General features: G+C 33.6%; 6 protein-coding genes, 1 long non-coding RNA gene and 1 other non-coding gene across 10 annotated transcripts; 7 read left to right on the top strand and 1 right to left on the bottom strand.

The window, feature by feature from the left end:
* Positions 1-24,747: 24,747 nt before the first annotated feature.
* Positions 24,748-26,666, top strand: LOC125595994. Its single transcript, XM_048771356.1, has 2 exons — positions 24,748-25,593; positions 25,846-26,666. The coding sequence occupies exons 1-2, from the start codon at positions 24,748-24,750 to the stop codon at positions 26,431-26,433; spliced, it is 1,434 nt and encodes a 477-aa protein (XP_048627313.1). The 3' UTR covers positions 26,434-26,666.
* On the top strand, positions 26,465-28,343 carry LOC125595995. Its single transcript, XM_048771357.1, has 6 exons — positions 26,465-26,482; positions 26,598-27,001; positions 27,083-27,176; positions 27,577-28,090; positions 28,144-28,270; positions 28,340-28,343. The coding sequence occupies exons 1-6, from the start codon at positions 26,465-26,467 to the stop codon at positions 28,341-28,343; spliced, it is 1,161 nt and encodes a 386-aa protein (XP_048627314.1).
* A 5,453-nt stretch (positions 28,344-33,796) lies between these two features.
* LOC106429838 lies at positions 33,797-35,806 on the bottom strand. Its single transcript, XR_007330740.1, has 2 exons — positions 34,285-35,806; positions 33,797-34,084 (listed from the first exon to the last, which is right to left on the bottom strand). It is a non-coding gene; the product is annotated as an uncharacterized LOC106429838 (transcript).
* Positions 35,807-36,028: 222 nt separating this feature from the next.
* Positions 36,029-40,423, top strand: LOC106429821 (protein trichome birefringence-like 45). Its single transcript, XM_013870582.3, has 5 exons — positions 36,029-36,484; positions 36,999-37,170; positions 38,705-38,886; positions 39,003-39,161; positions 39,956-40,423. Exons 1-5 carry the CDS (start codon positions 36,144-36,146, stop codon positions 40,302-40,304), a joined length of 1,203 nt encoding a protein of 400 aa, XP_013726036.1. The 5' UTR covers positions 36,029-36,143; the 3' UTR covers positions 40,305-40,423.
* A 2,200-nt stretch (positions 40,424-42,623) lies between these two features.
* Positions 42,624-43,837, top strand: LOC125595997. Of its 2 annotated transcripts, none has more exons than XR_007330741.1 (2): positions 42,624-43,137; positions 43,427-43,837. It is a non-coding gene; the product is annotated as an uncharacterized LOC125595997 (long non-coding RNA). The 2 variants fall into 2 exon arrangements; XR_007330742.1 differs by lacking the exon at positions 43,427-43,837 and adding an exon at positions 43,216-43,315.
* Positions 43,838-49,153: 5,316 nt separating this feature from the next.
* LOC106429841 (probable protein phosphatase 2C 25) lies at positions 49,154-50,749 on the top strand. Its single transcript, XM_013870612.3, has 2 exons — positions 49,154-50,172; positions 50,252-50,749. The coding sequence occupies exons 1-2, from the start codon at positions 49,345-49,347 to the stop codon at positions 50,591-50,593; spliced, it is 1,170 nt and encodes a 389-aa protein (XP_013726066.1). The 5' UTR covers positions 49,154-49,344; the 3' UTR covers positions 50,594-50,749.
* Positions 50,750-60,672: 9,923 nt separating this feature from the next.
* On the top strand, positions 60,673-62,289 carry LOC106429830 (mitogen-activated protein kinase kinase kinase 20-like). Its single transcript, XM_013870597.3, has one exon. It carries the CDS (start codon positions 60,778-60,780, stop codon positions 62,272-62,274), a length of 1,497 nt encoding a protein of 498 aa, XP_013726051.2. The 5' UTR covers positions 60,673-60,777; the 3' UTR covers positions 62,275-62,289.
* Positions 62,290-64,914: 2,625 nt separating this feature from the next.
* On the top strand, positions 64,915-66,480 carry LOC106429822 (protein transport protein SEC13 homolog B). Of its 2 annotated transcripts, none has more exons than XM_013870583.3 (2): positions 64,915-65,034; positions 65,279-66,480. In XM_013870583.3, exon 2 carries the CDS (start codon positions 65,301-65,303, stop codon positions 66,207-66,209), a length of 909 nt encoding a protein of 302 aa, XP_013726037.2. In that variant the 5' UTR covers positions 64,915-65,034; positions 65,279-65,300; the 3' UTR covers positions 66,210-66,480. The 2 variants fall into 2 exon arrangements, with proteins under 2 accessions (XP_013726037.2, XP_013726038.2); XM_013870584.3 differs by having other exon boundaries at positions 64,931-65,034; positions 65,296-66,480.
* Positions 66,481-72,089: the final 5,609 nt, after the last annotated feature.

A 72,089-nucleotide genomic window follows, 5' to 3' on the forward strand; every position in this document is an offset into this window, starting at 1 on the left:
TCAGTTAATCTTCCTGATTTTCTCATATCCACTTTATTAATTATATTGTATATGTAGCAAACGTGGTTTACCAGAAAAATTCAGTCACTTGATAAAAAACTTTATAATCTGTACTATGATATTGTTTAAAGGGTCATAACTATGTCTGTTTGCATGAATGGTTGGGGGGTCCTTTTTTTTTGTAAAACAATGGTTGGGGAGTCCTTCTTCAGTTGGTTCTAGAGAATTTTTGTTCTAAAATCATGTAATTATTACTGTAAGTGAGGTATATAAAAACGGCAGATTACTTTTGAGTTTCATGTGATTCAAAAAGTACTGCTCTACAATTTAACCGGTTCATATCACAAACTAATTTAGGGTTATGTTAAATCAATCATTACCAGTTTTGGTATTTATGTTAAACGAATTTAATCAATTTTTTTTATTTCTCATTTTTCTTCAAGGGAAAGCTGCCCATGGAAATATTAATAATCGTGTGAGATCCATAAAATATGTTTGTTAAGTCTTTGTGGCCAAGGCAATATATTATTAATATATTTTATAAACTAACACATTAACCTATGGAAATTCATCGTAGTGGGAGACTTTATAGCCAAGACTATTAATTAAGCCTAAGGAACTAATGGAAACTAAATAATATATAGAGCTTATATGTGAGGGCGTATCAATTGAGAATTTGCGGCCAAGGCTATTAAATATTGCTTATGCTAATCCGATCAAATATCTCGGTAGTTATATAACAAGCTGTTTTAGTTTCTCATGTACGTATATTAATTGAAAATCATTTAAAAATTATAACTCTAAGTTTGTACTAATTAAAAAAGACTCTGATTCGGTGTCATTTAATTAGGATAATAATTTAACTTACGTGACAGCTTAAAAATCAATATTGAAAAAATGTTGGTTCAAAATTTAATTACTAGAAAACATTATATTAATCTAAAATATAAGAAGAGTGTATTATTTCCTTAAATAAAAACTACGAAATTACCTAATGTGATTAACATAAATATGATAATTAATGATTATGAATAATAAAGATTTGATAACAATTTTTACATCCTTCTGAATTTTTGTTTAAATTTATATTATTAAAAAACAATAAACAGTGACATTAACCATATAATAAAAAGTTAGATTTTTTTTCTCATATGTTATATTTTGAATTTTCTAAAATGACTTTAAATTACAAAAATGAGGAGACATTATATGTTATATTTTAAATTCGTAAAACGACTTTATATTACAAAAATGAGTAAACCTTATATGTTATACTTTTCTTATATATTAGATTTTTTTCTTATATGTTATATTTTGAATTTTTTAAAACCACTTTAAATTACAAAAATGTTAGTTTTCCCTTAAGAATACGATTAAAAACATTAAAATGACATGTATCAATTCGATGGTTGATCTGAGACCTTTCAAAACCATATGGAAGATAAATGTCAAAATAATTCAACTGTGAAAATAATACTGTTGAATTTTTTCAAGAATGTGTTCGGTGGAAAAAATAAAATTTTTGTGTCATAATTTGCTTAATGTCCAATCCGATCAACCCATGATTTATTATTTATAGTTTAGTTCCATAATTTTTAATAAAAATTGATCCGGTCATCGGAAAAAAATTATATAATAACAACAAAAAAACATTATATAAGTATAAATAAAATGATCCAATATATAAAAAAATTATCGATAATATATATAAATAAATTCACCCTGCGCAAGGCGCAGGTCTTATCCTAGTGTTTTATTAAAAAGTGTGAAAATTCTAAAACATAGATCTTTTAGGAACGGATGGACTATTAATTGTACTAACCATTCGTATTTGATGAAAAATCGTGTACGTAGAAAGGAATCATTTCGTAGATATCCACGATTTTACCCAAGCTAGAGAATTATCCTCCTAAAAATTAAAAGAGAAGTCACTTTAGTGATTTCTGCTGACGTGGCACTCATATAGAGCTTCTCGGGAAAATCCTTATAATTCTATTGGCTGATTTTTTGGAATTTTTCTTTTTCATTTATTTTTTTCACTCCCCTCCACGGATTTGAAAACACCGTCGTATGTCATGAAGTTTTTTTTTTTTTTTTTTTTTTCAATCGCGTATCAATTGAAGGGAGATATGGTTTCAAACCGATGAAAACAATTGAAGCGACAACCAGACGAGGTGAAGTTTGTCGATACTCTCGGAATTTATAGTTTTTTTGGTTTCTCTGATTGGATTCGACTTTTAAGCTATAATGCGAAGATTTTTCGGTTTCTCTGATTGGATTCGACTTTTAAGCTATGATACAAAGATTTTTGGATTTCACTGATTAGATTCGACATATGTTAAGCTATAAACTACGATTTGCTTATTAACACTTTGAATCTTTGTATCTAATTGACTGATTAATCTTCTTGTTGTTGAGTTCTTGATTCTCTTAAACAAGACCATTGCCACGACCAGAGATGTATTTTGCGGACTGTCTACTGATGGAACAAGAAGAGACAACTGACATTTACAACAATCGGCAATTCGACTTCAGTCTCTGAAGAAGGACTGTAAGATTATCTTCTCCTTAATAACTCAACAAGCATTTAGACAGTCCTCTCTTGACATTTTCAAGTTTGGTTTTTGTTTCATTAGCACGATTTTGAGCTTCACATTACTAATTGCGATAGTCTGTTGCATCACTAATTGCAGCATGATTTAGAGCTTCACATTACTAATTTAGTCAGTCAGTTTCATTCCTTGCGGTTTCCGGTCTGTTGGTTTTCGGATTTTCAAGTTTGGTCTTCTTATTTATGAGAAAAATGTGAATAGCCTGTTTAGAAAAACCCAAATATATTGTCGGTAGATGTTAAGCCCATATATTTATTCGATTTGGGGATAATAATTAGATAACTTGCGCAAGATTGTTAACTAATTTGCATATTAATAACTTTCCTTATTATTCGAATCAATTGCTTGCGCCGGTTGTTATCATATTTATTACATTACTTGCGCAAGTTAAAATCATATCATATGCAAATCAATTTATGACAATACACAATTAATATCTTTCTTTAAACGATTTTAATATTTATTAGGGGTCATTAATATGATAAATAAATCGGCTTAATATATATATGAGAAACCCGAATGCTTAAATTACAAACATTCAGCTCTTACAAGAACAATGGCAATGGTGCGAGCAAAAAAAAATATTGTTTCTTATGTGAGAGAATTAAAACCCCGTAAAGATACGTCGCGTATTGAAGTTAGGATTGTTGTGGAAGCACCCTAGCCTACTGGTTAAGGTTTAAAGGCTTCTACACCCAGGTCTGGGGTTCGAATCTCAGACTATGCAATTTATTGCAGATTACAAGAAATCCAGGTTTCAAGTCCCGGAGAGAGCAGTTTATTAAACAATTATGCAGACTACAGAAGAAAGACATACAAGGGATCTTCAACATGGTGCAAATAAATCTGGCCAGGCGTGGATTTTCATAGGACGGCTCAGGTGATGCAGTTAGGCGTAGGTCTTCATAAGGCAGGTAGTATTGCCGGTTGCCGAATCGTCTATGTAATCTTTCTCATATCGTAATTGTAATATCTTAATAAATCAGCGTCAAAAAAAAGAAATTAGGATTGTTCGCTTGTGGATAAACTATAACAAAGAATCAGGAAACACCATTGAAATGGTGGTTGTTGATAAAGAAGTAAGTATACATCACACAAAATACATTTTTTAGAAGCATTGTTTATATACTTATTCTGCGTTTATAAAACTCTTATAATTTTTGTGACCAGAGGACAAGAATTCATGCTTGAGTTGGTGAAGAGTTTGTGTTGAATATACAGGAAGGATCAAAGGATCTATGTATATAATACATAAATGTGACCAGGGGACAAGTAATACTATCTTATATCATTTTTTTGTTGAATATACTATCTTATAAGTAAGCTAGCATTATGCATTTTTTATTTAATTCATGAGGTCATTTTCTCACAGCAGAGAACCTTTTGGAATGGTGCAGGGAGGAAATTTCTCAGGGATATACAAGAAGGTTTAACTGAAGCCGCTAAAGTGGGATGGTGAAGGCGAAGAAGAAAGACCTGTAGAGGCCCTTATGATTCTTAAATACGGCGGTGTTCTAACTCACGCTGGTAGAAAACAGGTGTTACATACTCTACCATTTATTTGTTTTAATATTTATAAACTATAAAATACAATGAACGAAATTTTATATAAGATAATTATAATAGTTTTATACTCTACTTGATGAATTGTGTTCGAATATAATTATATAATAACTATTTTCAATATTACAAAATCCAAAAATGTTTATTAATATTATTTTTAAATTATTTATCGTTGTTTAAAGAATAAATTTATCATAATTTATCATAATTTATCATAATTTATAAAATGCTTACAAAATGCAAGGCAAAGTTGCACTTTCAAGAGTTAAGTCGAGATCTGGATTAAAAATCCTAATAACTGGTAAAGAAGGGAAGCCACAGACAAAAACATTGAATGTTGTCTACAAACAAGTTTTTCAGAATATTTCGTAGTTACGGTACGTAAATTTAATCTACTTTTTTTTCAAATACAAATTTTAAAATATATAAACTGTTACAATTATTTATTTTTTGTATTTGTTAGATGGGTTGTGATGAGTTAGGAGACCGATGACGGTATGTCAATTTAATATTATTTCATGTTCAATAAAATTTAAAAATTTATAAATCTATCAAATAATGTTAACCCGTCCAATTGCTTACAAAATTTATTTAATTTTTGCAGGTTTCTAATTGAATTTGCTTTCTTTATCGAGAAATATACTTCATAATTTATATTATTTATGGATAATATTTTGATTTTTATTATATTTTCTTTTAATATGTCTACATAAATGTTTGTTTATTATTTATGGAAAAATAATATTATTCACCTAAAATAAAGAGTTACGACACATATACAATACAATTCTAATTAATAATAATATAAAATATGTTATTTCTAAAACTATACACTATTTATTTCATTTTTTGAATGAAAATATCTTCGTAAACACACAAAATATTTTGTGGCGTTGCAATTATACATACACACAATATCTACCTCTTCATACTGACGTTACTGTGTTCCCTCTCGTGAGGTGCAGACCGAAAGAGAACACATGGTGCGGGCCGATCATGTTCTTATGTCCGCACAGGGTGCAGATCAGTCACCTAGTTTTCTTAAAAACCATTTATCATTAAGCTAATTACCAAAAAAACAAAGAGTGGGGCCGAGAGAATATGCATCCGTAGGTTTTCTAAATTTTCAAAGGACAACATATGAAGCTTACGTATTAGACCGAAATAACTCAACGTGTGGGGTTATAAAGAAAAAATGGATTAGTGAAAGCTAATCGTTACTAATTTCTCATCTTTAATGAATTATTTTGGATTTCCAACTAATCATAGTAAAAATCATAAAAATACAATTCTTAACTTGATTTAAACAATACAAGTGTTGAGGGAATGGACGGGGTATAGAACACGTCGTAAATAATGATGTCTTTTCGTGTATCGAACATGCACCTACCTCGCATTTGTTTGTAACCCAACCCCACAACACTTTTTCTCTCAGTCGGATGGAAAATGTATTCGAAAATATTAGCATAAATTTGCAACATGGAAGTATTCGAATTCACCTTTAATTTTTCTTTATCATATAAGTGCTATAGAGGCCACCATTACACGGATAAGAATTACATGTTCCATCGGCGTGCATGCAGACATACATTATCATTTTTATTTAGACCACAAAACCCGTAAGAAATGGATCGTCCAGCTGGGAAAAAAATGAAAGGGCCATTAACCATTCACAACCTAACCCAAATATACATTTTCACATTTAATATTAGAGGCTAAATATAAAATTTTGTTTTAATGATTTGAGATTATATACTTTATATAACTAAAATATTTGGAGTTTTGTTGATTAACTTGAGAGTATCCCAAACCTATAGAAAAACTCAAACTAGTCTCTCAAGTGGAGATACATGGTCTAAATATGAATTTTTTTTCTGAATATTCAAATGGGACTCAAATAATAGTTTCATATCTGCGTGACTACACTGTTTAATATCGTGGGGTTGATTCGAATCTGGATTGTTTAGTTTCCCAAAATCCATCTACCATTAAATCACACTCATGAGTGGGATTTTCAACACTAATGCTTATTTTGTATATATAAGAACAGCCCTTGTTGCTCGAAAAAAAAAAGAAAAAAAAAGAACGGCCCTATCAATATTGATGCATTCACGTGGCTCATGCATAGTAACAAAGCACAATAATATAGTCCATGACCCTTGCTTGAAAAATAAAAAGATTTATTGTACTGCATGAACCTGACAAACACATTTTGAGTCACCAATAGGTCCACTACAAGCAAAAAAGGATCCTGGACCACAATCAAGTTGCGCAAGCTAGTCTTGCATGAACCGTAGAGAATACTTTACTCAGGCCTTGTAGTGGACCATAGTTAAAGAATGTTCGAGTTCATAGCCTTCAAGACTATGTTATCTAATCCCATAATAAACTGATAGCTTTTTATTTATTTGTGATGAACTCGTGCCAATCCGAACCGTCATAAATTAATTATATACTTCTCATAACTACTAATATCTAACTCTTATAAAATTGTCTTTATTTTACTATAAGACATCTTAATACTAATGATCCTCTATGTCTAGTTTACCAATTTGTTTATTGTATGTGAGAAGATTAGTACATGATCCACCACAGCTGAAAATTAACATGTTAAAAAAAAACATGTTAAAGAAGTGGACTGATAGTGATACATATCCGGAATTAACCAAAGGAAATTTGCCCCTCTAAAGATACAAAAACACAAATACACTATCTAACCAAAAACATCCTCTTTCTCTTCAATTCTCTTTCTATATCTCTCTAACTTCTCACTACAGATCTAATTACCTCTGTTTTGGTTATTTGGCAAATAAGCCCCAATCCACGCATCTCCGAAAGGTTTAGTGTCTTATGCATTTCAGTCCAATCACTACGAGAAAATGATTATATTGTGACTAAATTTTGATACAAAAAAATATTTGTCACAAATTTATGACATTTTAGATACGTTATGGTGACCAAATTTTTGTGTCACAGATGAGTAGCTTTTTTGACACAATATTGTGATGATTCAAATGGTATCTAAGTTTTGTCGCAATCAATGACAAAATTGTGACAAATTAACAATTGGTTAACATCTGTTACCATATTATGACTGTATGTCTCGTCACACTAATTACGAACTTGTGATGGAAAAGTTAGTTTTACTTTGTGACGGTATAATAACAAAATAATAGTTTCTAACTGGTACATATCGTAGATGAAATTTTTTTTGTAATAAACTTCTACTCAAAGATGTAAGAAATCCATGAAATATTTAGAAATTGATTTAGCAATGTTTATATAGTCGATTTATATGCCCCTATGTATAAACGTGAAGGATTTCAAAAAGTACTTTTTCTCATACTAATTGAAAATATGGATGTTTTATATATCATTTTATGATAAGTTTTAAATTATGTATAAACTAAAATTTTATTATTTATGTAAATCAGTTTAAAGAAAAAACAATACATATATAGTTTGTATTAGATAGAAGATTATATTTATATGTAAAAATGATAAACAATAGAAAATATCAACTATTTCTATTGAAGATGGATCGTAATATAGGTAAAAATACTTTAATCTGAATCCACCGTATCTCTATTTTAAGCCGGAACCCTTAGACTAATAAGTAGAGGCTTAGAGCCCATTAGCCTAGAAACCCTAAATAAAAAGTGTATATATTTCCTCCAAAAGAAAAGCCGCAGAGGCACCTTAGGAAGAGCGAGAGCGTAAAAATGGAAAAGCGTGAGAGATTTGTGTTGACGGTGTTGTCACCAACAGTCGTTTCTGGCGCTGTGGTGGTATGCGTATCTGGGACATTAAGGAGAGTTCAATAGAGAGTAGATCTTAAGCTTAAAGACAGCAGAGGTGAAGCAGATCTGAGCCATTGGTAATAAAATCATGGAAGAAGAAGCCAGTTACAAGGTGGTCACTTTAAAGAATACAAGTTAGCAGTCGTACCTTTCGCTTCGTGTGCAAGAATCAACCGATGCTAAAAATCAAGAAGCCTTTTATCATGAGTCACAACTGGAGATCGCTAAACTGAATCTGATCGCATATTAGAATATTCTTTTATTGTGGTTTATTATTTATGTTATCAGTTTATTTTGGTATTGTTTTCATTACTATGTATTTAAACTACAAATCATCAATAATATAGTGATCAATGTTGAAACTTTTGAGATGACAAATTAATAATTAGTTAAGCCAGAAGTTTGATGATAAATTAGCGATGAAATATAAAAAAGTAATATGAATTAGTGACAATTATTTAGTAATAAAATGTTACAAAGTTTAAGGCCACGAAAAGTCACGATGAAGATGGATTAGTAATTATTTTTTCGTATTTTCTTGCGACGGTTTGAAACTTTATTTTAGTGGTAACTAGAGACGAAATTAAGACTTGTAGACAGTCACATAATATGACAATTTTGTGATGTTAATTGTGGTTGGTAATTCTAACGTTTTTCTTACTTTAGTAAATAGTTGCTATCTGTGACGAAATAGTTACAATATATATCGTCATAAACAGAGTGACGTTTTTTGTTACCAACAAAATTTGTGACGATCATATTGTCACCGTTTAAAGAACGTCACAAACTGGTCACAATATTTTTATTGTTACGAATTATTCTTTATTGTGACAAAAAAATTCGTAACAATATGGCTATTTTTTTTGTAGTGAATCCTCGTATAGTCAACACTGAAAACATACGTGATGTGAATATTTTTTGGATTGCCACCCGCCATGTTATGCATGAATAGAGCTTTGGAGTACTATATTTGTTATTATTAATTTAAATTCATCAAACTTTTACTAACACATATATAAACGTATTACAAAATATTAATTAGTAAAATTTTAAATAGAAATAACATAATTAATATTAATATTTAAGGAAAATACCATAATATTCTATAAAATTATTTTTGTAATGCATATATGATAATCTAGTGTATTTTGAAGTAAAAATGACTATCTTTATTTGTAATTTGTAGAATACGAGCTAAAAATTATTTAAATCTAGTGAAACTAATATTATAAATACATTAGATCTAAAAAAATGTAAAAGAGAAAAATAAAATATTGCTAAAAGACTTAACTTCTATTGATGATGTTAATACTCGTGCATAAATTCAATCTGAACAAGAAAAAATCGTACGAAAAACATCAAAAACAACAACAACCATTTTTGGTTAAACAAAATTTGTTTGGACAATATTTTAAAGATTTTGGAGGTTCCGAATCAAATTTACATAACTATTGTAATATTTAAATTTGTGTAGTAGTTATGTCTTCATGTAATTTTAAAGTTTTCTTTTAAGTTTCTTTTGTATATTGTTGTTGTTTAAATCTAGTTTTAAAACATTTTAAATCTTATTTTAAAGTTTTATTTAATTTTATATGTAAAAATTAAATTTATAAAAAAGTCAAAATATTTATGAGATATTTTTTTAAAAGATTAAAACAATAAACAAGAATTTTTAAATGTGATGTGTAATTGTAGGGAGTAAAATGCAAACAAATATATGAAACTTCAAATTTAAAGTTTTGAAATTTATTTTTTGGAATGCAAAAAACTTCATATTTAAAGTTATAGAATACTTTTTGGAGATGTTTTTAAGTTACTTCTTGATAACTAGATGAAAACTAAAACCATTTAAATAGTTAAAAGTTAGGTTTGTGGATTAACAATAGTGTTTAAAAGGATGGCTTACAGGACAAGAAAAAGATGGGACGTACATGCACGTGTGAGGCACTGTCTCTCTACTATATAAAAACATCGAACTATCTAATGAATTAGCGGACCCTTAAACCATGACATTTCTTTTCTGTAGCATGACACTTCGTTCGACCCCAACAAATTCTTGGCTTCCTCCCTTTTTGTGTCAGGCTCATCAACCTTTTCTTAGGACAAAACATTGCTGTTCTTGTCATTAAATAAAGTGATCAAGTCGAAAATCAACTACAACCATAGAGCAACACATATTCCGATTCGCCACTACGAAATTTACATATATGGCTTCATAGATTTGGAGATTTGAGAAAACAGGTTTCAGTTTGGAATTTCCGGCTGTGGAATTAGTTCTCTTGTTCTTAATTAGGACACTCAAACATAATTTTAGAACACTAAGCATGAAGCCAAAATAGAGTGAAACAGTAGTTCACGGTAAAAGTAACTTGACTAGTGGGTCCAATCACTTTAGTTTAATACAGCATTCTTTAGAAATGATTTTGTTTGCCGGAGTTAGAAAATTCTCAGTCACTTAATGAGTAATGTCACACAAAAGTAAACAAATGTTTCTTAGTTGGTTGGGGAAAAACATAAGCAAAGGTAAACAGAGCTGAAAGCTAAAGCCATAGTTCTGCCTTTTGCCGGCATATTTATTTCACACATTTGATCACTTTTAGGAACTTCCATACTCGTATAAAATATCAACCAGTTAAATAAGAGGTAATGTTTTCTCTGTTAATATCATGAGGTGGAATCTTGAAATCAAATTTTGTTTTGCTGAAAAATAAGTTCTTACATATATATACATATATATATATATATATTCTGTGATTTGGATTTTAACACAATTCAATTATTATTTTTTTCAAGGTGAGAGTAACCATGAGTAATAAATTTTTTTATGAATTTGAAATATAACCCCATTTCAACTTGCCCATAAGAGGTGTGAAAGAGTTTTATAAAAATCAAACCTGGAGGAAAACTGAGTCAGTAGCATCATGTTGTAAGGTATATTTTGTTAGTAGAGATGAGGCGACAATAAACAAGTGCAGAAAGTAAAATACACAAAATTTGTTAACGGGGTTCATTTTCTATATTCCCGGGACCTCGTCCAGATTTTATTGACTTAGAATAAGGAGCAATCTACAATTGATATATGATACAACACACACACATTAGTGTAAGTAGCAATCTACAAAGATTAGGAATCAAGCACGCATGCATAGATCACTATCCGACGCATCGGAGCACACTGTCTTCTACAGCTGCAATCTCCACAGATCTCTTCAATGAAATCGCCTCTGCTAAACTCCCCCTGAGTCTAGACTTTAATCTTCCACTTCTCGGAAATACTTCACCAAGTACGTCAGCACCCAACGCACATCAGTGACACCAAAACGCTTGATCACCCAAGCACACACAAAGCTCACACGAGCTATACACAATGGCTAACTCCACGACACAAAGCGCCAACTCCAACGCCACCAAACTAAGTCCACATCGGACTCTATCAGACAATGCTTCAGAATGTCCTTCGACACCAAGCAGTAACACACACCAAGGAAACCTCTCTCTCTTTATTCTCTGAGGTTTAGCTTTCTCAGAAGACATTTCCCTCTTTATATAGCAGACCAGAACTTGCTCTCCACGTCTTTAACTTGCTTTTCAAGTCTTCCAAATACACTTAAGGTAACTTTCAATTTTCATCAATGGAAAACTTCATCTTCAAGCAAACTCTCTTTTGCTTTATGGAAAACGTCCCTATGTCTTCAAGCACATATCATCTTTCATTTTCCAAGCTCAGGAAGCCCACACACATCACAAAACCCAAACTCACATTAAGCTCCATCTTCATGACACACGCTTGTAGTACTTCGCGAACTGATACAGATCATCTCAGCATACTGCATCTTCAATCTCCCTCTTTTTGACTATGCATGTGCACTCATCATAACCGACTTGAAAACCACGTCTTCCATCTCCCCCTATGAATCACATCATGGTCAAAAACCAACTCGAAGATCATCACCTTCCAAACCTAGGAAGAAATCCCATCACGCCATCTTCAACGATCTTCAATCAAACTTTGTCCTACTTTCTGAACAAGTTTCGTCCTCATCATCCATGATCTCACCAGTAACTTAGGTGACCCGCTCTGATACCAATTGTTAGTGCAGATGAGGCGACAATAAACAAGTGCAGAAAGTAAAACACACAAAGTTTGTTAACGGGGTTCGTTTCCTACATCCTCGGGACCTCGTCCAGATTTCATTGACTTAGAACAAGGAGCAACCTACAATTGCTATATGATACAACACACACACACACACACACTAGTGTCTACCACTCTTTTCTAAGTAGGCAATCTACAAAGATTAGGAATCAAGCACGCATGCATAGATCACCATCCGATGCATCGGAGCACATTGTCTTCTACAGCTGCAATCTCCACTGATCTCTTCAATGAAACCGCCTCTACTAAACTCCCCCTGAGTCTATGCTTCGATCTTTCACTTCTCGGAAGTACTTCACCAAGTACGTCAGCACCCAACGCACACCAGTGACACCAAAACGCTTGATCACCCAAGCACACACAAAGCTCACACGAGCTATACACAATGGCTAACTCCACCACACAAGGCGCCAACTCCAACGCCACCAAACTAAGTCCACATCGGACTCCATCAGACAATGCTTCAGAATGTCCTTCGACACCAAGCAGTAACACACACCAAGGAAACCTCTCTCTCTTTATTCTCTCAGGTCTAGCTTTCTCAGAAGGCACGTCCCTCCTTATATAGTAGACCAGAACTTGCCTTCCACGTCCTTAACTTGCTCCTCAAGTCTTCCAAATACACTTAAGGTAACTTTCCATTTTCATTAATGGAAAACTTCATCTTCAAGCAAACTCCCTTTTGCATTATGGAAAACGTCCATATGTCTTTAAACACATATCATCTTTCCTTTTCCAAGCTCAGCAAGCCCACGCACATCACAAAACCCAAACTCACATTAAGCTCCATCTTCATGACACACGCCTGTAGTACCTCCTCTAGTACTTCGCGAACTGATACATATCATCTCAGCATTCTGCATCTTCATTTTTATCACTAAGGGCCTGACTGGTTCAAACGTAGCGGTTGCGGTTGCAGGAGTTTGTGGATGCGGGCGGTTGCGGTTTCTAGCGGTTTTAAGAGATTTGTACGACTCGTACTGCGGTTAAAAATTGGTGCGTTTGCGGGTGACTTATGACTGGTTAACTACCAAATGCGGTAACAATCAAATAATAAATTAACAATATTTACATTTAATATAATTATAAAAATATCAAAAATCATAAAATTATAATAAATATAAAATTTATATTTAGAAAGTTATAATTTTAATTTTCGAAAATTTATTGAAATTGTTTTTATTATAAAATTTTATTATTTTAATTAAAATATAATAGATATATTTTAATATTTTCATAATGTCAATTTTAAATTTTAAATTTTTTATTAAACATTTTTACTTTTGTATATATATTGTTTTAAAAAAAAGAAAAAAAAATTCACCCTCCCGCAACCGTTCGCAACCGCAAATGCTAGCTGGAGCCAGCTTTTGAATTTATGAGATTCGGAACGGTTTGAAGCGGTTTAGAGCGATTTGAGTAATTGTTACAAATCGCCGACAACCGCGACCAATCGCAAAAGCTGCGTTTGCGGGTGGTAACGAGAAAACCAGTCGCCCCCTAAACCACCATCACTTAGTTTTGTTTAACCAAACTTAGCATCAAGTCTTTAATTATATTCATCCTCACCTTTCATATTTGTTCTTACATACATAATTCATATAGTGGATTTGAGTTAATATAAAATAACGTTTGTTCCATAAATAATTAGAAAAGATATCGGATCTAAACGAAATATTCTCCCAATAAATTCGATTTTGTATTTAAAAAAAATTATAATGAGGAAAGGAGAAGATATTTATGAAGACTATTATTAGTTATGCATGTGAACGTAGATAAGAAATCGGAATCGGACATAAAGCCAAACAAAGAGAGACCATATATGAGTTTTAAAGACATAGCCACGACAATGTCACTTGTCCATTATTATATCTTAATCTTCTCAGTTCACTTTGTTCCCTCTCTTATCCTTTCGCTAACTGTACATGACATTGCCTTTTCTTAAAATATCATTCTTTTGCATTATGATTCTGTATTAAACGTACTAAAAAAGATTTTATGGTTTATTACCTAAAAACCCCAATAAATCTAATTCTAGACATTATGTAGTATGTACTATATATGTGTACATTCACAAGAAAATACAAAACTATATGGTCTAACTAAGGCTCCGAATGGTAACAGCGGATTAAGCGGTGCGGGACAAGCGGTACAACTGAGGTGCGGTTATATCAGTTATAAAAACGTATAGATATATAATATATGTAGAGATTTTTGTTACTGTTAAGTGCGGTGTGGGACGGAGCGGTTGGAAACATTTGGAGCCTAAATGAATTATTTAATCAGAATTATAAAAAAAACTAGATCTTTTTTTAATAAATAATTACCATCATAATTTCTTTTTAACATTTACAACTACTCTATAACAGAGGATAATAAATTAATATGCATTTGCTCACATGCATACTCAGGCCTGATCAATATGTGTATTAATCTAAAGCAAAATATAAATTTTATGTCTATTAACAAACATGTTTTAGAGTCCTTCCTCTACTCTGCTAAAGAGTGTTCTTTGCTTATTAATTACTACCTTCTACTCTGTTATAGAGTGTCTGTTGTCTATCACTTCTTGGTTTCAGATCTTTTTAACTTCCTCTAGAATGGAGTACTCAATGTTAAATTGTAGATTTTTAGCTTGGTTGTGGTTTCAGACTTGATTATTAACATTCTTTTGAACCAACTTCAACTTTCCTATTATCATGGCTTTTGTATCGTTGCTGCTCATGTATTGCAAGCTCAGCCTTTGGGTTGGAAGATTGCTCTACAGATGATTTACTCTCTGTACTGTTTAAAAGCTCGGCATTTTGGTGTTACATCGCCTCTGCTATTGTAGCCAGTGTTAAGATTGTTATTTCTGCACTAGTTGTGGAACCAATCACAAGCATTAGATCATTGATTGTGTTCTTTGTTTTCCATGGCGTCATTCCACTGCTTAAGCCTAGTGTTGTCGATATACGAGGACGTCTCTGCAATGTTAGTTGTTTATGTATAATGATTGATTCTATCTTTGTGTTTTTGCTTGCCTTTTGTTGCAGCAAAGTTGTTAGCCAATATGACCAAAAAAAAAGAAATAGACAAATATTACATGTATCAGGAGTCAAAATTCTCAGTTTCGAGACATAGTTTATGTAAACAAAATAATAATTTTAAATCAAAATAATTAAAAAGTATTACATTTATTGTCACTTAATGTTTCACTTCATATAACTATTTTCCTAAATAAAAAATTCTTTCTATTTTTCTTATTTTTGCCTAATATATAAAAAGAGTTTTCTTTTTAATTTATTTGCAGAATCAGTTAAGTATGGACATTCGAATACTCATTGAGGTACAAGTTGTTTCTTTCGGGATTAATTTTTTTGGATTTTGAAATTAGGCGCCACTTGGATATTATAAATTTATGTATGAGGTTTGAGTTGGATCATCCCGGGTCTAAATGATTTTGATTCTGATGTGTAGAAACATAAAAATATCTAAATAACCAATGTATCTGAAATGGGTTACTATAATTGTACGATAAATAATCTTTTTACCAGATTCAGTCCAAATCTTTTGAATACAATTAGTTATACGACGACACATCTTACACTAATTATAAAATAACGAATAAAAATTTATAAAACCGTAAAAATTAGCATCCGCACTGGCGTGCGGGTCAATCTCTTGTCTTACGTTATATTAGATAACTACGTAAGCACCAATTAAGCTCCAACAATATCTATCATAAGCAGTAAAATCTTAATTAAATACAATACAAAATATACTGCACATTTTCATACAAACAAATAATGTATAAAGTATAAGCAATGTTTTGAAACCCGAAACCGGACACTGAACCTTACCGGATCATCGGATTACTCGATGGACCGCGGACGAACCGCAGTTCAATATATTAATTAAATTTATTAAATAATAACTTATTAGGTATTAAAAATAATACATATTTATGTTTTAAGAATATTTAGAAAACACTTAAATTTTCTTATTTTTATTTCATTTAACATACAAAACATCAAAATTTAATTCAGACTATTTTACAATTAACAAGTTAGACGTTATGACATCTAATAAAAAAATATTAATACTTGAAATCCATAGTATTTAAATGTGAAAGGTAAAGTTAAACTTTAAATAAAAAAACAAAAGTTAAAAATTAAACTATAATAATAGAATATCGATAACCAAAAAAACTAATACCGACCAAATCACAACAACTAATTCAGGTTTTCCTTATCATCGTTCACTTTATTTTTTTCAAATGGCATGGATCTTCATCAAAATCTTAAAAAATAACAAATAAATCACAAATTAAATAGTGTAAATGAGATGTACGAAGAAAAAAAAGAGAAAAAGATACATAGTCGATATCCGGCAGCAGAAAAAAAATAAGTAAAATCAGAAAATCTCATTTTTTAATTTAAATAAAAAAATTTAATAACATAATTAAAGAATTTAAAAAATAAATAAAAGTTACTTATTGGTTTGACCAGTATTCAACTGGTTGTCGAGTTCCGAGTTTTATTGGGTTTTTAAATAATGGTTTCTTCATAAAACTCAAACCGAATTATATTCGGATTACTGGATTTATCGGTTCAACCGCGGATCCGGACCGGGATTCAAAATATTGGTATAAGATAATATCATCCTATAACATCAATTAACTATAGCAAAAAATATATAAAACTGTACTTTCAAACATTTTCATAACAAAAAATAATAACAAACATAAAATACATAAAATACAACAAATACACCACCTCACACACCCCTAATATTTTATAATTCAATAAAAATAGAAACTTTAAATACCCTCAGGAGTTATGTTATTGTGCTTCTGTATAAACCACGCCGTGTAAAGTAAACTAAGAAGAAAACACTTGGAATCAAACACAATCAGATACGGAAAATGTCACGGCCAAAGACGAAAGTAGTAAACCAGTTGATAGCGACATATAACTCGTTTGTCTAGCTAATGGCTCGAGGAGTGGCGGATCTAGAAATGTTTTTACCGGGGTTATAGTGTATTATAGTGGCCGTATTTTTAAAGAATAAGTAGTGTTTTCACTATATAAAAATGTAATAAGCTTTAAAAATGTTACATGGGCTTTGATTCTTCTTAATAATATGTTACGTGGACTGTAGATGTCACTAAATAAGAAAAGAAATCTGCAAAAATATACTGAAAAAGTGTCAATTAGGGAACTGAACCCTAATTTATAGAGGTCAGAACTAGAACTAACAACAATTGAGCTGAAGATTCTTTAGTATTTCTTATACAAAACAAACTATTTGTTCATTTTAATGGGGTCAGATCCCACTACTCCCTTAGTAGATCCGCCCCTGGGCTCGAGTAAGATACGCCAATTTCCATATGAACCAGCTCTGGAAATATCCCTTTTGCTCCTGTCCAAGTAATATCTCTCAGTCACAATGTTTTAAGATTGAATTTCAAAATGCTCAGAAAGAGATCAAGAAACCGAGAACACCCATGTGGTTTCAAATGCTTAGTTAGACAGTTATGCAATTCTATCAAACGGTCTAATTTAAAAAATGAGATACTCATTTTAGTGGTTAGAACCGGTGGTGGCGGTTTTGCTTATTTTTGTTTGTTAAGGATTTCTGCTCGTGCTGTAACTGTTGCCAGAAAATTGAACCATGAGCTAAAGTTAATCTAGCATTGTAGATATGTTTCGCTGTATTTTTCAAGAATCACAAAAAAAAACTTATTTGGAAACTACGCAACCGTTCTTTATTGCTAATTACCGTTCATATTCTTTCTTTCACTATAAAAATGAAATGAAGGCTGATAATAACATTCTTATATTGCTAAATTGTCAAGCTAACAAGCTCTCACATATATCAATTCATCAATGTTTTCGAGAAAATTTTCATTCTCATTCAGAGCTCGAGAGTGGCATATGCTACCATGAATACGATACACATTTGTCATACTATTATACACTTCAGGATAAATAGAACAACTTAAATCAAAGCTCCGCGGGGGTTTGCCACTAGTATATAACAAAGAACAAAATTTTGGTTCATCCTAATTCACCACAACTCTTATCACTAATCAAAGTACCACCTAAATTAATAAAAATATTATTAATATTTTTTTATAAAAATTAAAATAATAATAAAAAATAATGATTGCCAATTTTAATAACGTTAACACCACTAACAAAACTCATCCTAAATTTTAAACCCTAAATTCTAAACCTTAAATCTAAATCCTAACCCCTAAACCCAAATACTATACCCTAAATTCTAAACCCAAACTCTAGACTTGAAACCGAAATCATATACCCTCAACCTAAATTCTAAACCCAAACTCTAGACTTGAAACCCAAATCATATACCCTAAACCTAAATCCTAGACCCTAAATCCAAATCGTAAACTCTAAACTTAAATCCTAGACCATAAACCCAAATCCTAGGCCTTAAACCCAAACCTTAAACCCTAAAAGAAAAACATCAACATTAACTCAAACCTTTATGGTATAGGGTTTAGGTTTAGGATTTACGATTTGAGTTTAGGATCCAAGGTTTAGGGTATAGGGTTTGGTTTTAGAGTTTAAGGTTTAGGGTTTAGATTTACATTTTAAGATTTAAATTTAAGGTTTGAAGTTTAAGATTTAGGGTTTAGGGTTTAGATAACGGCGTTAACGTCATTAAAATTGACGTCATTATTATTTTTCTATTATTTTAGATTTGTTCTTTTAAAAATAATATTTTTATTATTTATCTAGGTAACAATTTGATTAGTGATAGGAGATGTGGTGAATTTAAAAATCCAGTCTAGAGAGTGAACCTAAGTTTTGTTCTATAACAAAATGAGAATGACACGCTCACCGCAGTTTTTCCAAACATTTTTCTTAACATTTTACACCCAAAAAACGAGAAAGACCGATACCAGCGGAGACACTAAAAGCTACTTTTTACCCAATCAAGATTTAACTAAAACAGATTCCCTGTATTTTTGGGAACCCAGTTTTTCAACTCCTACACTATTTTATACATAGAAACCAAAATCCACTTTTTATGTGCTTTTGTGGTTTCCAAACGACTGACTTCATTTTCTTTCAAGAAATTAATTTTTCATATATATAATTATATCTGCCCTTCTAGAAAACAAACAAAAAAACTTACAAATAATAATCTTCTCTATGAATTAAGTAATTTTAATTTTTATGTAAGTTAATTTATAATTTTTAGTCAATATGTATACCATAAATCTTAAAGAAAAGTTAAATAATTTCTTTAGTTATAAGTATTATACATTTATTACACTGGAATTTTTTTTTAAATCAGCTTTTAATTTTATTATATAATATTTAAATTACAAAAAATTATACATTTTTACCAAAGTTATAAAATATATTTAGACTAAAACTACACTAAAATAAAAAACCAAAATTTAAAATAAATCTTTATTATTTTTATATCATTTGTTTTAGAAAAACTAAAAATTTACAGAAAATAACAAACCATAGATATATATATATATATATATATATATATATATATATATATATATTATTTTTGCATTTAACCACAGTTTTATTTTGTATCTACAGTTTTGTTTAAAATAATTTTATTAAATAAATTTATATGTGTTTTGATAACAGTATTTTATATTTTATTATTTTGCAGATTAAATATTTTACTTTGAATAATATTTTCATTCTATTAGCTTTAAAAGCAAAAACCAAAAACTAAAAACAAAAATCTACATACACCATTCATGCTTTTCAAAAATCCAAAATCTACTGCAAAATCAAAATTCAAAAACCAAAAACTAAAATCTAAAAACCGAATGAAAACTAAAATCCAGAAACCAAAAACTAAAATCTAAAAACTAGGAAAACAATCATCACCTAAGAGTCCGTAAGGAATTTATGTGCCATCGTCGAGGTTAGCTTTTGAGGTTTCACATATTTCACACAATACAACAAACAAACCGCACTCCAGACTAATTAAATTAAAACCCGAATAGAATTTAGAGGAAGCAACATTCCATGGAAATAAGAACAAAAAACTTTTCACATAATCTAAATGCTCACCTTATTCAACTGCTTGATAGCATAACGTCTGAGATTGAACGATAAAAGTAACATGAATTGTCATATACATAATCAGACAAAAACAGGAATTGAACGAATCATCTTCTTAGACAAACTTCTATCAAAGTAACATGAATGTCAGTCATTCAATATGAACATATCAGCGACGTATATAGTTCACTGCTGAACTCTATCTTGGTTGGCCCACCAGGGCCTGCTTATTAAGTTAATAGGCCTTGTGCTCAAAACTTCTTTTTTTTCAAAATTGATCTTGTATTTAAAAACAAAAACAAAAAACAACACAAGATCAATTTTGAGAAAAAAAAGTTTTTAAAAGAAAAAACTCAAAATCTGTATGTTTTTATAAATCCAAAATTAGTACCCTAGATCTGTATGTTTTTGATGAAATAGGACCTTAGTTCTTTAATGAAAATTACTGAAAGGTAAAGGATTTAGTGCAAAAGCATTCTCACCACATGTGTAAAGCCGGTGAAATCAGGGACGGATCTAAGATGGCTTTTGGTATGGGGCACGTAGCCATTTTTTTATAACTAAAAGCTTAGCATATATGTATTTTAACCAAATTTACACTAATAACTAATGAAAAAAATAGGGTGGGGCACATGCCACATCACTGGATCCGCCCCTGGGTGAGATCGGAGAAGAAGTTCCGGTTTACCAGAAATCACCTTCTCTCCCTTAAAAATTGGAGTCTGAGAAGAGAGAGAAGATCATAAACTTACATTAATAAGAAAAAGTGAAAAACCAAAGAAGCTTGGCTCATGCTAGATAGAAATTGAAGAAAAAATATTAGTCAAGAAGAATCCTTTCTCTTAGGAAAGTGGTGACTGTATAAGAAAAGATGTTTACAAACTTGAAATTTTGTTTGTCACAACAATTCCAAAAGTCGTGACGTATATTATTAGATTGATATGAAATCAAATTAAACGGCAATAACAACACACACACGCACTCAAAATGAACTATACAAAACAAAAATGAAATCTATTAAAAATAATAAGTTGAAATCGATATCAAATAACACAAATGCAAACAATTTGTTCTTTATGTGAGGTTACATAACTTCTTAAAAAGTGTTTTTACTTCTCTCGCAGTATACATATTATTTGAAAGCTTGCAAGTAAAACATGGAAATGAAGAAGAAAGATAGATTGTTATATATCATCTCAACGTCTGCGGCGTCGACCTCCACCCGGTGGATCGTGTCTACTGTTAGCTGAAGGCTCTCCGTAGTCGTTGGTGCTCACCATCAATGACCGTTCTCTCACCACCGTCAGTTCATTTCCTATATACATTACGAGTTAATTAGAAAAGATTGATGACAAATTGATAACAAGTTTTGTACATAAGAACGTCTTAGTAACATATAGAGTATCTAGATAAAGAACAATACCCTCGTTTTCAGTATGTTTAAACTTTAAACTATTTATAGACATTTACTCATAATCTGTATTCTCTCCTTCAAGTTTATCTATTGGTAGCATTTTTATTGACTTCTTGCGTTTTACACAAGTTAGTCATAATCTATATTTTCAGAATGTTTAATATCTATACTCAAATCATTAATAACATGTAAAATATATAGTTTCCAAAAGTCAGCTTCTTTTCGTTGAGATATAATGGACTAATACAACTTGTTTTCAGTTGCTATATAATTAGATCTCATATCCATTCAACTTGCAATAAAAAAAGATGTCGACTTTGATAAAATAGTTTTAGTCTGATCTGTCCTTGTTCTTTTCTTTCTAAGGTCAACGCTTTTGAAATGTGAACATAAAATTGAACAGTAGGCCTTATATTATAGGGAATAGTTTTACATTACAAGAAAAAAACTCTCATATAATACTTGTTTTCATCATCGGATATTGAAGTTTATAATTTTAGTTTCATATGACGTACTTTCTTACTGGAATAGTCGGTACCACAATCGATGTTTTTCTTTACAAAGTAATATATATATATAATTAGCTGTGTGAACAAGTCATCGGCGAAAATTAAATTAACGTGCAAACTTTTTTTTGTATCACTATAAGATGCAAACAAATTGGAAAGAGAGTACATAAAACTAAGATATATACAATTCTAAAAAGAGATATATGCAACTTGTTTTGTGAAAATACATATATGTCAAGTACTCTTATTTAGCATGTTCAGTATTAGACTGCGCCTCTTATTTATGATGTTTATTGCCAGTTGAAGTTAAATCTCGAAATTTTATTTGCATGGACCTAAAACTAGCTGTGAAAATACTTGGCATGCAGATAGAAACTGGTGATGTTTATATAATTAACTTAAGGGGAGTATTACCGTATAGGAAAGTTAAAGTGCAAAGGTTCTCAGTTCCAGCAATTGCATATTTGTTTCATATATTCTTTCTTAAATTAATACCATACTAGATGATAACCCGCACCCTGTGCGGAGTGAAAAGATTTAAAGAATTTATCACTTTGAATCAATAGGTATTAGAAAGTTAATAGTTTTAGAAAGAAATATTACATGTTATCTAATAAGAGATTCAACGAAATTGTGTATCTCTATTATAAATTAAGCTTGAATTTAAAAAAAAAAACTTGTGTATTTGTTTTGTTTAATTGAAGTATATTTTGTGGAAATGAATCCTAAGAGTAAACAAAAAACTTATATAAAATAAATTATCTTCATGCTAAGAATTATGTATGTCTATTATAAAGTAAAGATAAAACGAAACAAAGGCAATAAATTATTGTTTTCATACACTAAATTATAAATATAAAATAAAACGAAACATAAGCAATATAATAATAAAATATGAAAAAAACAAAATATAATATAGGAGACTACTTTACGGATGAGGAGATGTAACTATACATGCTTATATTTATATATGCAAGACGCGGACAGAGAGAAATTATAGCTATTTGCCATAATTATTTCCGTAAAATTTCCGTAAAATTTCCGTAAAATCAATTAAAATTGTTGTCCAAGGCAAAATATTTTGAGGGGTTTTTGCCAAAACTAACCCACAACTTGATTTTAATCCCAAACCTATACCCAAACTTGAATCAAATGCAAAACTAACCTAAAAGCCTAGTGAAATTACAGCTCAGTCCCTTGTGACCAAACAAAAAAACAGAAGCCATTTTTACGAATATAGCCCCAGTAAATCGTCTGAGTCGTCTGAATTGTTGGAAGTCGTCTAGACGACTGAAACTTCAGTCTTCTAGACGACTGAAACTTCAGTCGTCTAGACGACTGAAACTTCAGTCGTCTGGTACCAGCTTATTTTAAAAATAATTTATAAATCTTGTAAAAAATATTTTGATGCGTGAAAAATAAAAATCAAGTAATTATAAACAGTTTTAAGTGATATAAATTAAGATATGATAAAATTGATTTGTTTTGAAGATAGATGAGTGGAAGTAGTGTATCATTATATTCTTTGGTTTAGGAGTTTGGCAAACATATGTTGTAGTATTGTATGTATTGTTAGGGTTAGATCTTGGAAAACTAAAATGTTTTTTTCAAAAATTAGTTTTCACCAATATGTGTTTATTTCTGTGTATAGTAAACACTTTTCAAGTTTGATTTGATTTTATGAAGTGTTTAATTAGATAAATAAGTTTAGGGGTTATGTTTAGGGTGTGGACGACTTATATTTCGGTCGTCTGTTGAATAATTTACACGGACGACGTATATTTCAGTCGTCCACATCGTACCGAACCTTTAATTTTACCAATGTACGTTTTAACCTAACCGGATCATTTACCGGACATATAAAAGCTATTTTTTTCACTGTTTCACAATTTTACGAAACCCTAGCGCCGTTTCTCTCCAACGGCGATTTCGAAGGCGATAAGACGAAAACCCTACCGTGGTCGTGTTCCGCCGTTATCTTCGCCGGTAATCTCTCCGATTACGACGAATCTCGTTTCTCCTTCATGCCGTAGAGTATTTTCGTAGTTTAAACTGACCGTCCGCTTCTTTTTTTCAGATCTGAAATCTCGTTTGCCAAACTCCGCCGCCGGTATGTTATTTCTCATGTATTAAGGCGTTTAGCCGCCGGAAAAACCCTAAATATTTTAGTATTGATTCTTCTTTTCCCTTCGATTTGCAGATCTGTAACGGCTTGGGGCCACATCTTCTCCGACCATATCTTCTCGGACAATATATTCTCCAACTGTAAGTCATTCGTCTTTTGTTTAAAAGATTTTGAGATTGTTGTAGTCTTTTGCTGAAAGATTGCCCAGACGACTTCCAGGAAGTGAGAAGACTACTCAGACGACTTCCAGGAAGTGAGAAGACTACTTGGACGACTTCCAGGAAGTCTTCTACTATGTCTTACTCTCTGGACGACTTACATGTAAGTCGTCCAGAGAGTAAGACATAGTAGAAGACTTCCTGGAAGTCGTCCAAGTAGTCTTCTCACTTCCTGGAAGTCGTCTGAGTAGTCTTCTCACTTCCTGTAAGTCGTCTGGAAGTCTTCTATAGCATTTAGCATAGTGCGCAACCTATGTGTTTGAGATGGTTGTTTGTGATTATTTGCAGGCCTTTAAATGGATTTACCAGAATTCCCGCCGAGGATGTTTACATTAGGAGAAGAGCCTGATGCAATCAGGAGCATTTCGTATCATTCTGATGACACGAAGTTGTTTAAAGCTCTATGTGATTGTCTCACAGCTGACGAATATGAGGATCTGAAGGCGTCGAAGTTAGGAGTGTTCATCAAATTCAAGGAGCTTGACTTTGGTTGGACTTCAAGGCTGGTACATTTTATGCTCTCTTTCCAGCTAGACATCAAGAAGAAGTTTGAGCTCTGGAGTCTTGTCGTTTCACAACCTGTGAGGTTTTCACTGATAGAGTTTGAATACCTCACTGGGCTGAACTGCGATTACATCAAGGACCTGGAAAATCCAAGGTGTGAGGTTACGACGGAGATGGCTGCTTTCTGGGAGAAGATGGGTGTTGATATCGATACTGGGCCAAGTATTGATCAGATAACAGAAGCATTTTACAACTGCGACGAGTGGTCTCGGGATGATCGCATGCGGCTGGGATACCTTGCCATCTACGCAGGGTACATCGAAGGGAAAAAGTTCTCATCCGCTACATCAGCTAGTCTTGCAAGGCTAGTGATGGATTTAGAAAAATTTGAGAATTATCCATGGGGGAGAGTGGCGTTTAAGGTGCTGATGGATTCTCTGAAGGCAAAAGACTTGACGCAAACTGGTTACACTGTTGATGGGTTCATACAAGTGCTCCAAGTGTGGGCGTACTATGCTCTGCCAGAATTGGGTGCTAATTATGGGTCTCCCGTACCAAACAGACCGTCTCCACTGTTGCTGGCTTACAAGGGTGGCAAAAGACAACGCAAATTTTTTAAGGCTGCTATCAATAAACAGGTACTTAACTTCACTCCTAAGACTTCTCAGACGACTTAAAGTTAAGTCGTGTGGAAGTCATCCAACAAAAGACCACTCAGACGACTTACTTATAAGTCGTCTGAGTGGTCTTTTTGTTGGAAGACTTTCAGACGACTTAACTTTAAGTCGTCTGTGATCAAAATACTTCTCAGACGACTTAACTTTAAGTCGTCTGTGAACAAAATACTTCTCAGACGACTTAACTAAGTTTATATCTTTTATTTATTGCAGACTATCGTGAAGAACTTCGTTCAGAAGGATTTTGATGAAATGTTTCCAAAATGGGACGGAGACGTAGATGACCCTGCCGCGGATAACATAATTAAAGTCATGTTTAATGATCCTGGATGGGAGTGGACCATGGAATGCTGGCCAGTCACCGGTACTCGCAAGGTTGTGAAGATGGAAGTGATTCCAGTGAAGAATGAAGTGAGTCCCGTGAAGTCAGAGAGTGTTGTGAAGGAAGAAAGTAGCAGACCTCGGAAGAAAGCTCGTAAAGGGTCTTCTGTTTCTGCTGAGAAACCTGCGGCGGGTAGTGAAGGTCAGCAGATTGAAAAGACCTTGAAGGACATATCTGATGCCATTAATCTTGGCTTTGGGACGTGTCTTAAGGAGCTCAAGTTACTGGCGGATAGGATTGAAGCTGTGGAGAAGAAGGTGGGAATCACCAACAGAGGGGGTTCATCTGATGATCGTCAACTTACAACCACTTCAAATCCACCAAAACCTGTTGACGAACCCGGGGTTAGTACCAAAACCTCTCCCAAAATTGCAGAGAAGAGAGTCACTAGGCAATGTGTTAGGAAGAGTCAGGACTGATGTGATTTGTTTCTTGTGTGCTTTGATGAACATGTGTGCTTTGTTTCTAGTGTGCTTTGATGAACCACTGTATGCCTTGATTCTGAACATGTGTGCTTTGTTTCTAGTGTGAATTTGATCTTTTGTTAATAGTTTTTAAACACACTGTGAACTCGAAATTGCAGAGTGAAAGTGTGAATGGGGCGAAAGCAGGACAGAAGGAAGCCAAAGAACCGAGTCTTACTACAGAACCGAGTTCCTCGAGAGAGCTCTGTCTTGTGAGTCCTGCAGACGACTTACCGAGTGAAGATCCTAGCCTTCTTATATTGGACAAACAAGTTTCGACCGCTTCAGATTTACTCGTTGAAGAAGCTAGAAGGCAGACAAAGAAGGAGACTGCTTTGGTGAATCTCCGTAAAAAAAGTGTGCGAGAAAGGAAGCTTGCTCCCACACAGCAAACTCCTTTTAAGGGAAACAGCACTGCCAAACAGATCATTCCAAACAAACAGGTTGGCGGAGGCTATGATCCTTTTGCACCCATTGACAAGATGAAGTCGAAGGAGCTCACTGCATGGGTGCAAAAAGATCCGTAAGTTGCTGTTAAAAATATGCTTACTTATATTTGATTAAAAAAAGCTTCCATTTGATTATTTACATTTTGTGTTTGCAGTTCTTATAAACTGCCTCTGAAAAAAAAACCACGTAGATGTCGAAGTCGATTCTATCAGGTCCTCCGAACCCCCTTAGAATGGCTAACCGACCATGTAAGTCTTCTGCTATTTTCTTACTCTTATATAAGTCGTCTGGTAGTTATCTGGTACTTTTCTGATTTGTATAAGTCGTCTGTGAGTCGTCTGTGAGTTGTCTGTCAGTCGTCTATGAGTCGTCTATAAGTCGTCTGGTAGTTATCTTACGTAAGTCGTCTGTAAGTCGTCTCTAAGTCGTCTCTAAGTCGTCTCTAAGTCGTCTCTAAGTCGTCTGGTAGTTATCTTACGTAAGTCGTCTGTAAGTCGTCTCTAAGTCGTCTCTAAGTCGTCTCTAAGTCATCTCTAAGTCGTCTGTGAGTCGTCTGGTAGTTATCTTACGTAAGTCGTCTGTATGTCGTCTCTAAGTCGTCTGTAAGTCGTTTGTAAGTTTTTTTGACTTGTATTGTTTTATATGCAGCAAATGGATGCTTTTATTAATATACTGAGGCAACGGTACCAAAACCATCCAGAACATTTCAGGAGCGACAGAATGTGCTTTCTTGATCATGTCTTTTCTCGGCAGTGGAGGGCCTCCTACCCTGATTTTAAGAGCGACGCTCCTGATGCCAACGGTTTAGGAAGAAGACTCCCTGGTGGGGCGTGGAATTATCATGCAGGCTTGATACCTTCTTTTTGCCAATCTAAGAAGGTTTGGGGGGTGGATGTGGATGATATCTATGCACCTGTGAACTTCAAGAACGAGCATTGGATTGCTATATGGATATCGATCCCTAAGAGGCACATCGTCGTCTGGGACAGCATTGTCTCTCATATTAGCCCTGCAGAACTCGATGAGGTAATGGAGCCTTTTGTCACAATGGTCCCTTATCTGCTTGTTGAGTGCGCGCTCTCTGACGAACAAAAGGTTCAATACACATTGGAGCCATACACATATGCGAGACAAACCGTTGGAGTACCTCAGTGCCGAGCTGGTGATTGTGGGGTTTCACTCTGAAGTACATCGAATGTCATGCTCTTGGGATAGAATTTCCCACCGCGTTTGACAAAAAACACGGGAAGACCATCAGGGAGAAGATGGCGCTGGATATATTTCGAGAGCTTCCTAAGTGCCATGAATGGGAAAACCAAGACAATGATGAGAACCTGGCAACGTATGATTAGATATTGGATGTGTTATTGCGATTGTATTTGAACTTGATGCTTTTGTGTACTGTTGTTAGGTAGATTAGGGGATGTTAACAGGGTCAGGATAGGATGATGTTTTTTGTAACCTATCCTCACACCAAACTAGAATTCCGTAGGAAATTAGTTTGGTAGTGCAGTAACCTTTCGGAATATGTAATGTTTAACTTGTATTTTTTAAATTGCACTGTTGGAATTAGTTTCGGAATATGTAATGCTTAACATAGAAGGTCTACAAAGAAAAGTTCATAAAACATATAAATTCATAACATAGAGTCTACAGAGAAGTTCATAAAACATAGAAAATCATTGGACGACTTACTTAAAGGTCTTCTGGACGACTACAGAGAAGTTCATAAAACATAGAAAATCATTGGACGACTTACTTAAAGGTCTTCTGGACGACTACAGAGAAGTTCATAAAACATAGAAAATCATTGGACGACTTACTTAAAGGTCTTCTGGACGACTACAGAGAAGTTCATAAAACATAGAAAATCATTGGACGACTTACTTAAAGGTCTTCTGGACGACTACAGAGAAGTTCATAAAACATAGAAAATCATTGGACGACTTACTTAAAGGTCTTCTGGACGACTTACCAGAAGAAAATTCTAATTAAGACGTTGGACGACTAACCAGAAGGTCTTCTGGACGACTTACCAGAAGAAAATTCTAGTTAAGACGTTGGACGACTTACTTAAAGGTCTTCTGGACGACTTACTTAAAGGTCTTCCACGTCAGTTCTTACATTGTGGACGCTTATGGCCAGTTTCTTTGCAGACTGAGCACCTATAAACCCTGTGTTGCTTCCGGGGTTTGCGTCCTCTCATCCTGGATAGCTCCAACCAAGATTGCCATCTTGATTTCTTCTGTCTCCCCGGACCACGCTTTACTTCCGGAGGAAAGCATGTGCGTGCCTCAACAAGTTGTCCAACACAAGGATATATATTCTCTGAGTATCCTGCAAACAAAGTATCCTTTGAGTAGACCGGCCACACAAGTGTGGAGATATGCACACCAGCTGCTGTTCCAGCTGCTATAGCATGAGAGCAAGGTATTTTCTCGACTTGATAGACACCACAATCACACTTTTGAAGTTCCAGATCAACATTACAGTCCCTATTGCCACCTTTCACAAAGAACTTCCATCCATCAATTTGTTGGACTCTCAGAGTATACGCGTTCTCCTCTCGGACAGCAAGCAAGTGTTCAACACCCCGACTATGTTGAGTTGTAAGACTCAAAGCATCTCCTCTCCTTTTCCAGTACCACCTTCCTAGCTTCTCCCTTATGAACTCCAGCAGGAACTGAATAGGAAATCCTCTTGCTCGCTTCAGTGCGGAGTTAATTGATTCAGCGATATTGCTCGTTTTTAAGTTGTACCTGTCTCCCTGACAATGAACCCTAGACCATAGGGTCACATCGGCTTCCTCCAGATACTCAGCAAGATCCGGATTTGCACTCCGTATCTCATCCATGTACCGATCAAAATCGTAAAGTGTATGAGCATAAGCAGCACCTTTCACCAAGTACAAGAGATGCTTCCCTTTATACTTTTTGACAATATTCTCTTGAAGGTGATAATAACATATTCCTCGGGTTGCCCAAGGAAACACCTTTTCACACGCATTTATAATGGAGGCGTGCCTGTCGGAGACTATCACCAGAGGATACTCATCAGATACACAGCTCGCCAATTTTGTGAAAAACCATTCCCAAGATTCATCATTCTCACCATCTACGATCCCAAAAGCCAATGGATATATCTGAAAATTACCGTCTTGTGCGGCTGCAACCAACATAGTACCCCCATACTTCCCACTTAGGTGAGTCCCATCTACCACAATGACCCTTCTCTGATACTTAAATCCTCTGATCGAAGCTCCAAAAGCAAGAAATAGATACTTAAATCTATTCAGAGAATCAAGTTCTATAGCTGTGATAGAACCCGGATTTGCTGCCTTGATTTGCTCCAAATATGAAGGCAGTCGCTCATACCCGTCTTCCGCTGATCCTCTCACCATTTCTTGCGCATATAACAATGCTCTGTATGAAGTGGTGTAATCAAGTGTCATGCCAAACATGTTCTTCATTGCATCTTTGATATGCTGCGGATTCAACCCATCAATGATTCCAACTCGATCTATGAAAAGTCGACCAATGTACTTCGGAGTACAACGTTTCCGCTGAGCGATTCTGTCTGGGATGGAACATGTATGAGTTGCCAAATACTTGGTTACCCAAAACGTTTTAGTCCCATGTTTCACACTTGCTCGGACCTTCCATTGACAACCACTAACACGACATGTTGCCACAAACAGAGTTTTCGTTGACTTGAATATTCTGAAGGAGAACCTACGCCTCACCGCTGTCAACCGCAACTCTGAAAGCAGTGCATCCTTACTAGCAAAACTCTGGTTGACATAGATTCTGTCTGCAGATGATCCTTCTCCTTCACAACCATATGCCCCTTTGTAATCATCAAAACAGATTTCATCATCTTCTTCCTCATCCTCATCTTTAACCTTTCCATACTCACTATAATCCTCAGCATCAGCAACAACAGGGATGTCAGCATCCTCCTCCCCATCATGATCCTCAGCTTCATCCCCCTCTTCAGCTTCATGCCCCTCCTCAGCTTCATCCCCCTCCTCAGCTTCATCCCCCTCTTCATCTTCATCGCTCACATCAGCTTCATCCCCCACCTCAGCTTCATCCCCCTCCTCAGCTTCATCCCCCACATGATCTTCATCCCTTTCCTCTGAAACCGTTCTCATCTTGCTAAAGCTTGATACACAAAGACGTACTTCATGCGTTTTAGTTATCTCGAGCAAGTTCCGAACTTGTCTATCACTTGTAACATGAATAGGAGGAAGGTCTGGAGCCATCTGTTGTAATGAGTAGGTTAGCTCCACAGACTCTGTGTTCATGTCCAGGTTATAATCTTCTTGAGCCATTGCAACAAGATCAGCATGTGTCGAACTTTCATTCAAAAATAACATTCTCGCTCCTTTGAAATGATCAACCACAAAATTCCAACATCCATCTTTCAACAACCATTCTCCATACACTGCATGTAACTGACGCATCATCTGAAAAAGTCAAAATATAACACATTAGCAAACTTAGAACAAAGAAAACGAAAGTTTATTAAAGACTGACGCGGACGACTTCAATCTAAGTTGTCTAGACGACTAAACTATATGTCGTCTGGTCAACGCAGAGGTTATTTTTGCAATTGACTTTGAAATCTGTTATTTCGGACGACTGAAAGTTAAGTCGTCTACTATTGTTTGGTTAAAAAAAAACTCCAAAAAAGCTAGACGACTTACATTTCAGTCGTCAGAGGTTAGTTTTGCATTTGACTGGATTATTTCAGAAGTTTGACTTTTTGGACGACTTACATTTCAGTCGTCTAGTGAAAATTAAAATAATAATATTTTTTTAAAAGTAGACGACTTACAGTTAAGTCGTCATAGGTTAGTTTTGCAATTGAAAAAAAAAACTTCAAGATTTAATTATATACAGACGACTTATAATTCAGTCGTCCACGAGACGACTGAAATGTAAGTCGTCCAGGATTTACGAGGTTTGACCAGAATCTCGGAAAAAAGTCCTGGACGACTTACAATTAAGTCGTCTGGTGGACGACTGAATTATAAGTCGTCTGTGTATAATTAAATCTTGAAGTTTTTTTTTTCAATTGCAAAACTAACCTATGACTACTTAATTGTAAGTCGTTTACTTTAAAAAAATATTATTATTTTAATTTTCGCCAGACGACTGAAATGTAAGTCGTCTGGGGAAGTCAAACTTCTGAAATTATCCAGTCAAATGCAAAACTAACCTATGACGACTGAAATGTAAGTCGTCTAGGTTCTTTGGAATTTTTTTTGAAACCAAACAATAGTAGACGACTTAACTTTCAGTCGTCTCAGGTTACAGATTTCAAAGTCAATTGCAAAAATAACCTCTGCGTTGACCAGACGACTTCCAGGTAAGTCGTCTACAGCCAGACGACTGAAAGGTAAGTCGTCTACAGCGAGACGACTTCCCAAGTAAGTCGTCTGACGAACAGATCTGGAAAAAAACTCGATTTCATACCTTAAATTGGTGAGATAAGTTCCTTAGCATACATAAGGCTTCTCCAAGCACACAGAATCACAAACGAAAGTCACCCACCCATAATCGTTAGCTTCTATGACTTTATGAACCATAAAAATTTTAGAATCAAAATCTTGGGTTTTTTTAGCTCATTGTGGAGAGAAAGTGAGAGATATGTTGTGTTTAGTTCACAAGAATGGAAAAAGAAGAAGGGTAAATCGATTTTGGGAGCATTAAGAGCTTCAAATTGGTTGTTCATGGTGGTTGTGGTATTGATGACAATGGCAATCTTGTAATTACTTGAAGATGATGAGGGTGAGAGAGTAAAAATGTCATTTTCGAAAAAAAAAAAAAAAAAAATTGATGGCATTTTCGTAAATTATATGAACTTGTGGGGTGAATAGGGCAAAACCAATTTTCAAAAAAAAGGGAGGTTAGTTTTGTGTTTGACTTTAAGTTGTAGGTCAATTTATATTCAAAATATTGAATTTCAAAAATTTACTTTGATTGTTGCTGTGCGGATTTATTGGAATAGTATAGGAAACGAACTGAGATTCTAGTCAACTAAATTAAATTCAAAATTAGTTGCCTTTTTATATTTCCTTAACATACAAATATTTTTTGTTGCATTTTTCACTCCACATCTGCATTATTGAGTCGCACCTTCCTTTTTTACCTTCTGTATGTTACCACTGATAGACCTGTGTCATAAATTCCCGTTGTTCTCGGCAATTCAGATTGTAATGCATATGTCACAAATCCGATCGAGATCTAAATAAATCATATTGTATAATGTATATGTCCAATGGCATTTGGTTGTAATTATTCTAGGTCACAAAGGGTTATTTTAAAAAGCTAGTGAGAGTGCATTAGGTGATGACACATAGGAAATGACACTCATGTAATAAACACATGAGGTCAAGGTTTATTTCTATGAATGTTCCTCCTTTAATAAGAAAGGGATAGTGGGCCAAATAAAATTTGTGCTATGAAAAACAAAAATATTACCGTATATATATTGAAATCGCGAGAAAAACAACATCAAAACGATAGTTAACATTTAAGAAGGAAAAATTGAAATGTATTTTTTTTCTTCTTTTTAAACAATGTATGCATGTGGAGCAAACACGAAATATCACATATTAGTTATTTCACGGGCTCATGTGTTATTTTTTTTTTGATAAAAATGTAAAGATATTATTACCAATTTTCTGATTTTTGACAGAAGAACAAAGCGAACAAGTAACGGATAAAAGAAATAAAAAGCTAAACACAGACTTGATCTAGCCAAAATAAATAATAATACAGACTCATGTGTTATTCTTTTGTGAACCTGTGTATGCATCAAGGGATCATTTATATTATGTTTTATGTAAATACAAACGATAAATATAACATTTTCTCTTTTATTTATCTAATTAAGTTTTCTTCTTTTCTCTATAAAAATATATATAATTGAGGTATTGTTGTTCTTTTTGATGATATTCTTGAACAATCTTTTAAGATATACACAGTTTTTTTTTAATATACATAGTTTATGATACACAGTTCTTTTTTCTGATATACACAGTTTTTTTTATACACAGTTTTAGATATGCATCATGTCAATACCCCTCATCATCAGGGAATAATTTTGGTTGGAAAACATTTGATTCTGAGATCTCCCATCCAATAACCTAAAGAATAGTAGGTTAAAGGTCATATGTAATGAATAAATTATTATGAAATTTCAGTTCAAAAAAGAGAAATTATTATGAAATGTTTACCACATATACATACGATTGTGAATTAGTAGTAGATATTTTTGAAGAGTACTAGATAACAAAACACATAATCTTTTACAGAAATATACACACTTGGAGAGGAAGAAAATGACCTGGAAATGAAAGACTGAGGCGAGCAGAAGAGACGAGAGCACATGTGGAGATGATCAGGAACAAACATAACACTGTTGATGAAGATGATGAACAAGCCATACTTCCTCTCTCTACATATATCCTTCTCTCTCCTCCCTTCTATATGTATAGACGCCAGAAAAAAATGTCTCACACCGGCCTTTTGGTTTTAAAGACTTTCTTACATTATATATTTATATTATCCCCCTTTGATTTATTTATAACCATTCCCAAACAATAATTTATGTAAATAAATTTTTTATTGTGTTATTTCTTTTAACATGATTACATTTGACCGGGAAATGTAATTTAATAGTTTGTATTAGTACTATACAATTTCATCATTATGTTATCATCCATATTCAAACCTGGTCGAATTCGTGTGTATATGTTTGGTATAGCAGAAAAAGAGGAAGAATATATTTGCATTTACATCTGGTAGGGTATTATTGATACATATTGAAATGATCTTTAAGAGAATATATTTAGATATGTTCATATCTTGTGTTATACTTATCTCTCATGTGATCTATCTAAATATATATCTATGTGCAATTTTTCTATTTAAAAAGAAAATAATTAACATAAATAAAATTAGAAGAATCCATTTTCAAATTTTTGTAACACTCTAGGGTCATCTGAGAATTTGATACATATCTATAGAGTATTAATTTCTTACCCGGCCTTCATCAAATTAGAAATTAACTAATGTATCCTTATATAAACATTTTATCACACTAGTCTTTACTTTGTTCACCAAAATGACCATTTCCTTCACATTTAATCTTTAGCACACATGAGCCTATCATATACCATGCGATCTTACAATTAAAACATAGAATTGGAACCCTGGATTGGGATAGAACTTACAAGTTAAGGGAGTTCAAACTTGAGCCAATCAAGAACAATGTTGCTAAGATCAACGAACGAAGGTGAATGAAGCAGGAGGATGAGTAGAACGAGATCGGGTTTTAAATCAATGACCAAGCGTCCAGATAAGTTAGTTCGGTCCAATTATCTTGGGCTGTATACAATTGGGTACCAAACAAAACCTCCAGACAATCTACACCAAAGCGCAAACAACAGACCCAATAACCCTATTGAGACCAAGTCAAATTGCAATTTGCAGTTTTATTTATGGTTCAGACCAAGTTGCCCAGTGTCGCTCTCAATTCCAGATTGGTTTAAACATTAAATCAATCGAATTTTATTTCCCTCCCCGTGCCGCGAGCTTTGACTGGCTTTGACCAGCCTAGCGTAGCTTTATCGCTTGGGACCAAATACGGGACGTGGCCATTTCAGATAAAAGAGATGATCATTAGTATATTCTATACATGAACGCCAAGTAACGCAAAGCATATATATATTTTAACATGCTTTAACCAAACACAAAATATTACCTTGGGATAAGGTTTTCATATTTATGTGTTTCCAGAAGAAAAAAAACACTTAGAACACATTATTTAGGATATCGAAAAGAATCGACGGTAAAAATAATCCAGAATTTTAAGAACCATATATGATATCATATCTAACACTTAACTAGCTAATTTAAAAAAAAAGTAATATATTGACATATATCGTATCAGACACTAGGGCTAAAACTCATAAATGTTGTTATTTATGGGTAAATAAAAAAACGTAATTATTAGTTTATTACATTAAAAAAATTAAACCCGACCCCAAAATTTTCGTCCTCTTTAAAGATGTAGCTCGTTGAAGGCTTAAAACATACGATATGGTAGCAAGTTCCATGCAAAAGGACAACATATAATAACAACACTTCACTTTTCCTTTCTCTCTCTCTCTCTCTTTTCTTTCTTCTCTCCAAGCTTCTTTAATGTCGCATCTTCAGTGTCTCACTTTCCTCTTCTTGTTTCTTTTACTCCAAAACGCCACGTCAGCTTCACCCCTCCCTCTCCGCCGGAGACCGGTTCACAACAACAGCACTCACAGCAACTTCGCTAAGCATCCACGACGTAGAGTGGTTTTTCCGGTGAACCGGAGTAGCTGCGACCTCTTCGCTGGCGAGTGGGTGCGGGACGCGACATACCCACTTTACCGGGTGGAGGAATGCGGCAGAGGAATGATAGATCCGGGATTTGATTGTCAGACTTACGGCAGACCTGACTCCGACTATCTTAAGTTCCGGTGGAAACCTTTCAATTGCGACGTCCCAAGGTTAACAAAACTCACTCACTAGTCACTAGCAGTAGCAGGCTATTTCATTAGACTAATACATTGATTTAAGCTAATGTTGTTTATTTATCTTGCTTTTGAGGGACATTGTTATCGAGTTTATAATTTCTCCTCGAATATTTAAACACATCCAAGCTTATGTTTAGAGACAAATTAATTTACGCTTAAGCTTTACAACATAAATAATATTTGGATCATATATATCAGTGGTCCAGAAATTATTATATATGTACAATAACCACATACGATTTGTTATATGGTTATTGGACACTTTTATATTTAAACATATAGTCCAGGTGTTACTTAAAAATCTTATGGAAGTTTCGCCTTTATGAGTTGAGTAATAAGTACAAGTTTAGTAGATTCGTTTTTATTAACAAAACGGAATTGATTTGCTGTTGTTGGGGAAGTTTGGTGCGATTAAGATGATTAGTTCTTATTAGTTGTACGGTCGACGCAATAATTTATATAATTACTTTTAATGTTTGGAAAGCAGGTTCAATGGGGTGAAGTTTCTACAGAAGATGAGAAACAAAACAGTGATGTTTGTTGGTGATTCGTTGGGTAGAAACCAATGGGAGTCGTTGATGTGTATGATATCTTCATCAGCACCGTTCATTAGTACAAATCTTATTCATGAAGATCCTCTCTCTACCTTCAAGATCCTTGTAAGTTCCAACACTACTTTCTACTGTCGGTTTAATGAACTTTTTTTTTTTTTTTTCTGTAAGAGCATCTCCAACCCATTGCTATTTTCACTTCTATAATACTCCCTCTGTTTTTTAAAGATGAATGTTCTAGGATTTTCACACTTATTAAGAAACCATATTAAAACTTAGTTATTAATGCATAGTTTTTTGTAACTTTATATTTCCTATATTTTTAAACCAATAGGATTAAAAGAAATGTAATTAATATTTTTGAAACACACAATTTTTCATTATTAATTGACAAAATATGCTTTGAAAATATGAAAAATACATCTTTTAGAAACAAAATATTTTCCTAGAACATCCATCTTTAAAAAACAGAGGGAGTAGCATTTAGAGGTGAAATTGCTCTAACCCACCTCTATTTCTTCCTCTATAATAGAGATCTCTATTTTTTCCTCTATTTATAGAGGAAGAAATAGCATTCCTCTATTTTTTACTATATATTTTAAAAATTGCTATTTTAGAGGAATATATTGGAGTATATCTCACCTCTATTATAGAGTTCCCCTATTTTAGAGGTGAAAATAGCAAAATACATTGGAGATGGTCTAAGTAGGTCGAATTGGATAGAATAAACTCGTGAAAATTGAGCCAGAGTTGTATACTCTCTCTCTTTTTTTTCTTTAAGTAGGTCGAATTGGATAGAATAAATTCGTGAAAATTGAGTTAGAAGTTGTATACTCCCTCCGTTGTATAAAATTATATTTTCTATAAAAAAAATTTTGTTTCAAAAGATCTATTTTTTACATTTTCAATATATGTTTTATTAAGTAATTGCAAACTTTAGAAAACTTTAATTACATTTATTAAATTTTTATTAACTTAAAATTATTGAAATAATATAATCACAAAATGTTATGCAAATTTAATGTATTTTATTAAAATGTACGAAAAATGATTGAGTATTTACAAAACGTCATTGTCAAATGGTATTAGCTGATCAACTTGACGTCGTCGGTGGAACTTTCTTGGTCCAGTAAAAGGACAAAAGAAAAAAACTAATACCCTCGAAAACAAACATCAGTTACTATACTTTTATACACTTAAATCGTTAAATTATCGTATTCGCTTACATTTCTGCAGTTCTGTGCATGCATATTAAATATTTTATATTTTCAGTTACTTAAATCGAAGATCTACGAATTAGAACAATAACTGCTAGCTAATACATAACAAAACATGTTCTCTTAATTAATATTTGTTTCAGGATTTAGTGGAAATCAGTTTTCGCATTAAACTATATTTTATGTACGTAGTACGTTTACGATACTAAAGTTTTAATTGGTGATATAAGATTATACAACTTTGGGTCTCACTGATGTATAATCCAATCATAATGAAAACAAGTTTAGTGTGCTGAAAACAACATCAGGTATTTTTCTTAAAAATAATTGAAAAGTGACGTTAAGCACAAGAAATTCATTTTAGTTTTTATATCCAACCTCTTTATCTCAAACTACTAATTTAGAGTTTTGCTAATACATGGCAGGATTACAACGTTAAAGTGTCATTCTATAGAGCTCCTTATCTTGTAGACATAGACAAAATTCACGGAAAGACAACTCTTAAACTTGACGAAATCTCTGTCGATGCATCGGACGCTTGGAGAACAGCCGACGTTCTGCTGTTCAACACTGGTCATTGGTGGAGCCACACAGGGTCTCTACGAGGGTAAGCTAAATTGTTACCTCTATTTTCACATAGCTAGGGCCTAGGGTGGTGGTGAAAAGATCTTTTGGGCTAACAAAATTTGAGTGAAAAGTGAAAGTTTGAGGGGAGTGAAACAGGTGGGAGCAGATGGAGACAGGAGGGAGATATTACGGCGACATGGATAGGTTGGTGGCACTAAGAAAAGGACTAAGAACATGGTCTAATTGGGTCCTTCGTTATATCAACTCCCCTCTCACTAGAGTTTTCTTCCTCTCCGTCTCACCCACACACTACAAGTATGTACTCTCTTTTTCTTTTTCTTTTTCTAAGCTTACTTTGTTTTATCAATTTTTATGTACAAGTTAGTAACTCGTGTCATATGACATGGTGGGTTCTTTGATGAGGTTGCCTCGTATATAAGCACATATAGTGTTGCTAATAAGTAAATCACCGTGCTTTCAACGGCAAAGTAATTTTTGATAACAAGAAATATAATGAAACACATATTGATTTTGAGAGTTTCCAGATGTAGCCAAACCATATTAAATATAGTATATACTATCTAGTTGGCGTTCTAGTTGCTACCAAACTACTATCTATAGTAGTACTAACCATTGTGGCCTCAAATTCGCTAGCTAGCCTAAAAGTCTATACGTGGATAAAATACGTGTTTATGAACAATTATTTCATTAGAAATTACTAAAATGGATAACGATGAGACTAGTCTGCTGATAAAGGTCCACATATGAGCTGTGTGTGTGTTCATTTAAGGGCCCAAATAATAGTCCAATTGATTTAGTTTCGCCAATGAGAAAGTTTCTCATTTGCAAGTTGTAAAGCAAAAGGATATATAATGTACCACCAAACATAACATTTAATGTTGTATCCTACCATTCCTACATACATTTATAATAAAGTTCACTTGCGATAATTTTATAAAAGATTTAGGTTTTGTTTTTCTTAACATGTAATCAAATTGTTACTCTATTAACTTATTGGATTCCGCAATTGAGCTTTACTTAAAATCTAGGGAATAATAAGTAAAATATTGATTACAAACTTGATTACTTGATGTGAAAATGTGATGCAGTCCAAATGAGTGGACTTCAAGGGCAAAAGCTTCAACGATAGCTCAAGGAGGAAAAAGCTGCTACGGCCAAACGACACCGTATAGTGGAACAACGTACCCAACAAGTTCATATGTGAACCAGAAGAAAGTAATTGATGAAGTGGTGAAAGAGATGGATTCCCATGTCTCATTGATGGATATAACTATGCTCTCTGCTCTTCGAATAGACGGTCATCCTTCAATCTACAGTGGCGATCTCAATCCTTCTCTAAAGAGATTTCCTGACCGTTCATCGGATTGTAGCCATTGGTGTCTTCCTGGTCTCCCCGATACTTGGAACCAACTGTTCTATGCTGCTTTGATGTTTTAAGATCTGACTAATCAAATATCATCCAAATGTATCTATTGCAGTATAGTATGTTTTTATTGTAAGTTGTTATGATTCACTAGACGCATAATTGTAATCCACGGGAATCTTTTTCTGCGACACTTCTTCAATGATTGTTGTTAAGAAATGGTATTTTAATCGACTGAAAGAACATTTTTAGGTGGATCAATAGGAAAAGATTAAAGGACCATTCATTAGGCCTAAGATCCCAATTTTATTTTAATTGGTTTGAGCGTATGAATTAAAAACACACCCCAGTTGCAAGATAATTGTGACTCACATATTTTTGGTGCAGTATACCTAAATTATGTTCGTCGTTGTAGTTTCGGCCATTAGAAAATCTTATTCGACGGATTGAAGATATTCCGTTGTCAGAAATTGTTTAAGCTTGTTAAGTAGATCGGGATGCAAAAGATATGAAGGCATTCTCATCTTTTGGTTTGCTACTCGCCTTTGATTATTAACCATAGTAGCCTAGGCAAAAGTTAGGATTTAACTAGGGTGCACTTGATGTACACAAATGTTATAATTGAATATAAGTTTACGTTCGTTTTCAAAAAGGTATTCGGTTGAAGTATTTTATTGAAAAAAAAGATTAGAATAGCACAAAACCAAGTTTTTGTTCCTAAACTAGCACTCAAACCTCAAAGTCACAAAAATATGTTTCATTAAAGAGGTAAATATACATTTATATCCATTGGGCTAATTAATCCAAATCTTAGTGTTTAGAGTTAAGGGGTGAGGTTTTGAAATTAGAGTTTAAAATTTTATAAAATAAATACTAAAAATTAAAAATAAAAATTAAAAAAAACAGTTTCAAAAAGTATTTTTGAATTATAAAAAGAAAATTTGAAAAAAAAATAAAAAAAAATTCGAAAAAAAGTTTCAAAAAAAGAAATTATAAAAAATTTTGAATCTGAAAACATATAATCTGAAACTATAAAACGTTTCTTTTTTCATTTTTTTTTATTTGTTTTTATTTATTTTTGTTTGTTTATTTAATTTTAAACCAATGGTATTATGAATATTTTACCCTTTAATAAATATCATTTTTGTGACTTTCGCCTTCTAGTGCTATTTTTGATACAAAAACTCAAAAGATGCTATTATTGACAATTGCCCTATTTTATTTCACTCATTTTAGATGTAGCTAATGACTATAAACTGGGAATGAATTTTAGTTGACGGTTAGAGATAGATACATTTAATTAGTCTAAGACAAAAACAAATAACAAGTTTCTGGCCTCTCACAAGTACATATTGTATAGGATTTGTTGCCCATAAATTTCACTAGAATCAAAGAAGATCAAAAGCACTAATGGATCTGTTTTCTACTTTCTGTTACACATGCATTCTCTCTATCTCTCTAGAAAAGATAAGCAACAAGAAGAAACTCTATATGCCACAACAAGATGAAGAGAAAGCGATAAAACTCTAGAAGTTATAAGTCTAGTTACTTATATCTCAAGTTTCTGCCAACTTGTGTATTTTGTTGGAATGGGCCCAATATATGTGCATTATGGGCAAGAGTGATAATCGGGGTGAATGCTACATACTTTCTCTTCGAATTCAATGAGAATGGGCTCAATCAAAATGACCTTATTTCCTTTTGAAATGCATGGTTGGTTCAACTAGGTTCTTTTGTGAATCTCCTCAAAGCAGTGGGCTCGCTTGCCACATTGAAGTTTAATGCATAAATATTTGCTAAAAACATTTGAAGAAAATTTCAATGCGATTCAACGGCGGACCGTACAAGTGCAACAACTACAATTATGGAGTGGGAACCTTCTTTGCTTGATTAATCATTCTATATGGTCAACGAATATATACTCATCTTGATGACCAAGTCCAATCGTAAAAGTAGAGGTCTTATAGCTGACTCATTCTTCAGCTGAAAACAGTATTTGAACACAATAGACAATCATACAATTACCAATTACTGTAATGATTCAAACTAATGATGTTATATATATCTGAGAGTTGCCATCAAAAGACTATAGTCGCCGTGAGCGACCGAGAAAATATCTAAACAAGTATGTGCATAGAAATATAAAATTGTTTACTTTCTGGTAAGAAATTTTTACGCTTTAAGACACATTTCCACTTTCAATTTACACAATCAAACACATGTTGCTGGAGACACACTTTCTCTGTGGTGATTGTCTCTTATACCCCTAATATTGTTTCTTCTTAACATTCTTTCTTTCGTAGCTAATTTTTTTTTAAAAAAATAAAACAACAATCTGTCCAGTTGGACACACATCTCAATTAAAGAAATATAATAAAATTCAAAACACAATTAATCCATTATCTCTCATATTTTTGAGACAAAAAATTGAAATCACTTTCATAGTTTCTCAAAACCTAATTGCAATGATCCCCTTTCATCATCTATCCCCGAACCTCGTTCAGCTTCGAGAAACCATGGCGAAATCGAAGTCGAAGAAGAAAGGGAACCTCAATAGTCAACCTTCTTCATCGCAGATCGACAACAGAGGTTTATATTTTGAATTCTTTAACTCTTTTTAACTTTAAAGAGTTTTCGAAATCCCTAACTTTTTATGTTTTTCTTGTTTGTGTTGTAATTTTCCAATTGGATCGAATCTCTGAGATTTTGTGGATGGGAGAGATAACGAGCAGTTCTGAGAGCTCCAGTGTTGAGAGGGCAACGTGACGGCGAGCATGTCCAAGCTCCGTTGTGGAGAGGATGACATGACGGCCAGCAGATCTGAGCTCCAGTGCGGAGATGACGCGGCGACGAACTGGTCATGCCTCTATTGTGGAAAAGAAGACGACAAGCTCTCGTGGTGTGAAGGTTAGCTTCATTTCTTTTTCAACAAAGAGCTCAATTTTGACATTTACAGATTCCAATTTCACTTCCTTTCTTTATCAGAATCTTTCTGAGATTTAAATGTTGAACACTTCTTCTTTGTATCAGAGATCTGAGAAGTAAAAGTCTTTGACTTTAATTAAAACAATTCTTTATTTATCTTTGTTTTGGTCTTCCACATTTAGTGCTCTGAATCGATAATTTTATTATATGACTATATGGATTTTTGGACAAAACTTGACATGACCACAACAAGAATTCATGGATAATGCAGCAAGATATACTTGACATGACCACAACAAGAATTCATGGATAATGCAGCAAGATATTTTAACTACATGACCACATCAAGAGTCTATGACGAAGTTCACAACAACAACGTCCTAAACATCAATCTTGTTTCCACCCATTAAGAGTCTATGGATGATGCAGCTCAACACCTCCTATCCAGACTCCAAAACGTGGTTTATCTACTTTCACTTGGTCTTGTATTTCATATCTATGTCAACATATGTAATTACTATAGACCAAACTTGGGGAAAGTATGGATGTTAACGTTTTAGTGTATGTGTCCAGCTTTGATGTCCATGTCCACATATAGTTTATAACTCTATTATCTAAGTGTCCATATCCACATTTTTATAGATGATTGAGAATATAAGAATGTTATCAACGAAAACACATCCATGAAACTTCTTAAAAGTTTTTTTATATTTTTGTATCTATCCATGTCCACATTTTTTTTTCATGTATTTTTCTTACTTGTCCACAATTTTCCGTCCATAGTTTTTATGTCCATACATTTTTTTATATAATTGTTAATATATATAAAATATATATATGAATATGGATGTTAAAATATAGAGAAAAACAAATTACAATTTACTGTGATGATTATATTTTCTTCAAATATCTTAAACTTTGAGAAAAAACAAACAATAAGAACTTTGCTGTAAAATAAAACAACGAAAAAACTGAGAAAAGAACAAATAAAAACAAATAAAATATTAATGTCGGAAGGTAAGTCCTAACTAAAAAAAGAAACTAACTATTCTGCCTACTAACTAAACTGAATAAAAACAAATATATTTTTATTTGTACTTTCGTTGGACAAATGGGCATTTATGTCCAACATCTCCCTTGGATTCCTTGAAAGTGTGCCTCCAGCGGATTGTGTTCTAAAGTGTCAAAAAAGATAAAAAAGTGTCCTAAAGAGTAATGCACTCTTCTGGTAACTGAAATCATGTATTAGACAGAATACAGACCAAGTAATGGAGTAACTTATGTGTTGGAAAAAAAGACCACATACAAATTATGAATTGGTACTCAAGAAGAATAAGACTTTTACTTGCTAGCGCATTGTTTTATTCATGACACGTGAGAATGTTTGTAGTCTATGTGAATGTTTGCATGCTCTTTCTTTACAACCTCTCTCCTCCTGACGTAACACTCGTCCTACCTGTAACAAAACTAAATTAGTACTAGTAAAGTTTAATACAGTATATTTATAAACAAAAGCATTGGTAATGGTATAATAAGGTTTGGTCTTATGATATTAGCACATACTGATTTTCTATTTATTTTCTCTCATAATTATTTTTTTAGTGAAATGCAAGGTCATATCTCTGTTGCAATTAAACCCTATATATTTTTTAAAATCCCATATATATATATATATGCATTTTGTTCTGTATGAAATTTGCTACTTTGCACCATATATATGTATGTAATTTTAATTTGTACTCCTATAATTAACATAGGTTAGAGAGGGGGGGGGAATATAGTTTATAAATAACATATTGTATGGATTGGAAGATCATATTTTATGGATTGGAATATAATTAACATATTGTATGGATTGGAATATAATTAACATATTGTATGGATTGGAAGATCATCTTTTTATAAATTTAATATATTCTGCAGAAACATTGAGTTTCCGTGATTTATATGCATTTTAATGTATAAACTTGGTAATAATGGTTTAATAAAAGTTTTATTACGTATAATCTAATTCACTTATTTTAATATCTCAATAATTTTGATCTGCGATTCTAGAAAATACGAGTTCGGTTCTTCTTTTTTTTTTTTTTTTGAACAGAACGAGTTCGGTTCTTCCTTCTACTTTTATTCATCTTTGTTGTTGTTTGATCAAAAAAAAATCATCTTTGTTGTTAGTTCTTCTCCATCAGCCAATTGTGAAGCCCTAATCTAACTTTAACAAGAAACATGCTCTGGATTTTTTCTGTATTGATTCAATGGACTGTTCAAACTTCTTAATACAGGAAGAAAAAAATGATCTACTTTCCTAAACGTATGATCTCTAAGAATACTAATATAATGATAATTAGTAGTATCGGATATAAGTAGAGACAGTTAGATAATTTGTTCATGGATACCAAAGTTTGATCTTTCTAGCACATAAATCGATAATATTCTTTTTCCAACGAATACCGTTTTTAAGTAAGAAAAGAACTATCCGTTACAATGTCACAACTCATAAAATTGTACACACACTCTTAAGGAGACTTGTATTATACCTATTTTTATTAGAAGACCTCGTGTGAATTGAGATAATTAAAGGTTTTGATTTCACAACGGTCGCCAGTGGACACCGGAGAAAAAAAAAACAAACAAAGAAGGCTCCTCTCAGTCTCCAACGGTCACTTGCTAAGAAGCTGCGACTGCGACCAGCGAAAATTATATACCAAATCAAATTACAGCACGTAAGCTCTAAAGGGACCCACAACGGTCTTATAATCTGTTTCCATTCATTATTTAAGAAGAATAAATAAATTTTTAAAGTGAAAAGTTATCAATCAACACTTCGTTGACAAAAAAAAAATAAAATCAATCAACACTTCTTTAACACATATACGTTAACTAGTAGTAACGCCACATGCCCAAGTAGACGTGTTCTTGACTTATACTGAACTGTCAGTTTTACCCTCACAAAGTAGACCAAACTAAAATGCTTACTTCAATCGTTGTTCTGGTTTGGAGGCGGTGAATTACAATTTGGCCTTCTAAAATTCTCCTTTGGTGTTTTGCTGTGTTTTTTTGAATTTTTTTCTTTTAAGTAAAATGTTAAATTATTATATCAATTTTCGAATTTGTAACAGAAGTTACACAGTTAACAAGTACTAGAATGCGAAAAAATAAAACTAAACAACATAACTAAGTGGAATAAAACAAACCCGAAGGTAGCTCTTGAATTTTAATCACTGACGAGCTTTTCTTATTATTTGAAATGGTCTCGAATAGATCTACTCCACTAGGCATAATTTTGACACTGTAAGACACTTTCTATCTTTTGAATTACTTTCTTAGACACTTCTCACTTGTCCAACACAATATGCTTATCAAAAGACTTTCTTACCCTCATTTCAGACCAGACCAAGCTTCACCTAACCAAACATAAGTAACCATGGTTCCATCATTTTTAATACGATTTTTATATTTTGGAAATATCCAACCACGTTTTCATTTAAGGAGAATTCAAAACACATATCTACTTTCACTTTCTCCAGACCAAGAAAATTCTAATTTCTTCATCTCTCTTTCTAACAACTGGAACGTAGATTAAGTGAACTCAAAAGCTTACTGAATTGGATCTGCAGTTTGACGAACAACAATGGCGAAGAAGAAGTCCAAGTCTTCTCCGGCGAAGGCCAAGAAAAATTCCAATGCATCTTAGGAATCAGTCTGCAAAAGGTTTCTTTTTTGATTCTCCGTCGTTCCTCCGCCGACGGAGAAGAAGTCCAAGTCTTCTCTGCCGTTCCTTTGTTTTTAACCTAATTAGACTAGCTATTAATATTTTTCCAAACTGAAAACTCCATGAATTTAAGCTCAGTGAAGCTTTGATTTATTTACATATCAAGATTTCTTTATGATGAAGTAATATATGGAAAACACTGGATTTAGACTTGCTTCAGATTTGTGAAAAAAAAATGGTGTAAAGCACATGACTATTTCAGTGGAGCCTTAAAAATGGCTCCTTCCGTGAGATTTAATTTAAAGGTTTAGTGTTCTTCCATTGAGATGCTCTTCCGTCCAGATGTTTGAATGAAATATGTATGTCCACATAAACTGTGTCCACAAACTCTATGTCCTTAGAATCCTATATAATATATAAAATATATATATATATATATATATATATATCTACAAAACAGTATTTACAAAATTTTATATGATTGAGAACTCTTCCGACGAACTTTCATCTATGGCATCTTGTATAATTCAGAAACAAACTAAAAAATATATGACTTGGAAAATCTGTAAATCCTATACAAAATCATGTCCACAAATTTACGAAGAAATGTCTGGAAATGAACCTTGGACACAAAATTGATTCTACAAAATTTTGTTCACAAAACTTTGTCCATAAAATCATGTCCAGGTTTTTTGAATATGAAAAATAAACAAAATTTACTATATCCACAATTTTGCTGTCCACATTTCTCAAATAAAAAAAAATTATTATCCAAACTTTTTATGTTCAAATAACCTTTTGTATAAATGTTAAAATATATATATATATATATATATATATACCAAAACGGATGTCTAAATGTAGAGAATTAAAAATCATAATTTATAGTCATAAATTTATTTGATTTAAATATTTTGAAAAGAAAATATAGGCAAAACACATTAAAGGGTGAAATAAACAAGAATAACAAGTAACTAATATAGAACTAACTTGGTGTAAGTATGGATTCAATGTTTTAGTGTTAGTGTCCAACTTTGATGTCCATGTCCACATTTTTTGTTTATGTATTTTTTTTCCATATCTACACTTTTTCCATCCACATTTTCTATGTCCATGTATTTTTATATAATTTTTAAAATATATATAATATATATATACAAGTGTATCTTAAAATATAAAGAAAAAGAAATTATAATTTATTGTAACAATTACAATTTCTTTATAGATCTTAAAATTTTGAAAAAAGACAAATATATATATATGTGGAGAAGAAGGAATATTTTATTATCAAATCTACTTTCTCAACCAAAATTGGTCTTCACCTTTGGATTGGCTTTCATCCGACAGCTGTTGTTTGTCACTGCTCTCCAGGAACCAAACGACAACTTCTCCGAGTAAACACAAAACGCAAAGCTGAACGGTAGTTGTTGACAACTTGACAATATAAAAAATATTATCACTAACTCAACCCTGGTCTCGGTTAAGGAAGTGAGGGGCATATTGGTCTCAAATCAGCTCAGAAACATGATAAAGTGTCCCTCCAGCGTGTTGTGTCTGAATGTGTTAAAAAGAGAGAAAAAGTGTCTCAATATGTAACTCATGTCATGTACAATTAAGATCTTTTGCACATTTTATGCATTGTGAGAGGGGAAGTTCTCCTTGGTGGATACTTTTGAGTAAAAGACCAACTCACTTTCCAACAAAACAAATAATAAGACACTTATCATCTAATATTAGACCATCTGCAACCGTGGATTCGGTAAAGAATCCTTAAAATTCATTTTTTTCTTTTTTTTATTATTTATTTTTCAATAAAGAAAAAAAAATAGCCAATGGTAAGTCGCCATTAAACAGCGGGACCCGCAAACAGTGACAATATTTTTCAAGGATTGATCCTTATATAAGGATAAGAAAAGGCTAATCCTTAATATTGTGTGGAACCTATCAAATTTTTTATAATTTTTTACCTAGGTTTTGGAGCTAAGAGGCTCCATTGCAGATGCCCTTAATCCAACTACTCACATTACTTATTTAATAAAAATTAATATTAAATACACTTAACTCGTATAATATATACAAAATTACTATAAAGATACAAAAACAATTATGTTATTCTACTTTCTCCCAGTAAAAAGCAAAATAAAATTCTCTTTTCTGGTCAACTGAATAAAATTCTATTTTTGTTACCCTAAAAATAATAATAACTTTTGTAGAAGGTGAGACCAGAAGAATTGCAAAGGGCACATACGTCTTTTCAAAAGTCAATGACAGAAACTAAAGTTTGAATAAAGAGAAGCGGCTCGATAAACACGGACTCCATTAATATTATATTAACTCATCACCTTCTCTCTCACTCTTTATATTTAAACCTCTTCTCTCTCTCTATCCTCATTATATTTCTCAACGACAAAGATAGAGAGAAAGAAAAACAAGACACAGATCAATCTTTGAACTCGAATTTTCTGTTAGACTAAACCATGTCTTGTTCCGTCGCTGTCTGCAGCTCTCCGGTGTTCTCCCCGTCGTCTTCTCTCTTCTGCAACAAAGCTTCTATACTCTCTTCGCCTCAAGAAACCATCTCTCTCACTCTCTCTCATCTCAAACCCTCCGCTTCCTCTCCCTCCTCTCCTTCCGCCGCCGCCGCCGCTTCCCCTAAATCTCCGTTCCGTCTCCGTTTCCAGAAACCGCCGACCGGATTCGCTCCTGCGCCGTTAGTGCTAGGAGGATCCGACTCTATCTCCGCCGCCTCCTGCACTGGTCCTTCCGCCTTGAAGAGGAAACGGCCGACGAGGCTTGATATACCGATTGGCACCGCCGGTTTCGCATCTCCGGCGTCGGAGGAGAGTAGACAGGTGGAGAGGGAAGGCGATGGTTACTCTGTTTACTGCAAAAGAGGAAGGAGAGAAGCTATGGAGGATCGCTTCTCCGCGTTAACCAATCTTCGAGGAGATCGCAAGCAGGCGATGTTCGGAGTTTACGATGGTCACGGAGGAGTGAAGGCGGCTGAGTTTGCGGCCAAGAACTTAGATAAGAACGTTTTGGAAGAGGTGAGTGGTAAGTGCGACGAGTCTGAGATAGCAGACGCGGTGAAACGCGGTTATTTAACCACAGACGCTGCGTTTCTTGAAGAGAAAGACGTTAGAGGCGGTTCCTGCTGCGTCACGGCTTTGGTCAGAGACAGGAACCTCGTTGTGTCCAACGCCGGTGATTGCCGCGCCGTCATGAGCGTAGGTGGCGTCGCGGAGGCTCTCTCTTCCGACCACAGGCCGTCTAGAGACGATGAACGGGAAAGAATTGAAACCACGGTGAGAATAGTCTCACGCTTATTGATATTTAATTTGTGAATATGGAAAGTTTCTAATAATAGATTAATTATTTTTGCAGGGTGGATATGTGGATACGTTTAACGGTGTTTGGAGGATTCAAGGTTCTTTAGCTGTATCAAGAGGGATCGGCGATGCTCATCTCAAGAGATGGGTTATAGCCGAACCAGAGACTAAGATGTTGAGAATTGATCAGGACCACGAGTTCTTGATCTTGGCATCGGACGGTCTATGGGACAAAGTGAGTAACCAAGAAGCAGTAGACATTGCTCGTCCCTTCTGTGTAGGAACCGAGATGAAGCCGTTGTTGTTAGCATGTAAGAAGCTGGTCGAACTATCGGCTTCACGAGGCTCATCGGATGATATTAGTGTGATGTTGATCCCTTTGCGTCAGTTTATCTAGAAAAAGAGGGAGAGACGGTTTACTTTGGTTTAGCTTTATTTAGAACAATAATTCATTTATTTATTCTTTCTAACGTAGTTATGATCTCAATGTGGCCGATGTACTTGTATGAATCGAGCATTGATCGGATTTAATCTAATTATCAGTTCGTTATTATTATTATTTATATACTTCCAACACAAGTGAGAGTTTGTTCCTATACATAAAAGAATTAAACACCCTGATCACAAAACTGCATTTTATGTGAAGTAGAATTGCACCTGAAAGTAGTTTACAGGTTGTGTACCTTTTCTTTCGTTAGTTCAGGTGTTTAAAACTTGATGTGATCGTGGTGTTTAAAACTTGATGTGATCGTAAAGTTGGAGAAGAGTGAGTTCTCAGTAGAAGATTAGTAGTAAATTTTTTCGAAAGATGTTAGTAGTGTGTATGTGTGAGTTCTGGTTTGTGGCTGAGTTTGTTATTCATCGTATCCAAAAATTAAGCATGATTTGTGGTCTAGAAATTCGTTTTTAAGATGTCTTTAAGCTCACTTTGAGTTTTAGTTACCTTAGAATTAAAAAAGATGCACGCTAATTCAAAGAGAATCGAAGCTTGAATCAGAACAAAATAAACTTATATATTCATCTAACTATAAAGCTTTTTTTGTTAGCTTGAATCCATAAATCCAACATGAATGATGAATCGTATTTGAGATGCAACGTGAAATCGACATGACATGTGACGCTGGTCAAAGAGTCATTCTACCAATATCATTTAGAACCAAGTAACCAACAAGGTTCAAGAGAACATTATTGAGAAATTATGATCTATCAAAAAGAGTGAAGAGGGACAAGAGGCTATTCGCCAAGTAAATTTATCAATGCTGGGCCAAACTCAAAACCAAATAACCCGAAATAATTTTTCTTTTGTCACATTTAACTGTATTTCTTATCATTTCTTATCAAATAACCCAAACTTTCATTTCTTATCAACTGTATTTCTATTTCAACCTATTCATTGATTGGTGCTTTCTACATTTAGTCTTGATACACATTGAAGCTACAACAAATTACCTAAGAAATCTTATTTATATAACACACATATCATAACAATGTTGTCATGGATTAAACCCCCTTACTTTCGATGCATTTTATATTAACAAGAGTGAAATAGTTTACAAATTGTGTCTTGTATTGAAGCGCCTAATTTGCAAGAGATTATGAGACGAATTCCACACGAATTGCAAGCTGAAATTATGCGAAGAAGAGCTTAGTGGCTTTTACGAAAGATCTAGAGTCGGCTTGAGAAGTTGAAAGCTGGAAGCAAAAGAAAAATAAAAAAATTCTCCACATGCTGCCGAGGTGAGCTGGGTCACACATGGCCACTGGACTACGGAAGAAGGAAAGGCTCATTTACTTGCTTGGTTAATTCTTTCAACCAATTAGTACACTGGTTAAAGTTAAAACCCTTAAACCCAGAACACTTGGTCATCTAAGTCTAGTATATTGACCACATTTTCCGTCTCCACATAAGAGTTCGAGCCAGAATACCAGATCAATAGGTGGTATGTTTATACCACAAAGGCAATCACCTTTAAGTCACTTCTGTTACTTTGAAACAATAAAATAAACTTGTCATAAATATTTATCACACTATTTTCTAACATATCAAAACAATATTTTTTGTGCGGTGATAATTAATACCGACATGGAGAAGGTCGATAAAGGATAAGATGAACATATAAGAAAAACAGGATTGTGTTTGTGAAAGAGCAAGAAGACAATGGTCAAAGTAAGAACGGAAAAACAACACGTGAAAGATAAACACATGTTTATGTGTTGTAGGCGGAGAACACGTTGCTATTTTTGTTCTCTCAATGGACCCCAAACCGTCACGTTGTTAAGCCTTTCTGTTCGTTGTTTGTTTTTTCTGATTCAGTTTAGTCCCACACACATCATGTGTCTTCCCACCAATTTAATTCAATGTAACTAAACTAATGTTTGTTCACTTACTTTAGCTTCTATCTGTCGAATTTATTTCACTGTTCCCCTTATTGTCAAAAACAAATATATGAAGATGAAAGCCTAACAAGCAACACTATGACCTACAAGATCGACATTTGAGTTGATTGACTTAAACCTGTTGACGTGAAATGAAAATATCTTCTTAATTAAGAAAGTGATTACATAAGGATATGCAACAATCTAAGAGCATCTCCAAAAAGACTCTATTTTAGAGTTTACAAAATTTTATATTTAAAGTTTCAAGGTGTTCTTCTCCAAAAGCAAAACTTCAAATTTAACTTCAAAATTATTTGTAATTTACACTAAAGTCCTTAAATCTATCATAATTAATATAAATCCATAAAACTTTTATAAATCACTAGTACATATATAAAAAATATTACAGTAATATTAATTAATAAAATCTTACACTAAAATATAAAATTATAAATAGTAATACATAATTAGTTATTAAAGTACAAGCAAAATATCACATTATTCCATAAAATTATTTCCGTAATGATCTACTTTCGATTAAGCAAAATTTGTTTGAACAATATTTTAGAGGTTCCAAAGAAAATTTACTAGACTATTAGTGTTGTTGTTCTATTCAATTTTGTGCAATAATTATGTCTTCATGTATCTTTTCAAAAAAACTTTTTTTTATTAGTTTCTTTTGTAATATTCTTGTTGTCCAATTCTAGTTTTACAATAGTATAAATCTCTTTTAAAAATTTTATTTAATTTTATGTGTAAAATTTGAATTTATTAAAAAAAATTGAATTATTTATGATATACAAAAATTTAAAAGATTAAACGATAAATGAGAAACTACTTAAGAATCATAAATGTGATGTGTAATTAATTATAAGGACCAAAATACAAATAAAAAGATGAAACTTCAAATTTGAAGTTTTGAGTAGTGAAGCTTCTTTTTTGGAGAACAAAAAACTCTATATTTGAAGTTATAGAGTTTCTTTTGGAGATGCTCTAACTAAGAGAACTTAGATCATTGGTACAATCACATATGTACATCTTAACCAACCCGGATACCCAATCAAACCTAACTTTACTTGTAATTTTCTTCGTGTATTTAGAAAAATTCATGATTTTCACACCTATATCATCCCATTACAAGTCAATGTCTGTTTATTTTCTTTGCTCATCTCGTTTACAAGAATGACGCTTGGAAAATCAAAACAACAAAACAAGCATTCTACGTAAAAAAAACCCTAGTCTCTCTCGACTCCTTCTCTTAGCCGCCGAAAAAAAAAAGTTTCTCAGATCTACCTCCGGTCCGGCGTATGGCCGGTGCCGGAGGGTCCCCTCCTTCCTTCTATCTTCTTTTCTCTTTGCCTCTTTCTCTCCGACCTTAACCTAAGACGAGATACGTGTTGTTCTGGGTTATCGGAGTGATTCCGGAGACTTGTGTGGTCAAGGAAAAATTTCACGGCGTTCTTGGAGGAGCAGTGAGTCGCAGGAAGGCGGAAGTGGGAGAGGTCGGCTTTTAGGGTTGAGAGGAGTTAACGAGTCGATTTTCCGTTTTAGATCTCCGACGCTCCTCTCACGGTGACAGCACGTGGCTCAGTGGGAGACCTCCTCCACCATGGATCTACAGTCTGGTGTGACGGTGTGCCAAACAGAGGTGTGATGCAACAGTTGGTGAAGATGGTTCTGGTCCTCGGTTCTCGGGGAAGACGCGTCGCAGGGTTTTGTTTCAATGGAGGAGTCTACCGGAGGACGAACTCTGCAGTGGGTACGCGGTGGAGCTTCACATCCCAGCACCGACGGCGACGTCTCTGGGCTCGTCCGGTGTCTCGTTCGGCGGTGAAACTTCATGACCATTGTTCTTTTTTTACTGGTCCATTCAATGCATGTTCGCCAAGCCCGACTTTCAGTACGGGTTCTATCCGGGTTCATGGCTAAGGAGCGGATTCTGAACTTGACGGCGATGGGTTTTTTTCTGAATTTGCGCCGGCAAGGTGATGAGATGTTGGGCCGTGCATATCACTCTAATATTTTGGAGTCCAATGTCATAGGCTGATCTGTAATCCGGTTTTAGCTTTGTCAATGTCGAGGTTTTAGAATTATCGTCTCGTTTGGTCTAAGTAGGGGTCAAGAGACGGTTTCTCTCGGATCGTGGGAGAAATTTGTTTCACTGTGGTGAAAAATACACCGATGAATTAGATTGGGTAGTCTAGGATCCATTCCAGTTTCGACTCCGTGTTCCTAGGCGATACTAAATCTCGTCGGTTGTATTTTGGGTTTAAATCTCTTGAGGTTGTAATCTTATATTCACTATTGGTTAATGAAAAGTTGTTGTTGAGCCAAAAAAAAAAGAATGACGCTTGGAAAGAAAAAGTTGTTGAGTTAGACTTCTCAACAAACCCATTATTAAAAAAAAACAAGCACTCGCATATCGCATGCAATTAAATATGCACGATATCGAAGACATAGTTCGTCGCCTACAACTGGCCATTGGTTGGCATTTACTATTCTTTAGACGTTAGAAGTTGTGTCTTCGTGTGTGGTCCATCATTTTGTTAAATTGGATATAAACTGTAGTGAACCAAATCATTTACTATTCTTTAGACGTTAGAAGTTGTGTCTTTGCGTGTGGTCCCTCGTTTTGTTAAATTGAATATAAACTATAGGAATCAAATCATTTACTTCTATAGTAACTTCTTTGTAACTCAGGAATTAATTAATGAATTGGAGGGAATCGTAGATACGTTATAGGTGCAAACAATTCGAATTATCTGATTCTCAGCATTGGTTTAATGTTTTAATCGAAAAATGCATGTCTAAAACTTTTTATGGAAATATTCATTTACCTGTAGGCTTACTCGGATGCTTCGACGATCTGAAGTAACATGTCGTCTCTACTGATCACTAAATAGATTGATTGTTTGCTTCATCTATTTTACATTTGGAAAATTCTATCAAAATACTACAGTTTTGTTTACATTCTGGTTTAAAATCATGGATAACAATATTTTATCAATTATAGTACAGCTGTACAGGTAATTTTGCATTCAACTTTGTGATAGTCCATACCGCCTCAACCACGCTTATAATGCTTTGCACCGTCTACATTCTTCAGTTTTGTACTGCTGCAAGCCTGCAACGTTTACTACCGTTCGGATCGCGTTATCTTTGTGATACGAAGATCAGCGTGCATGATCTTGAATTAATCCTATATAAAAAAGTTGAAGATGATGTTGTCAGAGGTTTCTTCGGAGTTGCAATAACATAAGCATGCTATATTTGTCGGCCACCTTGATTTCGAGTTCTTTCTGCTTCGTCTTTGTCTTCTCCTCCCACAACACTTATCAGCATAAACAGCAACTTATGTCTCCATTGTGTTTTCCTCCTTGACATGCATTTTAGTACCCAGAATACTATTTATTTATTTAAGGCAACTATTAAAGCAAATCAACATAAATAATATATTGTCTCTATCTTACTATCTCTTACTATCTTAGCTTTTTCTTTTAATAATTTTCTCCTTTTCAGAGTAAATGCATGACCTTATTACTTTAATCATAAACCATACATGTATTGTGTAGATTTCGATTAGAAAATTACATAAAAGTTTAGTAGCAACGAATGACATGTTGCACTTGCATTGTCTAATATGTTTTCCAAGTGGATTGCTCGATCTGTAACTTGTTAATATGGTATGGGTCCATTAAATCTCAAGATAATATCTTATTTTTTGGACTGTATTTGAAAGGATATACAACAAGTGGTGCACCGTTAGTTTAATACTTCACGTTCACGGAAGGTCAGAGATCTCCAGGAAGCAAACAAATAAAATTTTATTTTATTTTGACAACATACATATACCTTTATATATGATAGTTGCGGCGGATTTTCCCCCCAAAAGTGACGTTTTCTTAATAAGTAAATACCATAGGTCATAGGTGGATGGCAAGTGAATAGAAGCAGCAAAAGTATTTGAAAACCTAATTAATCAATTAAATAGTTGACAAAAATTAATTAATTAAACAATTCGTAACTTTTTTTTGTCAACTCATGAATTAGAAACTATTAAATCTAATAAAAATACCGCTGATGAACATTTTTTTTCTTGGTCAACATTATTCGTGAATAGCCGTTCAACCTAAAATAACATTTTTTATTTTTTATTCTTCATTCCCTCAAGGATCACGTTGAGTAAATAATCTGTTTTATTACCTAACAAAAGAACAAAAAGTTATATTTATAGTAGAGGTGGTGGTGGAGGTGGTGGAGGTGGTGAAGGCACGTCAATAGTGCAATCTTCTAGCAAAAAAAACATAAGTGAGTCCGGACAACTGGAGTCTTTGGTTCTCTGTTGGAGATCGTGGACCAACAATTTCGCGACACGTAAGGTTCACAAGTTAGCCCCACCAAAGATTTAGTTCTTCAAGTTTAGATGCGCAAGTGATAAGTGAATAGTAGTGATGAACCTCTCTTTCAATCTCATGTCTCATATCAACTTCTTTGGACAACAAACTCTGTCGCTACGCGCTACTAACTCGCTTCCAATTTTCATTTATTCGGTTCGCTAATTTTAGAATCCATGATTTGCGTACACAGTACACACACTGTACTGCCGATGGACCCTCGTCGACATTGATGATTGAAAATGTTTAAGCGCTAATTATTAGTTGGACGATAAAAAAAAGATTTAAAATGGTTATGGGCTTATTAATAATAGATATACAATTTTGAACGACACGGAGACATGCATGCAGCTTAGTGGTTTTTATTAGTACGTATCGTTATATCCCATCTGATTTCACATTTGTAAGAATACAATGTTACATGTTCTTTGAATGATATATTAAAACGAATTTTTTAGAATATATTTTACATGTTATTTGAATGATACTTATAAAAATATTTATTTTTACTATAATGGATATAAAAACAGAAGCCTGCATAATTCCATCTTATTCAAGTACTCTGATTTTATATATAGTATATTATGTGTTAACTTAAAGTTCTAAAAATGAGATGTATATTGATATTTTCAGTGTTCTAAAAATAATGACAGAGCAGTCATAAATAAAACGAATTTTCTAAAACAATTTTGTAAAAATGGGTTTAGAAGACCTAAACAACACTATGTAAGCTCAAGATGTGAACGATGTTTGAATTACATAGGCTGTGGCCTGTATCCCTTATATACTAAAGCGCAAGTCGCTTCGCAAATCAAAAATTGATATGTGGCAAACTTTTGTAAAAAAAAAATTGTGCCAATAAAAAGAACATGTTTCGACTCCCATTATTTCTAAACATGTAAAAACTAAATTCCTAGAATTTCTCAGATCACCAGCACGTTCGATTCAAATAAAATAAATAATTATCCCTAAAGTTCAATACGTTCTGATTCCTAAATTTTCTCATACTATGTTTTCAGTTTCAACTCTTATATAACTTTTAAGCAACTACTTTTAATCTCCATCTCTTTTTTTCTCCATCGTTTCTTCTTCATCTTTATCTTTGTGTTTTAACTTTTGAATGTAGCAAAGAAATCTACACAAGTTTATGTGTCACTTTTATTCACATTCATCATTCTCTACTTTACAGTTTAACACTCTGATTTTTTAAATTTTTGTGCATGATTCAGGATGAAAGTGGTATTTAAGAATATTCATGTTTCAAAACTTCATTCTTAAGAAGAAATAAACCCATGCTTTGTCAGCAACTTAGAAAACTGTAAGTATATCTGAATCTACTATGTATAAACTGAGCAGTAACAAATCTGTTTGTTACGGTTTGACTATTGCACAAATATGTTTTCTTATAACAACATATTCAACTATTTTTTCTTATCGTTTAAGCTCTAGGTTAGTTTTGGATGCAGAGAAAAATGAAGGTGATAGAGAAGAATCTAAAAATGCAAATTCAAAAAAATAATCTAAAATGTGTTTTTTTTAATTGAGCATTCATCTTTCTACTGGGTTTGGATATCAAAGGTATGTATAAATATTCTCAGTACAGTTCAATGCTTTCTTTCTATTATTTTTGTTTCACTTTTATTATATCAAAAGCTACCTGTGCGTAGCACAGGGGTGGTTATACTAGTTATGGATAAAGCAAGTGAAAGTTGTTAGTCGAAAATAATGATTCAAAATTTTATAAGGTTTAGCCAGGTGGCAAACAAAAAAATTTGGGAAAATTTATGTCTTTCACGATATATACTAGTTAGTTGTAGTATATATAGAAGATCAAGTATTTCAACTAATCCACGGATTTTGGGTTTAGATATCAAATTCTAGAGTGTGTTCTGAACTGCGATCAATTGAGAGCAAGTGGTGAAGACATCTCGACTACTGTGCTTTGGTTAGATCAATAATCGATCTATTTCTAGTGACGTTGAGTAAATCGGATTAAAGAGATCTAGGCAGATTGTTTGAGTGATTCTTAATATACAAGTTGCTTTTTTTGGTATTGTTATTGTTCTGTCTATTATTAGTATCTATCACAAATTGCATAACTATCATCTAACGGTTTTTTGAACATTGGTATTTTCAAATAAAAGATCAAGAATTCGAAGTAGTTAATCGTACAAACTACTTTGCCATCAAACTCACTTTTCGGCGAATTATCCAGAATATACTCGTTATACAATATACCATAAGTTTACAACCATCAACATTGTTTATTATGCTACCATTGTTTCATTATCTGAATTCAAATCGGACATAGAGTACTAGGGGTGGGCGTTCGGGTACCCGTTCGGGTTCGGATCGGGTATTTCGGATTTTCGGGTATTTCGGTATAGAGGTCTAGAACCCGTTCGGGTATTTCTGTACTTCGGGTCGGGTTCGGGTATTTTTAGTTCGGATTCGGTTATTTCGGATCGGGTTCGGATATTTAGATTTTGAAAAAAAATATTAAAATTTTTATTTCTCAAGTTTGTTGTATTTAAAAATATAACTTTCAGTTAAGTAATTTTTATTTTTAATAGATTGAATTGTTAATAGATTTGGACATAACATTTTAAAACTAAAAAGACATTAATTTAGTTACTTTTTTTTTAAATTTTGGATGTAATTTTTTGTTAATTTTTGAAATAAAGAAAACTTGACATGCATTTTAAGTGAGTAGCAAATCATTTTTTCCGTAATTGTATGTATATCATATGAACTTAAAGTATGTGTAGTATCAGTATAAATATTTTATATAAAATGAGAGATATAAACTAGAAATATAAAGTTAATTATACATATGTTCGGTTATTTTCGGATATCCATTCGGGTTCGGGTATTATCCGTTCGGGTTCGGGTATCCAATCTCTCCTTATTCAATACCCGTTCGGGTATTTTGCTACTTCGGTTCGGATTTCGGTTCGGGTTTTTCGGATCGGGTTCGGGTGCCACTTCGGATATCGGGTAAAGTGCCCACCCCTATAGAGTACATATGTATCTGTAAGTTGATAAACAAAGAAAAAGTTCGACGAATATGATTGGCTTGCTACGAGTTTGGTTAAAGTATCACGATTGCAAGAATAGTACATGATTGGAAGATTATCACCGAATATTCCATGTCTGATCGTGTAATCAACTCCAGTCAACAAACATAGAACTATAACGCACACACAACCAACAACAAAAGTCAACAGAACAAACGTCCGAAAATCAATCGACACGTTTAGTTAGTTTGCCGTTCCCACGATTCGTCGGAGAGATCTCATCACACATCACACTAATGACTTCAAAACAGTAAAGTAAAACAACCGTTTATTTTGTTGAAATTCAAAGAAAAAAATTGACAAAAATAACTGACATTGCTTAAAAACATGAGCCATTGACTTATCAAGTTTTATCCTTTTCGGGTAACGAATCAACGGACCTGATCAGACCGCAACTTGTTCCTTAAGGGATAACATGGAAAGTACTCGGTTTCTTACAAAACATCCCGAGAACTTCTCCAAGTGTCGTACTGACGTCATCAAACTGTTTCTTCTAATTATCCATTTGTCTAACTAAAAATACATTTAAACTTATATTTCCCAAGTGGGAAACTTTTTTAAAATGGCTTCACGATTTCAAAATTCAGAAAGACAAGTAGAAAAGAAACGTCCACGTCGGAAACTAATATAATTCCAACTTTATTTCTCGTTCACATTTAGCAATTCGACACACCTATAAATATAGCGTCGTGTGTCATTGAGAATTTACACACGAAAGTTAGTTCAAAGCAGATATGGAGAAACAGAGCACTTCTTCTTCATCATCATCATCTTCTTCTTGGATTCGAGGTTCTTGTATTGGAAGAGGATGTTTTGGAACCGTAAGCAAAGCCGTGAGCAAAATCGACGGTGGAGTTTTCGCCGTGAAGTCAGTAGATCTCGCCACGTGTCTCCCTTCTCAATCCGAGTCGCTGGAGAACGAAATCGCGATCCTCGGCTCTCTCAAGACTCACCCGCATATCGTGAGGTTCCTCGGCGATGACGTGTCTAACAAAGGAACGACGTCGTTTAGGAATCTCCACTTGGAGTATTTACCCGAAGGTGACGTGGCTAACGGTGGTAAAATCGTTAACGAGGAAACAGTCGGGCGTTACGTTTGGTGTCTCGTCTCTGCTCTCGGTCACATTCACGCTAACGGAATCGTTCACTGCGACGTGAAGTCGAAGAACGTTCTCGTCGCTAACGGCGGAAGCTCCGTTAAGCTGGCGGACTTCGGCTCGGCGATGGAGTTGGAGAAACCGACGGCGGAGAAGATTGCGCCGCGTGGAAGTCCGCTCTGGATGGCTCCGGAGGTGGTGAGCAGAGAGTATCAAGGACCGGAGAGTGACGTTTGGTCTCTTGGCTGTACGGTCATCGAGATGCTCACCGGAAAGCCAGCGTGGGAAGATCACGGTTTCGACTCGCTGAGTCGAATCGGGTTTTCAAACGAGTTGCCGTTTATTCCGGCGGGTGTTTCGGAGCTCTGTCGCGACTTCTTGGACAAATGCTTGAGGCGAGACAGGAGTCAGAGATGGAGTTGCGATCAGCTTCTCGAGCATCCGTTTCTATGTCAAGACCATCATCACTCCTTGTTCACTACCGAGTCGTCTCCGCGTTGCGTATTGGACTGGGTCAACTCGGAGTTCGAGGAGGAGGAAGAGATCGATGAGTTGAGAGTTGAATCTATGGTCTCAGCGATGGCAAGGATAAGTAAACTAGCGACGATCGGAGGAGAGGCAATTTGGGAATCTAATGGTTGGACTGAGGTTAGAGGCAATGCTTCCGAAGAGTCAGGGGCACAATGGGAATATTTGAGTTCATTAAGGGTAGAATCGGAATTAAATATGTCACCGGAGTCTACCGAGTCGGGTACACGGACGGTGAATGAAGACTCGGAGTTGACGTCGGTGATAACGTGTGAAATATTGTTGTTGATGGTGTTATTGGTGGTAGAGAATATTCAGATATATGCCACGTTTTACACCGATGTTTTTATTCGTACTCTGTATAGTTGTTATCATCATCAAAATAATAATAAGACGAAGTTGCGCAAAAATCTATCGTTCGTTCTCAGCCTTAACTTTTTGTTCGGTATTGCATGTGATTCGGATCGGTCTATCTATCTCATAAAAACTCTTTTACGTGGTGCGATGAGTGTCCTAACTCTCAACTGTTACTTCCTTTTGTTGATAACTCTCACTTGCACAACTCAATCTTGGTTTGGTAGCTTCTTGACCAAATATTTTTTATAGGTCACAAGAGATGAACTAAGACCACGAAATTAGTAATGATTAATTAGGCCTAATTGTTATGAGGGGTTACCATGAAATTTGTCAGCATAACGTTAATGTTGTTGTTGGTATAAATAAAGTTGTTAGGTCAAATAGTCGATGTGAGCTATAAACTTTGATCAGTTTAGAAAAAATAAAAATAAAACAGGCAATAAACAAGGAGATAACGAGAGAATGGAAGATGACTATGATGAAGTGGTGGGCAATGCTGGCTTACCACAACTCCACAAGTTTTCAATAATGAGAAAGGTATCAACATAAACTATACGCTAAATGTTAAAGAATATTCCATTCTCTTCAGAGCTTATCTATACTCAAAACATTTCCTTTTTTTCTTCTTATTGCTACGATTTTATTGGATAATCGTACTAATTAAGATAGTTGGCTATCCCGCACGAATACTAGATATTTTAATTTATGACGATTGTATAGCAATCATTTGTGTGGTTTACGCCATGGCCATGGACCGGACCGGACCTGACTCAATGTTCAATAGTTTTAGATTAATTAAATATTATACTTTATACATAGCCAACTTAGCCAATAAGGTGGCTACTGTAGTCAAGTTTCAGCAATATGACCAATAACAGATGTATAACCCAGATCAGATACTTTTTGCTGAAAAACTCTACACTAGACATTCTTGAAATCCTATAAAATTCTAAAAGATGTGTGAACAAAAGACAAGGCAAATAATAGTAAAATCCAATAAGAGATTTAAGAGAAAACATAATAGTAAGAGTGTAAGAGCATAATTAATCCTAAAACCGTTCACAGTTTCTTAGGCAATTTTTTTTTTGTCTAAAAGAATAAAAATAAGTTTAAAAGCGAACCAACCGCGGCCACCACATATCGGTAGGGTCCGCGAACAGTGTAAAAAACCCTCCACAATCGATCCTTATTTTGTTGTTTCTGTCACCGGTTTCAAAATTTTTGATGGGGTCTATGCACTAATTTGTTTTAAGAAACCCCATTAACTACCGCGATAATCATGGTCTAAGACAGTAAGACCTAATAAAAAAAGTTTGATAGTTCTTTTAAGTGAAAGATATTTTTGAAGCGAACGCTAAAAGAAATAAAAGTTTTTGAAGAACAAAACTTCACTTTGAAAATAGATAAAATGTGTATATAAGTTTTACTAGATTAATAGATTGTGTTTCTATACCTCTCAAAAAAATTCTTTAAAAAACTAGATTTATGATTAGTTGCCGATCAACTTTGTTGGCTTGAACAACACCAGAGCCAATTCTTTCACTTTTGTACTTGTAATTTTTTTTCTTACTTCTACATCTTTTCTCTATCTCTTAGCATATTTGAAACTTTTGCTATGATTTATTCTCAGATTTGTGGATTTAGCTTTTGTCGACGTGACAACTTCTGTTTGGTATTTGATCTTGTATAGTTTTGTTTGTTTGCTTTGGCATTTGTGTTTCATTTGTTCTGTTTTTCCTTTTTTGTTATTTGCTTGTTGATTTTAGAGTTTGTCTTAGTTTGTCTTTATCTCAGCAACGTCGAAGCAATGACTTGGTGGTCTGTGGGTTTGGTTTCTAGAGATTCTATGTATTTCACGGTCCTTTGATATTTTGATCGTGTATTCTATCTATCCAGTGTTACTAATGAAAACCCGATGATGAAAAGGTCTACTCATACAAGTTCAAGATCAGTCTGAATCAAGTATCAAAGATTCTGAAGCCAAACAGAGAAGTATGATATTGTCTTTTCTTTTGATCAAGCACTTATTCTCGAGTTTCATTAGCAAGAGGCTTGAATCAAACGAGCATCCGGTTTTCTATTCGAAGCAGGCTTATCGAACGAACCATCCGGTTTAATATTTGACCCACTTGGTTTAAGTCTGGATTACGTTTAGCAGTTCTAGGGGTGGGCACTTCAGTTATTTTATCGGTTCGGTTCGAGTTCGGTTCGGTTTGGTTAGTTCGGTTCTAGAATTTTTCCAGCTGAAGTAAACCATAGTTAGTTTGGTTTGGATCGATTTCGGTTCAGTTATGTTCGGTTTGGTTATATTCGGTTCGGTTTGTATTCGATTCAGTTTCTATTTCGGTTCAATTCGGTTTAATCGGATTTCTCTTAGTTTATTTATTGTACAAGAAATCATGTTTTAATACATAAATGTATGGTTGTCATGAAATAATCGCGTTGGTCATAATAAAAAATTAAGTATGTAAATTAAATTCAATATAAAACCAAATAAAAATCTTTTTAAAAGTTACAAATATAGTTTATAACTTTATAACAATTAACATGGAAATTATGTGGGCTTAATGACAAATATTACAAAAGTTAGACGAAGTGTCATGAATATATTAGGATTTCCTTGGTGCAAAAGGAAATTATTTGGGCTAAGTCTTAGGATTTTAATATCTTGATATCACTAATATTTTTAATTTAAATAACTATAAAAACACTTCGGTTTATCGGTTCGGTTCGCTTTAAACCGAACTGAACTGAACCATTCGGGTTGGGAAAATCTTCAACTGAATGATTTGAAATGGACTTTGGTTTGGTTCAAATCGGTTTCGGTTCAGTCGGTTCGGTTCGATCGGTTCGGTTCGGATTTTTTGCCCACTCCTAAGCAGTTCAGCTTATTTTTTTCGCCAGATCTATTTTTTTAATCAGCTTATAAAAACTTTAGAAAGAAAAAAAAAATCCAGATTGCTCTCCACACAAGCATTTTTTTTCTCCGTCGATCAACAGTGCGTTCAGGTACGATCTCTCTTCCCTGTGTTCTCTCTGACTCTCTCTCGGTCGATATTGTGATTGATCTTTCCCACCGTGATCGATTTTAATTTGATATCATGACTCTGACCTCGTGCTACGTCTAATTTGAAAATTTTCAACGCAATCGTCTTCTGCTTTGCATTCGATTTGTGTGTTAGCAAAAAAAATAATGCCTTCATGATCGGCGGGTCGAGTTTCGATCTAAGAGTGTTCTTTATATAACAAACAGTGTTTGATTTTAAGAAGAAGCCATGGCGGGGCATAAGATTGAAACAGGTCACGAGGACACCGTCCACGACGTGCAAATGGATTACTACGGGAAGCGAGTAGCCACCGCCTCCTCTGACTGCACCATCAAGATCACCGGCGTCAGCAACAACGGCGCATCCCAGCACCTAGCTACACTAACCGGCCACCGTGGTCCCGTCTGGGAGGTCGCTTGGGCCCACCCGAAGTTCGGGTCAATGCTAGCCTCATGCTCCTACGATGGCCAAGTCATTCTCTGGAAAGAAGGCAGCCAAAACCAGTGGACTCAGGCCCACGTCTTCACCGACCACAAAACTTCGGTCAGCTCCATCGCCTGGGCTCCTTACGAGCTCGGACTATCCTTGGCCTGCGGTTCGTCTGACGGGAACATCTCGGTGTTCACGGGGCGTGGTGACGGCGGCTGGGACACGACGAAGATTGACCAAGCGCATCCGGTTGGCGTCACGTCGGTCTCGTGGGGCCCGTCCACTGCGCCTGGGGCTCTTGTCAGCTCCGGGTTGCTTGATCCGGTTTACAAGCTGGCTTCGGGTGGGTGTGATAATACGGTGAAAGTGTGGAAGCTCTCTAACGGGTCGTGGAAGATGGATTGCTTCCCGGCTCTTCAGAAGCACAGTGACTGGGTGCGTGATGTGGCTTGGGCGCCCAACTTGGGTCTCCCTAAGTCCACCATAGCTAGTGGCTCGCAAGACGGGAAAGTGGTTATATGGACGGTGGGGAAAGAAGGTGAGCAGTGGGAAGGTAAGGTTCTGAATGACTTTAAGGCTCCGGTGTGGCGGGTCTCCTGGTCCTTGACGGGTAACTTGTTGGCTGTGTCTGATGGGAACAATAATGTGACGGTGTGGAAAGAGGCGGTTGATGGAGAGTGGCAACAAGTCACCGCCCTGGAGCCGTAGTTTTTTTCCTTTTTAATATGATTCGCTATTTCTTACAAAGGAACGGAATAAAAGACTCTTTCTATCCTGAGCCTTTACGAGGGAATGTGGATGTGGTTTTACTTAATTTTGGTCGAGACATTTGGTCATTTTTTAATCTTTTTCCTTGGCGATTTTCAAGAAATAAATTCTTTTTTTTTCCTGGTTAAACAGTTTATTGATTGTATTAGGTAATATCATAATACAAAATGTTACAAGTTGTAATACGTAAAAAATATGATGTTAAAGGCTATTTCTAGATTATAGAATAAGAAAATGTTACGAGTTAGTATAACAAACGAGATTATTTCAAGACTTTGGAGTAATGAATTTATTTTTAACTTATTATTCTATCTCACTCAAAAATGGAGTAAGCTTGGAGTGAAACTCAACTCCACTTTGGGAGAATAATATATTTGGAAATGCTCTAACAAAATTTATCACGTGAATCAGAAACCTTTGTAGTAGTATTATGGTTGTTGCTTGATATTTACCTTAGTGGCGGCATTCAAAAAGTTACCTATATAGCTTCATCTGCAAAGACAGAAGCAGTTCGTTCAGTGCTCTAGTATAATAACTAGTATCTCAATGTAGACTTGTATTGAGCTGTGTAGTGTTGGAATCTTGTTTCTCTGAATCTTGTTTTATTGTTTGTGTTTGTGAAACCTTTTCCCCGCTGTTTGATCCCCTGATAAAGTCATTTTAGAGCTGCTTAAATAATCAAGTGTTTATTTACATCATCAGACTGCAAAGCATCTATGGAAAAAGTTCAAAGAAGTTGCCAAATTTGAAGAAGCGAAAGAAGAGAGCAAAGACGCCTCTCAGGCCGCTGGTCTGCTTGAGAAGTTAACAGTGGAAGAGAAGGAGGAGAAACCAGTGGAGAAGGTAGCATCAGCAGAGGCAGAGAAAGCTGTTGAAGAAAAGAAAACTAAGGAGTCTGTGCCCTCAGCTTAAGATACATATGCATAGAATGTTAGAAATACACAAGACAACGCCAGGTACTATACAGCCTGGTGTGTTTAAAATCCATCCATGACTTGCCTTTCTTTAAAAAAGTTGATTCTTGTTTTATCAGTGTCATCATATTTACTTGCTGAGCCGTGTTGAGTCCATATGTTAGCGTAACAAGAGTATCTATCACATGTGACATTCGCATATGAGAGGAGATTTTCGGGGTTGTTTTGGGATTCGTCATCTAAAAGTATATATCCCTTCGTTTTTTTTCTGGAAACAGTGTGCAGTCAGAACATGCTCCATTTTTATTCTACAAAATATATGCATTGGATTGCGCTTTTTTTTATTAAACTACAAGTCGTGTTACATCACATTAGAGCCTTGCATTCCGATAAATATAGTTCACTGTAAGTATCTCCAACCCTAATCTATTTTTTACTTTAAAATAGAGTTTAGAGTGAAAAATACTCTAATGGTACACTATTTCTCACTCTATAATAGAGTGAAAAATAGGTTTACTCCAAATATAGAGTAATTTTTTTTTTTGTTCATCATTCTATTTTATACTCTAAAATAACTCTATTATAGAGTTATTCTATTTTAGAGTAAAAAATAGAGTAAAATGGTAAACTAAAATTTACTCTATATTTCACTCTAAAATAGAGTAACTCTATTATAGAGTTGAATTTGCTCCAATGATTCACTTTATAATAGAGTTACTCTATAATAGAGTGAAATATAGAGTAATCTTATTTTTTCACTCTATATTTGGAGTAAAAAAACAAGATTACTCTATATTTCACTCTATTATAAAGTGAACCATTGGAGCAAATTCAACTCTATAATAGAGTTACTCTATTTTAGAGTGAAATATATAGTAAATTTTAGTATCCCATTGGAGATGCTCTAAGGCCATCTTCAACCTAACTCCAAAACACTATTTTAGTGTGATTTTGACACAAAAATCTTCTTCAACCCAACACTAAAAATCACACCATTTTAGTGCAACACTATAATTTCACACCAAATTTGGTGTGATACTATTCACTACATTAAAATACTATTCACTTATTTTATTAATAAAATAGATAATTAAATAAATGATAAATAAAAACATAAATATATATAATATTATAGAATAATTTTTAGTGTGAAGTTTAGTGTTATGGTTGGAGAAGAATTTTTTTTAGTGTTGAAATTATACTAAAATAGTGTAGTTTTGATACTAAAATAGTGTTATGGATTGGAGATGTTCTCAGGAGGTTCTTCAAAACGGTATAATCTGATTAAATAATGGCGAGATAAAACGGGCCCGATAGACCCCTAGTGTATTTCCAAGTTACTTGTTAGTAAAACGGTAATACTGGTAGGTAGCGACAAGGCCGGCTTATAGATTTGGATAAGACTCTTTGCACAGCCCTCTAAATTGTAAAATTGTTATTTGTATTACAATGGGACAAATTACAATTCAGGTTCGGTCAAGTGTCACAGTAGTTGACCGGACCTACATAATGGTATTCCTGGAAGATTGTGGCACTGGCTTTAATCGGGCTTGAATCTATAAATTAGGAACCCCATTAATGCATGATGCTCATTCGTCAGCATGTAGACCTTTTAAGCCACATGGACTTATCTCTCTCTCCTTTTCGTACGCACATACATACATCTCAATGTTCTGTTCATTGTGTTTGTGTTAATTTCTGTCGTGGATTGGAGATACTCTTAAAATTATCACTCCATTTCAAATTTTCAAATACAACAAAATATCTAGGAATTTTGGTAGGATGCTTTGAGAAAAATATCAGGTACGCGAAATCTTTTTTAAAGTGATATCTTCTTAGATATGTATTAGGTGATAAGTCGCATCATGTGCGGGATGAATTTATAAAAACAATTATATTCGGTGATTATAAACTTTACTATACATTTTTTATTTTAATAATAGTTAACAAATATATACATACCGGATAATAATCATGTATCGGCATCTTGTGCGGGATGCACATTGTATATACAAATAATTTTATATACTATTACTTATTTTATTTTATTTTACGTTATGTAATAACAAATAATAAAAATATATTGATTAATTGAGAAACATTAATTATTAAGTATATAATTAAATTGGTGAAAACACATAAATCAGACAAACCACTCTTATTTATTTACTATCATTTTATGGTAAGTAAATCTAAATAATCACATTTATCCATTTCGTATATAATTAATTTTAAATGATACTAATATATATAGTATATTTTAATATGGCTATCTATTAAATGAGACTTCATAATCATACGGTTTTATGATCATTTGTATTTTTTATAACAAATTTTTTAAATCATTGAAAACAAAATTTTCAATGTGGGACTTATAATAAGTTTATAATTTATAAATATGCTTGAAAATTCATTAAAAATTTTGAAATTAAAATATTTTATGTATTCTTATATGGTATATAGTTATATATATATATATATTAAATGAGATTTTTATTCATATGGTTTTAAAATCATGTGTATCTTGTTAAGTTGTTATAATAAAAATGTTAAATCATTGATCATAAAAAATTTAACATAAGAATTTTAACAACTTTAGTAATTTATAATCGTTTTTAAATTCAAAATATAACATATATAAAAAATCTAAATTTTAATATATATATTCATCACTTTGAGAAAGTTAGTATGAACCCAGTAAAATCAAAACTATTTTCTCTTTTTAAAGTATTGAAGTGCACGATTATAGCATATGATATATGCATCGTAAATCACGAAATCAGTTTGGTCAACAATTCTATTACATATGGAAACTGTAATGAACTGAGTGTTTATTTCCAAATTTGTCAAATTGATTGTGGACCATGATATTTGCTGTGATGTGTCCGTTATATGAGTTGTTTCTTTTATTTTACAATACTCCAAATGATATATTAAGCATTCCAATTTAAGCTTAGTATAAAACTATTTTAATGATTAAATGATATCAATGGCAATATATGTTATATTTCTAGTAATGAATTTTTAAATAAGGGCTGAGAGAGCATGTGGAACCGTCACGATAGCAAAATGGCAATAGTGTAAATAACTTATAAAACCAAAGTTACTTTTTAATAATGTTTCTCCTTTAATATATAAGAGATTTTTAGTAATCTAATAATAATATTTGAGGGTGATCGCTTGGAATTTATCCTTTTTTTTTTTTTTTTAAATCACTAACCTTTACTGGATGTAGTTTTATTTTAAAAATTTAAAGCCTATATCAAATTTCTATTAATTTTTACCATTCATACTTTAGCTTTTATTTTTAAAGTAAAACCAAAAAAAATAAAGCAAACTTTTTCTTATGTAGTTTAGGAAAACAATATACATCTTTTTAGGCTGTAGAATCTGTAAAAAAGTTGATAATCATAATAAAAACATCTATAAATATTTTAATTTAATTTTGGGTATTATTAAAATTATTGAAGTATTTTAAATAACATAGATAGTATTTACATATCACATTTAGAATAACATTAAACAATGATAATTTATAAAAAAAAATATTAGTATACATTATTTTAATTGATAAAAATAATTATTTTATATATACATCACATCTTTCACATATTTGATTTTAAAATATCTACAATATGTAACTTATAATTACAACAAATTTTACTACATCAAAAGTTTCTACAAGAAAGTATATATTAACAACTTTATAGCTAAAATCAATTTAAAGCTAAATTTTGACAGCTAAATTTTTAGAGGTTAAATGTAATAATTCTAAGAAAATAATAGTATTATTATCTACAAGTTGTAAAATAAAAACATTTTGCGTGTGTGGAACCTGGACCCAAATTATACGTTATTACTAAGTCTTCCAGTATATCTAGTATAATCACACAAAAACTTGTATAAGTATAATCTATATTCATATCAAACCTACCAAAAATTAACAAAAGTTAGTTTCAAACTTTCATGTTGTTTGCAATTTACAAAGTTTGAACTACCCATGTGCGGCAGTTATAACAAAAGCTAGGATGCTTAGTATAATCTATAGATCGTAATCAGGAAGATGATTACTTACGAGTATGGTATGAAGCCACCTTAATCGATCTATACCAATGACTAGAAAATATATTGTATAGAGTACGAATTCTGTAGTTGTTAAAGTATTCAGAGAACGTTCTATGAGGTTTATAGGATCCGAGTGTACTGATTAAGGTATCCAAACTAGAAGCTTCGCAGAAACATCATGCACAACTTTCAACACACACAAAAAAATAACTTTCAACAAAATAACATCAATCAAAGGGATGCGATTGCACTTTTTCTTCTTTCCTTTCTTTATTTCTACTTTACTTTTAATTTTAAAAAAATTTATTCCTTTTTACTCACGCAATCTTAGGCTCCGAATGGTAACAGCGGATTCAGCGGGGCGGGACAAACAAATTGGTTAGTGCAATGCGGTTTAAGTGTGGTTTGTGTTAGAAAAACGCATATTGCAGGACAAGTGCGGTTCATCTAAAAAAAGCGGTTTAAAACAAAATGTGAATAGTGACATGTGCAATGAATAGTGTAACTGCGGGATACATAAAATATTTATTTTTTATAGACTAAAAAATCATTAAAACTATTATTATTTATTATATATATACATATATATTAGTTTAAAAATATTATATATGTGAAATTTGATATTTTATTACTCACTAATTATCTTGAAAATTAAAAATTGTAGAAATAATGTATTTATGATAGTGATTTAATGTGCTTTTAATATATGTTAAAACAATAATTTTTTTATATTTTACAAACTAAAAAATCAGTGATACTAATATAATTTTTAAAAATTATATATATCTCAAATGTGAAAGTTTATATACTATTACTAAAATTTATAGCCTATTATTTTATT

Source organism: Brassica napus, unplaced genomic scaffold (genome assembly GCF_020379485.1).
Source record: "Brassica napus cultivar Da-Ae unplaced genomic scaffold, Da-Ae ScsIHWf_1111;HRSCAF=1579, whole genome shotgun sequence".
Lineage (NCBI taxonomy): Eukaryota > Viridiplantae > Streptophyta > Magnoliopsida > Brassicales > Brassicaceae > Brassica > Brassica napus.

Excerpts from the sequence above, each read along its gene's own strand:
- LOC125595994 (XM_048771356.1), top strand. The coding sequence starts at position 24,748 with ATGGATTTACCAGAATTCCCGCCGAGGATGTTTACATTAGGAGAAGAG. Across the intron at positions 25,594-25,845 it reads AGGCTGCTATCAATAAACAG|ACTATCGTGAAGAACTTCGT; the intron begins GTACTTAACTTC and ends TATTTATTGCAG.
- LOC125595995 (XM_048771357.1), top strand. Across the intron at positions 27,002-27,082 it reads GCATGGGTGCAAAAAGATCC|TTCTTATAAACTGCCTCTGA; the intron begins GTAAGTTGCTGT and ends TTGTGTTTGCAG. Across the intron at positions 27,177-27,576 it reads TAGAATGGCTAACCGACCAT|CAAATGGATGCTTTTATTAA; the intron begins GTAAGTCTTCTG and ends TTTTATATGCAG.
- LOC106429821 (XM_013870582.3), top strand. The coding sequence starts at position 36,144 with ATGTCGCATCTTCAGTGTCTCACTTTCCTCTTCTTGTTTCTTTTACTC. Across the intron at positions 37,171-38,704 it reads TCTCTACCTTCAAGATCCTT|GATTACAACGTTAAAGTGTC; the intron begins GTAAGTTCCAAC and ends AATACATGGCAG. Across the intron at positions 38,887-39,002 it reads CACACAGGGTCTCTACGAGG|GTGGGAGCAGATGGAGACAG; the intron begins GTAAGCTAAATT and ends GGAGTGAAACAG.
- LOC106429841 (XM_013870612.3), top strand. The coding sequence starts at position 49,345 with ATGTCTTGTTCCGTCGCTGTCTGCAGCTCTCCGGTGTTCTCCCCGTCG. Across the intron at positions 50,173-50,251 it reads GGGAAAGAATTGAAACCACG|GGTGGATATGTGGATACGTT; the intron begins GTGAGAATAGTC and ends TTATTTTTGCAG.
- LOC106429830 (XM_013870597.3), top strand. The coding sequence starts at position 60,778 with ATGGAGAAACAGAGCACTTCTTCTTCATCATCATCATCTTCTTCTTGG.
- LOC106429822 (XM_013870583.3), top strand. The coding sequence starts at position 65,301 with ATGGCGGGGCATAAGATTGAAACAGGTCACGAGGACACCGTCCACGAC.